The 56,239-nt window shown below is 42.9% G+C and overlaps 1 protein-coding gene across 2 annotated transcripts; it reads right to left on the bottom strand.

Moving 5' to 3' along the window:
* Positions 1-15,488: 15,488 nt before the first annotated feature.
* SH3GLB1 (SH3 domain containing GRB2 like, endophilin B1) lies at positions 15,489-55,970 on the bottom strand. 2 transcript variants are annotated; one of them, XM_075002301.1, is made up of 10 exons: positions 55,782-55,970; positions 46,521-46,662; positions 37,884-38,012; positions 34,922-35,055; positions 34,216-34,308; positions 29,434-29,457; positions 24,361-24,450; positions 23,775-23,875; positions 19,888-20,119; positions 15,489-15,957 (listed from the first exon to the last, which is right to left on the bottom strand). In XM_075002301.1, the coding sequence occupies exons 1-10, from the start codon at positions 55,851-55,853 to the stop codon at positions 15,850-15,852; spliced, it is 1,125 nt and encodes a 374-aa protein (XP_074858402.1). In that variant the 5' UTR covers positions 55,854-55,970; the 3' UTR covers positions 15,489-15,849. The 2 variants fall into 2 exon arrangements, with proteins under 2 accessions (XP_074858402.1, XP_074858403.1); XM_075002302.1 differs by lacking the exon at positions 29,434-29,457 and having other exon boundaries at positions 55,782-55,969.
* Positions 55,971-56,239: the final 269 nt, after the last annotated feature.

The raw sequence follows: 56,239 nt of genomic DNA, 5'->3' as shown, positions 1-56,239 counted from the left end.
ACCCTGATAAAGTCCACAGCTTCACAGCCTCCTCTGGCAAGGAGTTCCACAGGTTGGCTGTTCACTGTGTGAAGAAAATCTTCCTTTTGTCTGATTTAAACCTGTTGCCTATAAGTTTCATTTGGTGACAATTAGTTCTTATGTTATGGGAACAACACAAAAAACTTTTCCTTATTCACTTTCTCCATACCACTCATGATTTTCTTGACCTCTATCCTATCCTCCTTTAGCCTCCTCTTTTCTAAATTGAAAAGTCCCAGTCTTTTAATCTCTCTTCAAACAGCACCCATTCCAAAACCCTAATCATTTTGTTCTCCTTTTCTGAACTATGTCCAGTGCCAATACATCTTTTTTCAGATGAGGTGATCACATCTGTCTACAGTGTTCAAGATGTGGGTATACCATGGATTTATATAGAGGCAATAAGATATGACTTATTCTCTATCCTTTTTTTTCCAATGACTCCTAACATTCTCTTTGCTTTTTTGACTGCTACAGGATATGGAGTGGATATTTTTCTGACAACATCTACAATGACTCCAAGATCTCTCTTGAGTGGTTATGGCTACATTTGTCCCCTAGTGTGCATTATTTTGCATCATTTTCCCCAATGTGCATTATTTTTCCTTTATAAAAATTAAAATTCATTTGCCTTTTTTTGCCCAGTTACTTAGTTTTGTGAGATCCTTTTGAAGCACTTCACAGTCTGCTTTGTTCTTAACTAGCTTGAGCAGATGTGTATTATCAGCAAATGTTCCCACCTCACTGCAGCAGACTCTTTGCAGTCTGTTTATACCAGATATATTTGCTTCTGCTCTTTCACTCAGGGGAAAGAGAGGCTCTCAGCTTCTTAAATTACACTTGCTTTAAATAAAATCTATTCCATGCCTACTGAGTACTGGCACTAGTACAAGCCAGGTAAGAGTATCTGAACTCAGAAAACCTGCTCCTCTCAGAGCTTCCATTTGTCATTCTTGCAACAAATATCACAAAGCCATCTCCCCCTGGTGATTAAGGCTATGGATTCTGAGTGGAGGGGGAGGTGTCTGAACCCCAGCTGAACAGCTGTCTGTCACTGTTATTTTGGGAGCCATTGATTGTCCATCTGTAAGACATCAGGATAATACCTCATCTTTTTTACACAAAGATGGACTCAAGAGATGAGCAGATTGATCTGAAGGCAAACAGCTCCACACATTTTACTGAGACCTTCCCTACATCTGTCATCATTAAAGAAAGCCATTATTGGTCAATGTTAGCACAAAGTTTTCTTTAAAGGTACCACAGAAATTTTCCATGTGAAACATAAGGAAAGAGCTGCCTCTCTCCAATGTCATTGCATGGCTCCTCTTGCCAAGCATCGACTTTTTAAATGACAACCACAGCAGCTGCAATGAGCTATGTGGGTGGCTAGTGGAGAAAGCCGGATCCCCTAGACGACCCTGCAGTCATCTGCAAGGTTCTTCTTACTTTCACATCCAAAGGGAGAGAAGAACAGGGAAACGTCTTCCAACTTGGAGAGTCCAGATGGGCCGACAAGCAGAATTCTTTTCAAGCTCTCAAGCAACTGAATAGTCTGGCCCCACTCAAGCCCTTAGTGTTGCCAATATGTGACCACCTTGAAAGGTGGACTCAAACCTAGGACTTCTGGAGCCTCTATAATTTGAACTGCAGGCCAGCTGGCTCTCGGCTAAGGCTGTAGAGGAAATTTAGTGCCTCTCTCTGTAAGTGGTCTGGGTGCCACTCCATGGAATAGTGAACCACATCCAGTAGTTATGTGGGTTACAGACAGTCCCATTGAAAACACACATGCTTAAAGGCTTTTCTGGGTCAGGATAGGGCATACTAACCTTCTCACAGGCAAGGCTGCTGACCTGTGGGAGTGGGGAGTTAAAAGGGGAAGTTGCCATGGGGCCCAGCAGTTTTAAAAAAGCCCAGGGCTCTGGGCCCTTTAAATTGCTGCCAGAGGCCCACACAGCATGGTCTGGGTAGTGCTGGGGTGGGGAGGCGTGACATGGTTCAGGAAGTGCTGAGGGCTGGCTGCTCCTATTCCTTCCCCTCTGCCACCCATGGCCAGGCCTTTTCTGGGGAGAGCAGAGCTAAGCCCCATGCACACATTTCCCAGTCACCAGCTCTGCCTTCAGGGCTATTATATCCACCATTACTTGCTCTAGCATAGAAAAAAATTACATCTGAGCCATCAGAAGTCGCCAGGACTTCAAATACTGCTTTCAACACAGTTCCATACACATACCTTCTTACCCTAACCATCACCTATTCCTAGGCAAGCTGATTAAGAGCAGGCAATAGAAACTTGCTTAACAGACCAAGTCACCCCTTGCAAACTCAAGCTGCCGCTTCTCTGCCTCCTATAAGAGCTGTCTATGCCTCGCTCTAATTTAGGAACAATACCACACTGTCAATGGGGTGAGAGCTAGTCTCTTTGCAATGTCAGCAGAAAGTTGCTTAGACTTCACCTGCTGTATGCTGTGATTATTTCTCAGACGACTGTAGCCAGGCTTTGCAACAGTATCAGAGCTCGCCTAGTTGACCTGCTCTGACAGAACATGCTGCAGATATTTTAGTGTGATGTTTATGAAAAGACCCAAAAAGTGTTTGACTGCAATTGAGCTGAACAATCTCAGAACAACACGTTTCTCCTTCTGAAGAAAGGCATCTCCTTCCCAGAAAGATTAATCTGCTGAATGCCTTTGTGAACTTCACTGGTTGTTTCATGTTTTCCCACAAGGCTCTTCCCTTTTCAGAGTCTCTTCTACCTTGTTTATCAAGATGTTCTCTCTGTTGGCCCAAAGTTATCCAGATTTTAAGAGCAGGAGCCTTTTTTGGTGCACAGATGTATAAAAAAAAAGGAATACAAACATTGTGGCTTCACAGTGTGACCATATGACATTAGTGAATTCTGATATGACTGTACAAAACATTGTTGCAACCACTGGTACACGTTTGCACCAAATCTAGTACAAAGTGGGCAAAGTGAGGTGTCCGTTGAAAGCTGATGATTCACTGATTCCGTTTATGCTGCTCATAGGCATATATCATGTTTGTAGTTGAAGTTGAGTAGTGTCTATGTACGTCTATTTCAAATATTTGTTTCTGAGAGATCTCGAGAGCAGGCTGAGCTAACACGGTGTAAAAGCATTGCTAGTCTAGTGAATGGGAATACATGACTGAGAATGACCCTTAAGTGGTGTCAGTCCACACCTGAGCACTTTGCTGTGAACATTCAGACCAGCCTGGCTGCGGCTGGACTAAGTCACGCATGGACACGTGATTTGCTCCTGTGACAAACTCCATCTTGGGCACATATTCGAAGAAGGAGAATTCCCCCCACATGCACTTAGTAACTGTTTTGGTGCCTTATCGGAAAACCTCCAGTCTTGGGCTGCAAGTATCCCTGTCTTACAGCAATTTGCCCTGATTGGACCCTCTCAGGGGTGCCCCAGAAATCCATTATATTATGCAATGTAGCAACAGGATGTCCATAGTAGTGCTGAAGACACTAGATTAGAGACCACCAGTATGAAACAAAAGCACAGAACATTTCGTTTTACCTTTTTAAGATGCGAGGCTTGTTGCTACTTTTAAAATGTCCTCAAGAGACTCTTTGCCTGCCCTGAGTGTGTCAAGATCAGTAAGAACCTGTTCTGACCAAAACCTTGAAGCCATTACAGTCCCATTGTGACCATCTTCCCAATGCTAAAAGTCTAAGGAAAAATAAAGATGGTACAGTATAGATCAGCCAGGGGGCAATCAAGACTAACGAGTGGGCTGCATGAGTGACCTATATGTATTCAATGGGCCACATCACCAGTGGTGGGCAGCCCATGGGCCACTGGTGTTCCATCTGCAGCCTCTCTCCCCCAGGCACTTCTCACACACTGGGGCACTGCAGTCCCATACTTCCTATTTTTGATCCTCCCTCCCAGCACTTTCCAAGTAGCATCAATTCACTGATTTGCCGTCCATTCCCACTCTTGCCCCTATCTCCCAGAGCTCGAGCAACCAACTGCAGACAGTTGATTTGCAGTGTTCAGGCTCTGGGCAGGAGGGGGAGGAGCGGGGATGGAGCATGAATCAGGATTTGTGGAGCTCTGAAAGTGCTAAGAGGGAGGGGAAGACTTAGGAAGTGTGGGGCCGCCTGTGGCCCAGTGCACAAGAGGAGGGAGCAGACAGGAGGTCCATGGGTTGCAGGTTGCCCACCAGGAGTACAGAGCCATTTGATAGATTCTTTAAACACCTGCTGTTTCTGGTGAAAAACCCCTTATCCTAGCCAGGGTGCAATACCACACCTGACCGTGAGTGGCAGCTGTGCACTCCCAGGGTGTTTCAGTTCCGCCAGCTGCTCTGCTCCAGGATCTAACTACCACCCGCAAGTCCGAGTGGGGCTGCTGTTATGCCTCAAACTTTCAGTGGGTCTGAAACAACACCAGGGTTTGTCATCAAACAGGTACAGCAAATATTAACTCTCATGCACAAAATTACCTCACTTGGGTGAAGCTGATATGTCTTAAAACTAGGGAACGCGCATATTCAGAGGCAAAACCTCTTCTGTACTTGTTTTCTGACCACACATCACTGTAACAAGGCACCTTCCAATAATGCATTCCATGACGTGACTGTGCCTCTGTCACGTCTTGTTTGTTCACCCATCCGTGGCTTTGCTCACTGGCTGTGAGTGTCGTAAGGACGATTGTTCCACTCCATTGAGCTAATCTTGCACTCATCACTAGAGTCAACCAACCACTCTAGGAAAAGCTATCATCCCCTCACGGCCTAAATGTAAAGATGGCACTAAACAATCTCCAGCCTCTCTATGAGACCCAGACAGTTATGATTAGTGTCTGTTCAGCCTGTTTTAGTCCAGAGTGCCACCGTCTCCAGGGACCATCATGCTGCACTGGAAAGCTTAAATACTTCCCATCCAATGAGAATGACAGAACTCTGCACCTAGAAATACAACAATTAACTGTAGAGAGCTAAGACGGAAGAGAGAAGTCGGACCAAATTCTCTTGGTGAAAGTGATAGGACAACCTTGTCTTAATTATGGAAAATAGGTTAGCTCCCCTTGCCTTTTTCTAGGCTACAGAACAACCAGTGAATGGTGGAGCTGCATTCAGCTTGCCAAGATACAACCCCATACAACTGCCCCAAGCATTAGCAACCCTGTAACCAGCAGCTGAATAGGCATTAGACCCTGAGGGAGGCTGGTAATTGCTAAACACAACAAGGTATATTGCTACAGTTCTTTCTTACCATCTCCCTGCTTTGAACATTTCTACTTGCTCCCCCTCACACATTTTTCAGGGCTTCCCTCCTCTAAACTCTTACCTTGTCTTCAGGCTGATGTCTGGGCATAAAAAAAGAGGGCAGAAAGTGGAAAAGAACAAAACCTTCTCTGGAACACTTTACCACTATGCTGCAGCAAAACTGGAGACAAAGAAAACCATTGTAGCAAAGGGCAGACTAGGAAAGCAACATCTCTAGAGGGGTTGAAATCTCCCATTGGTTTCCTGTCTCATAATAGCCAATTCAAGTGAGATCAGCTGCATAAACTGAGCCACATACCTTTGGGAATGGCCCCTAGCCAGTCACAGGAGCCCTGTGATCTTGATCTGATCTGCTGGAGTCATTATCTATAAGACCTCAGAAGGAACCAAGGACAAGGAGACCTTATTGACACTACCTCTGTTATAGAAAAGAATTTGGGTGGTTCCATCAACACCTGTGTTAAAAGGTGCAGCTGTAAAGGACCATAGGCAATAGGTGGCATTTATTACAGCAATGGGACATGCCAATCAGGTAATATTCCTGTGTCACCACCTCCCCACAGCCTCAGCCAATGAAGGGTCAGTCAGCTTAAACACAGCTGAGATCGGGTTGGGACAAAACAAGGGTTTGTTCAAAAGCTGTTTTCTAGCCTAGCTAGAATAGGGCTCATCTTAAACAGTTTGGGTTTTGTGTATCTAGCATCATCTCATCTGCACTTTGGACTGGCCATGTTAGAGCATTACTGGAACACAACCAAGTTTAAACCAGGCTGGAGTGCATTTAAAACCCACATTTGGTTAGCCAGTGCAGGCTAGGTTCTACTGAGCTCTCTAACTAGCAGAGAAAGCAAGGAGAATGTGGGAGAGGAGTAAAGAACAGGAAGTAACCTTCCTATCCTGGGAGTTTCTGTACTTAGGTCATTGAAAAAGTGATGCTTATCTCAGGCCCACTTTCCCTCTGAGATCCAGACAAAAGGTCTCCAGCGGTTTCCTCTCTCACTCCCATTTCCCAAACTGCACTTTTTAGGCAAGTGTAACAGGCAGGTCTGCAGACACCAGCTGGAAGGGTGAAAGGCAGCCCCGGGCCAGGGAAAGAAGAGATAGAACCAGTTGGGCTCCCAGGTGGCAGCAATAGGGAATGGCAGCTGCTAATCAGAGTTGGCCAACTGATCCCACTGCAGGGGTGCTGGGAGGGCTTAAAAAGCTGTCCCTGGCACTGGAGGGGGGGAGGGAGTAGGTGGAGATAAGAAGACAGAAAACATAAGGAGAACAAGCAACATTTATGAGAGATGGCAGCAGGGAGAGGGAGTACCTCGGTGGGGGAGTGCAGGGGCTCCCATCCCCCAGTGAGTGGAAGCTCAGAGCAGCCCGCCAGAGATGTGTGCACCCTACCCCTTCTGGTCAAAGGGAGAGAGGTGGGGTTCAGGCCAGACTTGGGGATACTTTGCTCCAGGAGGTAATGAGGTCTAGTGGCTAAAGCACTCCCTAGGGGACAGGAGGCTGAGCTGTTTTCCCATCTAATGCCAGTTCACTGTGCTGCCTGGACAAGTCACCTCCTCTCTCTATGGCTATGTCTAGATTACAAGGACTTGGTGACAGAAATTTTTGTTGGAAAATGTGGGTATAAAACCCTCCAGTCTACCAATGGAGAAAATGAGACATAGATTAGGTGTAAACAGGGGTAACAATACTTACACACCTTTATAAAGAGTAACAGAGAGGGAGCTGTGCTAGTCCATATACTATCAAAACAAAAAAGCAGTCAAGTAGCACTTTAAAGACTAACAAAATAGTTGATTAGATGATGAGCTTTTGTGGGATAGACCCACTTCTTCAGACCACAGCCAGACCAGAACAGACTCAATATTTAAGACACAGAGAACCAAAAACAGTAAGCAAGGAGGACAAATCAGAAAAATATTATCAAGGTGAGCAAATCAGAGAGTAGAGGGGCAGTGGAGTGGGGGAGTCAAGAATTAGATAAAGCAAAGTATGCAAAAGAGCCCCTATAATGAGCTAGAAAATTCCCTAGTACCTAGTAGGCAGTACCCACAGGCCCTGGTTCAAACCACTGCAACGCATTATTAAAGACCTACAACCTATCCTTAATCAGGATGCCACACTCCAGAAGGCCCTAGGTGACAGGCCTGTTCTCTTCTACAGACAATTTCCCAACCTCATGAGGATTCTCACCAACAACCACAGTCTATACCACAGGAACACCAACCCTGGAACTTTTCCTTGCAACAAGGCCCATTGCCAACTTTGTTCACATATCTATTCTGGAGATACCATCACTGGACCTAACCAGGTTATTTACAGAATCACAGGCACATTCTCATATTCCTCAGCTAACATCATATATGCCATCATGTGCTAACAATGCCCAGATGCTTTGTATATTGGACAGACTTCAAACTCTTAGACAAAGAATTAGTGGGCATAAAACAGACATAAAAACACTTCTGATTCACAAACCTGTCAGCCACCACTTTAATGGTGTGGGCCATTCCGTTAATGACCTGAAAGTCTATGTTTTACTGAAGAGGAATTTTCACAGCAGTTTGGAAAAAGGCTGCTGAGCTCTCTTTCATATTCAAATTTGACACAGTAACATGTGGTTTGAACCAGGATGGGAATTTTCTATCTCATTACAGGGGCTCTTTTGCATACTTAGGTTTATCTAATTCTTGACTCCCCTCCCCTTCTGCCCCTCTACTCTCTGATTTGCTCACCTTGATAATATTTTTCTGATTTGTCAACCTTGATTACTATTTTTGGGTCTCTGTGCCTTAAATATTGAGTCTGTTCTGGTATGGCTATGGTCTGAAGAAGTGGGTCTGTCCCACAAAAGTTCATCATCTAATAAACCATTTTGTTAGTCTTTAAAGTGCTACTGGACTGCTTTTTTGTTTTGACTTTATAAAGAGCTTGGAGATTTCTAACAGTGCTCTATAGCTATTAGTAATTTAACTCGGTGTAGTTCACCCCCTGAAGAGTACCTACAGTATCTTTGTAGGAAACACAGGAGCGAAGCAGGTGCTTGTACCCACTAGATGAAATTCCCAGTACATTTTCCTCTGCAGCTGATTCCTCTCCTACCTTATTTGGTGTGCTGATCCTGTGCACTTTAGCATCCAAACTACCAGAAACCATTCAGATGGCTTTCTAGTCCCTTCGCAACAGCTGACCTGTCATAAAGCGGCCTCACCAGGGACTGGAATCAGGACCATTGTGGCCAGTAAAAGATTTATGGTGTCTATCTAGTAATTTCCTCATTTTTAAAAATTCTTTTGTTTTATAAATGAGGTGCCAGCAAGGCCAATACAGTCACCTAGCAACTTTAACTGGCTTTTAAAATGAAGTTCTACATTATCGGCACATTCAGGGGAGGGATAAGGTGGGTCCTATTGGTTCTAGTTTTATAAATATTTACTTTTTTCTTTTGCGTAAATACAAGATAATAAATTTGGGAATGGATTGGACATCAGATTATAAATTAAGGCAGTAAATGGCAAGGGTAGAGCTGACGACAGCTCTTACGTACCCCAGCCTCAGTGTGTTCCGGACAAGCTACACTAATTCTCACTACACAGCCAAGTTACACATACATGTATATTGTACCCAGCCTGTTTTCACTGCAAAAGCAAATTTTCACATTGCTTTGGTCCATGGTCAAAAACCACACCACTAGGCCATCCTGCCTTCGAGTACAGCATGCACTGAATAAGGCTGAACTGTCACAGCAAGAGCTTTGCTGAATAGGGATAGACTTGGGCACATGTTTAAATGATTAGCTGACCTGGGGACCAACTGGAAGAATTTTTTTCATCTTAGTTATACCATATGAAAAATGGGCTTAGCAACAATGCTTTGTGATCATATATGTAGCTCTAGTAATATATGCCAAAGGTAAAGATTATTTGCCTTATTTTATAATACAGTAGGGTCTCAACATTCACGAACTTAACGATTGTGAATTGAATTATTTGTGAGTAGCTGAGAACAGCCACTTTCCCAGGGTCCCAGGCAGGGACCACCAGCAACCACCATTTTCCCGAGGCCCCAGGCAGGATGTGCTGACAGCCACCACCTTGCTGGAGCTCTGGACAGGAGCCCCGACAGCCAGGCTCCAGGAGAATCAGCTGCCATATTCGCAAAATTCAACATTCATGAGGGTTAACACAGAACCCTTGTGAATGTTAGACTCCACTGTATCATGAAAACAGATTTGAAAAATACATGTTGTAGTGACCCGTGTCTAATGGATAAGATATGAACTTGCCACTGATTGTGTACGCAGTCTTTGAGTTCCTACGGCTCTCTTCCTTAATTATCCACTACAGAACATGGCCTAGGTCTTGGCAATCAGTAACGAGGACGACATCTTCATGTCACCCTCCTATTTTGAGCCCATTGACGGCTGAGCAGCCTGATTCTGGTGCCGCAGATCTTCTCACAGAAGGGGCAGGAGTTGGTAGCTGTTGCCCTCAGCTGATCACCGCCATGAAGGACCCCGCTATTTCGAAGTAGCAGGATGCGGATCATTTACACACTCCCTACTTCAACGTTGAACATCCAAGTAGGATGCTATTCCCATCTTCGGCTAGGAATAGCGATTTCAACGTCTCGCTGCCTAACGTTGATTTCAATGCTGAAATAGCGCACCATGTGTGTACACGCGACGCGTGCTATTTGGACGTTGTGCCGGCTACTTTGAAGTAGCTGGCTGATGTAGACACTAAAAGCTGATGATGGCAAGACAAGCTGTGAGCCAAAAGAGCTTCTTCATTGAAATGCTCAGGTCACAAATGAACTGCTTTCTGTTCAATATTTAATACTGGTTTAGTTGCCTGGGAAATGGAGGTGTTGTACACAGACTGAAATGTGGATTTAAATGTCATCTGATTGCATTGCACAATTTCAAATTTTCTACTGCTATTCTACTTTGAACCCCCTTTCAGCAAAGCACTTAAGCATAGACAAAGTTACATGCATGCTTAAGTCTTGTACCTTGAACAGGGATGGGAATATTGCACACTTAAAGTTCAGTATATTTAATACTTGGCTGTGCTGGGGACCTAGTAGTTTCTTTGAGCATCACTCCCAGGTGAAGGTAATACAGATTGGCCTTCCCTTGTCCAGAACTCTCAGCACCAGACCTGACCTGTCCCAAGCAAGGGGATTTACTACACCAGGGGAGGTCCCTGGCCACTGGCTATCCCAACTCACTGCTGCCTGAATTTTGGCCCTGGCTGGCCCCGTTGTCCTGGTTGCCACAGGCTGCAGACTCCTACTGGCAGCCCTGGCCCTGCTGCCATAGGATGCAACCCTGTTGCCACTGGCACCAGCTGTAAGCTCCAGCCCCAGGTGTAGCTCTGGCCCAGCTGCCCTGGGCTATAGCCCTGGCCCTGCAGCCAAATGCTGACCCTGCCCAGGCTGCTGGGTGCCAGCCCCACTACCCCCCCATCTCCAGCCCAGGGCATTCTAGTCCAGCAACATCAATGGCTCTACTGGACCACAGGGATGTTGCTGGACCACAGAATCATGGCTTTTAGAGGTACAACCTGTACAATTCCTCATTGTTAATCAGAAATTGGACACTAAGGAGCACAATTCTGAAGGCCACCTTCACATTTGGGACCCTCCCAGGGATGCAGGATTGCATAACAGCCATGAACATCACACTCCAAATGCTTTATTGGTCTAGATACTAGTGCTTTCATCGACAAGCCCGCATCTCCTAAAAAAGGGAGGGTTGGGGCCTGATGTCCTAAAGGAACATTCTGGAAATATTCAGTTGTCCTTCAGACTGACTCATGATTAGGCACTATGTTTATGTAACACTGGCTTTTGGACACAGGTCTACGCACACTTATGCCAAAACTCCTCTACCATCTGCCCCTAAGCCCCAGAAATGTCTTCATAGGTGTGTTGGGCAGGGGCGGGGTGCCTCTCCAAATCACGCTTGCAGTCCCAGAGAACTAGGAAGTACATCCAGAAGAGCCAGGTTTTAAACTTACCAGTGTTGGGTTCTGGATCCTACTAAATCAAAGGGTCCTCCCTGACTCCTCAGGAGGGACATGCTGAACTGGCTCCTCCAGACAGAGGTGCAGAACAACATGTTCTTGACTTTCTCCATGGGCATGCCATGTATCCAACACACTAGTCACATGTGGCGAGTTTGCTGGATGAGTGTAGGTAGTTGGCTTGAACAATAAATGTCTTGTCAGAATACTGTAGCTAGTTTGCTATAGCAGTAGCCATTATAATGAACTGGTTGGACACTGCAGCAGATGAAAAAGCTAGTAGAGTTGAGGAAAGGGTCACAAGTCACCTCAGGCTCAATATTTGGAGCTTTAGAGAGTACTTGGTTCAGCTCTTTGAATGGGTATGTTGCAGGACCCTTCCCAGAGGAACCACCCAAGTCTTTCGACCTCTCTTACTGGAACCTTAAGTGCTCCATCTATTCCATCTCTGGGCCACAGTGCCGTTAATTAGCACCTGTGCCAGACCCTCTCCAGATCTTTCTTGTGCAGCTGTGACTTTCCAGTGTTGATAGAGAAGTCATGGAGGAAAGCAAACTCCAATCACACATTTAACAGGACCTGAACATGCTTAGCTGACCAAGCAGCTGCTCATTCAGCATGTTCTACACCTGTGTGCAGCAATGGAAAGAGCAATGGTGGAAAAAACTGTCCTGCAATGGTCCGTGGAGCTTGCTATTACAGGCAAGTATGTTGGGGTCGGGGGACAGAGTAAAAAGCATTGTAGATTTGGTTGAAGAGTCAGGCAGGAAAGTTCAATGCATTGTGGGTGTAGTAAGATGAAGGCCTAAAACATAAGCCTGTGCAGCCCAGACCTTGTCTAAAGACCGAGCCTAGCTAACAATAGACAAAACATGGCTAACACGAAGCAAAGCAAAGCTAAGCTGTGAGCAAGAGACAGGCCCCTGATAACAGGGATTGGCGCAGACAGGGCTAGGAATCCAAAACACTAAATTGGTAATCATCCCAGGTGCAGAATAATGGGTACTGTCAAAAGGTGAAATCACGTTACCACCTGCTCATTCAAGAAGAGCTTGGTACCAACTCTTCACAGACACAGACCCAGGTTCAGAAAAGGTTCTAAAATGACAGCATGATGAAGATGATCTTATCAAATCAAGAGGTACAGGATGATGGGAGGTAACTGAACAAACTCAGAGGGTGGCAACCTGATACATCAGCAGTGAGGTCTGATTTGCTTGTACCAGTACATAAAGTGGTGTTTTTGTCGGGGGGACAGTCTTTGTATGACCTGGGGGCAGTGAAATTTCCCACTGAGTTAGGTACATATGCACATTGGTTCAGTAGAGTCTGACAAACCTTATTACACCTTGCTTTACAATAAACCTGGCCTGGCACCCTCCATCCTTATCTGGTCTGTGGGGGAAACTCTTGGGGTCTGCTGTGGTCACTGGGCCCCCATCACTGAACACACGTGCAGGCAGCCTGCTTACCTTTGATGAAGCCAGAGAGAGGCCTGAGGACACCACGGCAGTAATCTTCCTAACCACAGTGGGAAAGGGGACAGAAGACTAATTAGCTCAGTATATGCACCTTCACACCACAAAGTGGCAGGGGTAGGCAGCCATGTCACACCATACCCAAAGGTGTGATCATATCCACAGCCCTCAAGAGAGCTGGAGTCCTTGCCCTGTACATGCCCTGAGTGCTGTTTCTGGGCTTTTGACATAGGTGATGGTGGTTGAGTTCTGGCATATACAGAAATAGATCTGTGTCAAGAAGCCATTATGTTCAAGAATCATATTCGGAACCATAGTATTTTATTCAAAAGGAAGATCTAAATGGTTCCAAACTAACATTGAGAGTAGCTGTTCACTGTGCCTCTGGCAGAGTAACATCACTCTAGGAATGCTGAATAGTAAGAGAGGGAGCTATGCTATGTACTATCAAAACAAAAAAGCAGTCAAGTAGCACTTTAAAGACTAACAAAATAAATTAGATGAGCTTTTGAGGGACAGACCCACTTCTTCAGACCATAGCCATACCAGAACAGACTCAATATTTAAAAGGCACAGAGAACCAAAAACAGTAATCAAGGAGGACAAATCAGAAAAAAATGATCAAGGTGAGCAACATCAGAGTAGAGGGGTGGGGGGGAAGGTCAAGAGTTAGATTAAGCCAAATATGCAAACAAGCGCCATAGTGACTCAGAAAATTCCCATCCCAGTTCAAACCATGTGTTAATGTGCTGAATTTGAATATAAAAAGACAGCTCAGCTGCCTCCCTTTCAATAGTGGTGCAAAAGTTTTTCTTCAGTAACACGCAAACTCAAGTCATTAACAGAATGGCCCACTGCATTAAAATTCATTTTGGTTCTGTGCCTTAAATAGAGTCTGTTCTGGTATGGCTATAGTCTGAAGAAGTGGGTCTGTCTCATGAAAGATCACCTAATAAATTATTTTGTTAGTCTATAAAGTGTTACTTCACTGCTTTTTTGTTTTGATCACTCTAGGACATGTGGCCAGGAGCAGAGAAAGATGACACCAGAAAGTATATGTAAGACAGGGGAGATTGCAAGATGCAAGAAAGTTGAATCCTTCAACATGACTGCAGTATTTTTCACCTTTGCTGGATCAACTGTCATTCAGAAATCCAGTCCAAAGGAGATGAGCATCAAGACTCTACACAGAAAGGAAATCACTGCTGAGGAAAATAAAGAGGGCGGTGGGGGCGCGCGCAGGGAAGGAGATCAGACCGTGTCAGTAAATGACTTCTTAGTTTAATTGCAGTGAAGTTGTATTCAGATTCTGAAGAAGTCCTTATGTCTGGGTATTCTTCCCAACCTCACATTCTGTTCCGAATGCACCAAGTCATCCCTAGTGATACACTGAATCACGACAATATTAACCATTTGATAAAGTAGTAAGGAAGAGTTTTACCTAGAAGACAACAGATGCACCTCTCCACTTACCTTTATTTTTTAAAAAGGAATTCAAATCTTTGGCTAACTATGCTACATTTCTGCTGTTCTGTTTTATTTATTCTAGCTCATTGTAATCATTAGGCACTCAAAAAAAGTCTCTTCCATGTTCTGACATAAGTTTCCGTGACACACATTAAAGCTACATCTACAGTGCCCTTCCCTTTCAGAAGGGACATGTAAATACAGCAGATCAAAAATGCTAATGAGGCACTGATATGAAAATTCAGCACCTCATTTGCATAACAGCAGTCCCTTGCCACATTGGAAGTGCTGCTTTCAAAATGCAAGACAGCTGTGTAGATGGGGTTCTTCCTTATGAGTATGGTTTCAATGCAGAGTGGCTGCTGTTATGCAGATGAGGTGCTGAATATTCATATCAGCACGTTATTTTTGATCTACTGTATTTACATGCCTCTTCCAAAAGGGAGGGTCAGTGTAGACATAGCCTAAGAGTTAGTTTTTATCTCCAAATATTTATTAAAGTAGATAAAATTTTGTTTTAGATTTCCATTTATCCTTTTCAAGATCCATGGTGCTAAATGGCAACAATAGGTTGGTGCATCTCAGTAATATGCAACTGGCACAAGTTACTGAAAATTCAGCTAAGCCCTTTGATAATTCTGATGCCAGCTTTAATAAATATTAAATGTAAGTTACTAAAGTGTCCACCTTTGCCCACAAGTGATCTTAAACTTAAAAGCACATCTGATCCAAAATACATGTTATACCGAAGAGAAAATAAAAATAGATAGCAGAAATTGACAGACTTGTCACCTGGAAGTCATCATTTTCTGCTCCCAAGACTAAACATACTATTCTTTCTTACAAGAAGTGGACACAAATGAATGCAAGTCAAATTGGAAATATTTATGATTTTTCCTGTGACATTTGTACTCAATGGAACAATTACCTAGATTTTTTTTCCTAGTGCTTAGCTGTTTCCTTGTGTAGACAGCAGTAAACCCACTGGAAATTTTGGGTTGGTTCATGTATTTGTTTTGTTACGAGGGAAAATAATGAAACCTTGGGTTTTCACTATGAACTCTCACGTTAGTTAAAAAGGGATTAAAATGCATCTATCATTGAACTGTTAACCACAAATAAGCCAACAGCTTCATACTCACTATACCATGTAGGACAAAGGACAAACAGTTTCAAGTGTTTCTGGCTATTCATTGTGCTGAAAAAATAACTAGTCAGACTGATATCAATTCACAATAAATTTATTTTATGTGAGCAAAGGAGCTTGCCATTAATGAAAACTTCAGTAGAAAACAGTGCCTCCTGCTTTCGATCAAGATTACTCAAAAGTAGAAGCTTGGTATTAGTCAAAACATCAGTAGAAACAGTTCTGTAGGAAACATTCTTGGCACATGAAATGAAAGCTTTAAAACAAATTACATCTGAACAGAGTATTTACCATGCAACAATACTGGCAGAACAGCCGGTTTCTGATGACTGGTATCCCTTAAGACAATAACATGGAAGACACTTAAACCTGTTTATATAAAGTTAATTGTATATAAATATGGTGTCACTAACTGGCAGTGTTTATTCAGGCCAGCCATTTAGTTTAGCAACTCTAAGTAAGTAATAGGCACTTTGCCCTTCTGATTTCCCCTTTCACCCATCAGCCAGTCTGAATCCATGCCAGGGATACTGTACACTGTTATTACCTAAAAAAGAAAAATTACACAATTAACAATTTGGCCTAGGATATTAATGACAAACAACCTACTTGCAAGATATTTCCAAGGGCTCAGAATTCTGATATTCGTGACATATTTTTAAAGGGCATATTTTTCCTGTAATTGGCAGTCTAAGTACAGCAGATCCTTGACAACTTAAGAGTTGCTACAAATCATTGAAACATAGGATTGAAAGGGTCCAGTCCCATGCAATGAGGTAGGACTAAGTATCATCTAGACCAGTGGTTCTCAAACCTTCTGGCCTACAGCCCTCTACGCTCAGCACAAAGCTTTATACGGACCAGCAGCCAACCACCCATGACAAAATGCATTTGCTCATCTGTAAATACCTAACACACTGAATTATTCATATAAAAAAGTCTACTGGAGCATATAAATGTAAATATACAGCTATAACAAAGGGCGTAAGAAAGTGAGAAGGAAAAAAGCCATCACCAATGTGGCCTCTCACTGAGACACCTAACAGGCCAACTTAAACTCAGAGGTCTTGGGACTAGGCTCTGGAGTAGTCAATAAATCAGTGTGCAGGAGGGAGCGGCCATGGAGCAGGATGGTGGTGTGGGCTCTGGGCAGGAGGCAGGGTGCAGAAATGGGCTGGGGGGGGGGGGCGGGGCCTGACCCTGGAAGTAGAGTTTGGCTGGGCGAGGGGGGGGGGGGAGGGGCACACTAGGCATAACTGCCCTTTGCTGCTCCCATTGGTTGCAGTTCCAGCCAATGGAGCAGGCGGCAAAGCTTCCTGCGCTGCCATTCCCCCAGGTCGGAGGAGCGGGAAGAAACAGTGCATGGAGCTGCCACTTCTCCCATGAGACACATGGCCCATATGGCTCAGGGTTCGCCTCTGCTGGCAGCAGGAAAGCCAGTGCTGGTGCTCCAAGCTTGTAGGGGCGCCATGGGGCTGAAGCACTAGCATAAGCTCCCCACTTTGGAGGGGTGGAGTAGGGGAGTAGCAAGTCCTGCAGGACAATCAGACAGTATGCTTTAAGAACCATTGATCTAGACCAGTTTTTCTTAAACTTTGAGACCATGGAAAGCCAAATAATATTTATTATGTGGAACACCTATGCAAATTTTCTTCAAAAAATTATGACCCCCCCCCCCCCCCGACACCTCCCCTCACCTCCCAAAAAAAATCCGACAAATAGAAGAAAGAAAATGAGTAATTTAATCATTCATCATCGCAATGAAGTAGTAACACTGTATCTGCTTTTAATCACCTAAAATACAAACCAGTGTATGAGATCAAAAAATTGTCAAGATGCTCACGGCACACCTGCCAGGGTTTCCTGGCACCGGTGTTCCGCAGAATGGGGTTGAAGAACCACTGATCTAGACCATCTCTGATAGGTGTTCTTAAAAACCTCTTAAGAGATGCCCCAACCTCTCTATTAATTTGTTCCAGTGTTACATTCCCTTTTCATTTGGGAAGTTTCTCTCAAAATGTCTAACCTAAATCTTCCGTACTTTCAGAAGGCAATTTCAGCCTTCTTGTCCCACCCACAAAAACAAGAACAATTCAGCCTCCTTCTCTTTATAGCAAATATTTTATGTAGTTAAGACTTATGTCCCCCTTCCATCATCCCTTCTACCGACTACACAAACCCAACATTTACTAATCTTCCCTCATAGGTCATGTTTTTTAATCATTTGTTTCTATTCTCTGAACTTGCTCCAATTTGTCCATATCTATCCTGCAATGCAGCACCCAGAACTGGACACAATACTCTAGATGAGGCCTTATCAGTGCTAGATAGACTTGTTTACCCATGTATTTTTTTACAAACACTTCTCCCAAGACATTCCAGAAAGATTTGTTTTTTGGCCACTCTGTTACATTGTGGACTTATTCAGTTTATGACCCATGAAAACCCCAGATCCTTTTCTGCATTCCTTCTTTCTAGGCAGTTATTTCCCATTTTGGATTTGTGCAGCTGCTTATTCCTTCTTAAAAGTGGTACTTAAGATTGCTCCTTATTGAATTTCATTATATTGAATTCAAACCATTTCTCCAGATTTGTCCTAATCATTTCAAAAGCATTTTGGACACTTAAGCTCTCCCACTTCCCTTCCCCAAGAAGGGAGACACTCCTGTCAACATGGGGCTCAGAGTCGTGTTACATCAGCATAACTACATTACTGAGGGGGTTTCCACACAAGAGTGATGTTGTTATACTGGCATAGGTCCACACTACAGACCAGTCTTAAGTTACTCTTAATTTGTTCAGTTCCTATTAAAATCACATCTCCTATCCCATTTACTTTTGTCCAATGACTGCTTTTTGATTAAAAAGGCATTTCTGTGTTTTCTGTTATCTTTCCCTTCTCACTGAGTAATGGGCCTACTTTGTCCCTGATCTCCCTCCTGTTTTGCATGTGTTGTAAAATGCTTTCTTGTTATCCTGTATATGCCTAGCTAGTATAATCTGATTGCATGTCTTTGCCTTCCTAGTTTTATCCCTAAATGCTTGTGGGTTTTTATGTATTTTCCCTTCTTTTTAATTTGACCCGATTTCCATTACTTATAAGATACTCTGAGTTCCAGATCCCTGAAGATCAAATGGTTAAGCCAGGATAGTCTATTACCATTTTACCTAGGCATAAAAGCAAATACTAGCAATGCAATTAATACCTTTTTGTTTTAAAAAGTCTCAAATTCTCCTCAACTCCCCCACTGTATAAATTTGCTTCCCTTTGGATTTTATCTACCATACTCAGAATAAATTTGGCAAACTTTGCTTTCTTGGAATACCTTATCTCTTTTCTGCTATTTTTTCCTCCTACAACTTCTTAGAATCACGAACTATCATTTCATGATCATGTTCACTCAAACTCTTGTCCACCTTCAGATTCTCAATTAAGCACTCAGTTTTTCAGAATCAAATCCAGACTACCCTCTCCCTTTGTTCTATTCTCTACCTTCTACAAGACGCTTATCCAACAATTTCTTGAAATGCACTTGAGACGTCTATGCCTTACTGTATTATTTTCCCAGGCTATAATACTAATTAGCACTTAAAGAACTTGTGAATAGATCTGAGTGTTAAATAAAAGTTCAGTTGTGCAACTTGATTTCAACAGACAACTTGAAAGGAAGTTTTCTATGCTCTCATCTCAGAGTGTAAGCTAAGCGATATTTAATGATTCAGCCATTACAATGGTAACATTAATGGGCACTAATGGAGGGAGATACTAAGTAACATGAAAAGGGATGACAGAATGGAACCCCAATAGTTCAACTCAAAACATCTGTGAGGCAGGCACAGCAAGCGTTATCCTGATTTTATGATATTAGCATATGGAATACAGGGCACTTCAGTGACTTGCAGAAGGTATCAGTGAAATTTTGATAAATTAGGTCAGTGGTTCTCAAAACAGAGATACAGAAACCCCAGGGGTTCATCAACTCATTTAGCTGTTTGCCTAGTTTTACAACCAGCTACATAAAAACCCCTAGCAAAGAGTCAGTATCACTGAAATTTCACATACACACAGACTTGTTTATACCATTCTATGCTATACACTGAAAATGAAGTACAATTTATAGTCAAATGGATTATACAGTAAAAATGAGAAAGTCAGTAATTTTTTCCAGAAGTAGTGTGCATCACTTCTGCTTTTTTTAAGTCTGATTTTTGTAAGCAAGTAGTTTAAGTGAGGTGAAGCCTGGGAAACAAAACCAAATCAGACTCCGGAAAGGGGTCCTGTAGTCTGGAAACGTTGAGAGCTACTGCAGTAGGTTACACACAGGTTTCTAGCCTCCAATCCACAATATTGGAATGACTATTTGTATGCTGAATATGTAAGTTTCCTAAAATAGTACTGGAGACACAAACTTCTTACCTTGGAGTTCAATGGTTTTAAATTACTATGCTGTTTAAAAAAAATGAAATTAAAACTTACCTCATCTGCAAGAAGTGACAGCTCACTGCTGTTTGCAGCATCATAGTCATAGAGAACTCTGGCTTTCCTGCTGCCACTTGATGACTTCAGCTCACTGAAGCCTGAAGTAACCACAGAATTGCTTACTGAAGGTAAGGAAGCAGAGGCAGAAGCCAAGACTGAGGAAGCAGAAGCACTTGGCACAGGGGTCGAGGAAGACTGATTATTGTTGGAGAGGAAGGTGGATGGAAAGCTGTGGAAAAACAACATGACCACTGACAGAATTATTTCAAAACATACGGAAGTAAGCTTTCATCACAGAAAAAAGAGCTTCAATTATGACCCCCAGTGACCCTTCCTACCAACTGTGTAACAGGCACTACACATTGTGACAGCAAAGTTTATTAAGTCTTTGAAGTCTGAAGTGTAGTTCTCTTCATGCCAGTTGCTTCTGTCAACACAAATGAGAATCACCTTGATTCACGGATTTCACAAGCAGAACCATTACAGCTGATGCAGCTAGTTACTGAGCATTATCTATGACTGATGGGTTTTATCAGTTTCATAAATAGAACACCCAGCTATCTGACAGAAACAGGAAAACAGTACAATACTCAAGCAATTCCGCTGACAACACAATATACTATCCATTAAAAACACCTCCTCCACACATGCATATCAAGCCAGAAGTCATTTTTGTGCAACCTCCACTTTCAACCTGCCCCACACCTTCACATACCCCCCAATCCACCATCCCACACAGTCAATATTCAAAGTAATGCAGCCATTCTAGCTCAGAAATCACCACCTTGCTGCATATCCTGTTTTGCCCATCAGTCCTACCCAGGCTGGTGCTACCCTTTCACACTCCTGAGGTGGGGGAAGAGACTACACCTTTACCACAGAACTGCATTCATGGGATTTTAAATAAAATTAATATCGGGGGGGGGGGGGGGGGGGGATCTTACCATGTGGATCTCACATTGCATGCTGAAACTTGCATACACTAGCTGCCAATCCCAGAGTAACTGTGTACTTGAGCAAGAACATAAATTTTTTAAGCCAAGGTGTCGGCCCTCCTTGCTTGGCACACTGCTTCTGGCTTTTGCATGTATCCGACAGCACTTCTGTGATCAGTCAGCTAGTATTTCCTGTTCATCTACCTACGCAGAGCAAGCCATATCTATGCACAGTCTATTTACAAATCTAGAGCCCTAGCCAGTGGAACTCAAGAAACTGTCCTCGCTCTCCATGACTAGCACAGTGGAGACCTTGTCTAAAAAAAAACACACGACATGAAGGACAGGAATTGGTGGGACTGCTATTATAGGTTTAAGCTTGTTTAGTCCTGAGGGAATTTGGGGACAAAAATATAAAGCAATATTTTAAAATTTTACAAATTGTATTTGTTAATAAATAAATGTGGCCCTAGCATGGCAGTGAGGAGCACAGACCCCTGGCTACATTGAGGTGGGAGAGCCCCTTAAGTCTACACTTCCCCAGAGCAGGGACTTGGCAGTGAGGCCACACCTGAGCCTGGTACAATCAAGGGCTGGGCCTGCCCCTGAAACACACCTGGGCCCTTCTCTGCACCAGGTGTGGGCGCATGCATGCACAGGCTCAGCCCAGCAGGGTCCAAGTGTGGATGGACTCAGTGTCAGGGGATCCAGGTGTGGGGTGAGAGGTTTCTATGTGGAGCAATCTGGGAGCACACAGCTGAGTAGGACACAGGACTGCAGAGAGGTTCATTGGGAGTTCTGGATGCAACAGCAATGGATTCTGCACAGTATCAAGGTGGAGGTGGTTGGGGTTTACCAAGAGGGAGTCAGAGTGAGAAGATACAGCTTGGCAGGGTAGATTTCAGGTGCTGGCGAGAGGGGCTGGGAATTGGGGCAGTGGGGCTTGATAGATGAGTCCAGCTGCAGCTAGTTGGGGCTTAGTAGTGTGGAGATGTAGGTGGGGTGGGCAGGGGAGATCTGGTTTCTATAAGCAGTCTGCAAAAAACCCACAGACACTCCAGCTGCTGCTGAGGAGTGCCACCTACTGGGCTCCCTCTGTGGAGGGCCACCTGCTGCTGTTACAGTGCCTGCTGTGCAGTGCTGCCCAGGCTGCTTGTTGGACCAAGGGGCCAAAAGCAAAACAGACCCAGCCAAGACTGCAGTTAAGGGACTCCAGGCAGGTTGTGGCACGGCCAGAAGTCCCCTGGCAAGGTACATACCAGCCCCTCCTGTGGCCCAGTCGCTGCCCAACCCATCAGGAGAGCGCCAGGCTGCACAGCAGGCAGGAACCTGGCACTGTGCAAGGGGGAGGTAGAGCCTGGAGCAGACAGGAGGACCCAGGAGCAGAGTTTCCCTGGATGGGGTCTGCACAGCCAGGGATGTGGACTCCTTCCAAGGCAGGTGACAGGAAGGAAAGGGCAGATGATCTCCCCCCCATTGGCTCGGACACAACAGCCAAAAGCAGGGGAGGGAAGGGGGAGGGTAGCACCGATGCCCCCACCTGAACACCAGGGGAGAGATTAGAGACATCTCTACTGCCCCTGGCAATGCCTCCGCCTACCCCTTTAAAGCAAGCAGGTGACACATGCAAGAGACATCACAAATCTTGAAAGAGCACAGGAAGGTCTCTTTTGCCTCCATGGACTGGTTAAAGCTGATCACGCTGTGCCCCCTTACAAAATGTCATGCCCCTGCACTTTGTGCACGCCTGGACTAGCACACAGTTTCAGAAAAAAAATTTAATTGGGACAAGAGGTTTGAATTAGGTTCTATACATTTCCAACAGATCCCTATCGGTATAGAATTATTCAAAGCATTTTAGTAAGCAAAAATATTCAGAGCACACATTCTAGAATCTTTTAGGCAATAGATGGTTTCTTTCATTTGCTTTTTATTAAAAGTGTAAACTATCCAGGCAAGATCTGATGAAGTGGGTCTGTCCCACAAAAGCTCATCACCAAATAAATCATTTTCTTAGTCTGTAAAGTGCTACATTTCTGCTGCTCTGCTTTATCCAGCCATAAAGCAAGTAGTTTACCTGCTCAGTTGCTACCATTAAATTTCCCCAAGCGCCTCATATTATGAAACCTATTTCTTTCCATAGTAGTTTGCTTTGCTGGTAACTTGCTCAAACTTTGGAGAACACACCTTTGTTCTCCAATCAGGTTAAGGTCTTGCATGTCAACACTTAACTTGTTAACGGATACGCAAACAATACAAAGGTCTCCACTGCATATGACAGTGGTTTACTAGCATGAAACATGAGCAACACAACAGATTAATCACAAGTATACTGCTTGATATCCTCTATCTCTGTACTGGAAGTGTACATCCTGTCCTTCTTTGTACACTTTGCAGTCTTCCTCTCACTTTATGCTTCATGGCATTGGTTTTACCTACAATTTGGTATTTTTATTCTGCTGATGCAACTCCATATTGAACCTCTCATCTAGCATCCTTGAGACCTGATCAGTGCTAAATGAGAGAATTTGCTGAACTACAGGAGGTCAATATTGTCTAATACATTATCGCTCTTGCTGCTTACTGGGCTCTCAGAAGACATTTAAAGGTAAATCACAGCTAAATAACAGCACAGAACACAGAACCAGGACTGGTGGCTGTATGGGATCATGACCATAATAAGCAGTCATCCAGCTAACTAAACTCATGCCAGGTTATGGATGTTACTGAATGAGAGAGTTCTGGATTAGAGAGGTTCAACTTGTAAAATAATGTAGTCACACTTCATAAAAACCCTTTTTTGCCCCAGTGAAGCACATCTGCATTAAAAAGTTTACAGCATTGTAAATGCATTAGTGTAGCAGCAACAGTACAAGAGTTCCAACCTCTAAGGAAGTCCTTACATAAAGCTGTAACTATTTAAAAAAACACCTTCTGCAGTTGTATTACCTTCCAAGTTGTTTCTGGAGATGCAGCATATATTGATAACATTGTGCATAATAGGTCATCTGAGCTTCAACAAAATCATTCAGACAGCGAAGATGATGTGCCTATAATATAGCGAAGAGTTTATGTTTTTAGTGTATATGAAGTATACCGTCATTGAAAAGGCTAGCTAAGTAGCTTAGCAAAAATCCTGAAACAAGTTCGGGCTCAGACTCATAAGGTAATGGGATGATAGCGCTACAGAGAACATTTTCCAGGATGTTCACATGATGCTCACAATTCTTAATTCAAAATACTAAAAAAAAAAACCCTGTATATTACAGTAATCTGTAGTCTCACGGAGCAAGTCTGGTGGCAATAGTGAGGGTCTTAAAGCTTAAAGGAAAGTAAGACCACCTCTTGGGCACCTACAGCCCAGGGGAAACCAGAGTTAAGTTAGCTGAACAGTAATCGCTTAAAAGGTGAAATTCATATGGCTGTGGATCGGGTAGCACATTTTAAGATGTTAAGGAAAAGCACCATTCCCAACAACTTCCTGCTATTTCAGAGCATCTCAGTTGTATTCGTTTTCTTCAATTTAGATACTTACATGTGTACTGCTGATACCTTCTAGCAGCAGTCTGGTAATCTCGGCTTGGCGGTCAAATTCACTTTGAGTTATTCGAACTTCCTGTTCAGACTGGAGAGTGTAGAATATGTAAGAAGTTTGTACAACAGTTTAAACACTACTTGCTACATCTACAACAAGAAGTCCTGTTGCACTTTACAGACTAACAGATATTTTGGAGCATAAGCTTTTGTGGGCAAAGACCTGCTTCATCAGATGAAGCGGGTCTTAGCTTATGGTGCAAAATATCTTTTAGTCCATAAGGTACCACAGGACTTCTTGTTTTCTCAAAGATACAGACTAACATGGCTACCTCTGATATACCTACAACAGTTTCTATATGAAGACCCTGATCCTACAGGCAAGTGTTTTAACTTGATGCACCGATGAGGCTATACGGATTGGAACAGGACCATTCATGGGCATTCAGTAAAGCACATGTTAAGGTGTTTTCAGGATTCAACCCTGATTTTGCTTTTATGCTCTACAGTTATTAGTCACCATGCTTTATGTTCAAATTTTTCTGCCTACACAGATCAATGGGTACCTCAAAATTAAGAGCTCCAAGGAGAAAACGAAATTTAGATTTAGTAACACTTGCATTTTAACTTATTTGCTATATGAGAAAGTCAATTAGGCCACCACCAACAGAATTTAAGACTATGTACAACATTTGTAAAACTAAATTACTTTTTTTCAAATTCATGGTTTACAGTAATACTGACAGTTAGCCTACAGCTATTAGCAGCTTTAGAACAAGCCTAAGAGCAATCTAGTAACATTGGAGGGCACCATTTAGTACAAATCAAGTCATTGTGAATTCCACAGGGTTGAGCAACTGATACCACCCAAATCACATGATTGTATCAGAGTTGCACTGTCTCTTACAGTAAGTACATAGTTCTGTGATCTAGATTACTGTATCTCAGTGCTTTTACATTTCAAATCTAATCATTCACGTTTTGCTTCTCAATAACTCAGCAAGCAGAAGGCCGTCTTTAGCCTGAGGTGCAATACAGGAAATGGGGCAACAAATTGCACAACTTTTTTCTCGCATCTCATTTTACATGAGACTATATTCCTACTTATTCTCCTATGAATAGTTCCCTGGGAACACACAAGTGACTTTAAGGAATCTGCACAGAAGAATTATGGAACTGAAGTATTTCTAGGTTAATTTTTTACAGCCATTTTTGAAATTGCTTAAAATAAGACAGTAAAGCAGCCATGGAGAACCAAGTATACAGTGGCTCTTTAGCAGCAAGATGACCTGTTGCTTGGCACACAAGCTAATTCACGTTAGCTTCTGTAACTCTGTGGAGGGTGTCCCAAATGGACAGCCTGGGGCCATTAGAATTTGACTACCAGAAGCCTTTCTGGACAAGCTAGTGCACAGGTGCACACACACCAGTTTTACTTTCAGAGCAAATAGAGACCTTTACTACAAATTTTTACACTTGAAGCGTTGACACATTACTGCAGAAGTTAGGACTTCACCAACACCATGAACTCACACCTTGCCATTTTGAGAGCATTGTGTACCAACAGGAAGGGAAATATGAGGGGGGGTTGTGTGCTTTTTTTGGCACAGTTTGGGTTTTTTGTTTTGGGGGAAAGAGAAGGCCAAAAGCCAAAAAAGGAAGGGTACCATTTCCTGCTTTTGCATACCCAGTGGATGGGAAAGCTAGTTAACAGTCTTGAGTTTTAAGTAAATCTTTTTGTGTGCTTCAAATTACAGTAGATATTGGGATTTTTTTTTTTTTTTTTTTTAAGACATATGCTGATATGAAGTTACAAAGTTAATACTTTGAAGTTGGTAATTTGTCCTCTGCTCTGTTTCATTAATGACAGGTAAGTACATTCTTTCCCTTCCCAAGGTTGTAAAGACAAAACACCACCAGAAACACAAAATAAGTTATCCAATGTGTGTTTAAACAGGTGCACATTGGACTAGTTCACCGAACCAAAATGTCTTTGGGAGTGTCACTGCTTTTTAAAGTCAAGCTTGCTTGCTATTTATCAGGGGTGGGCAATAATTTTTGGTGGGGGAGTCATTCCAATCTTCCAGGATATTAATGGATGAGGTGTAGGTCTGGGATGGAGGTTGGGTGCATAAGGGAACTAAGGATAAGGCACTAGGCTATGGGGAAGGGGTCTAGAAAGTGATATGGGTGCAGGAGGTGGGGTTTGGCTAATAGGGTGGCACAGCAGAAGATTGGGAAGTGGAAGGGGTTGGGGTCCTGGAGACAGGACTTTGGCTGGAAGACTTACCTGGCCCAGCCCTGGCAGGGGCCATGTGCTCTGAACAGCCGTGAACCTGAGGGGAAGGGAAAGGATGCTCTGCACACTCCCTGTGCTTCAAAAAACAGGAAGTTTCTACTGGCCAGGAAAAAAAAAAGTCAATGGGATTGTGCTGGGAGAGGGGACAGCACATTAATGTCTCCCTCAACCCCTTGGGCTTCCAGCTACTGCAAGACAAACAGGGCCCCACAGACACTTGTCTGACAAGCATGCAAGAGCGCGGCAGATGGGGAGCGCATCCATGGGACGGATATGGTGGCTTACCAGCCTGCAGACTGTATTTTACCTGGCCCTGTGCTTTTTGCAGAGCATTACTTGAAGTGGAGGTTGCAATGGCATGCTCCAAACCTCTAGTTTACCCATCTTCCCACACATTGCCTCATCCTCTTTTTCTCACTGCTGCTGAGTCAAGTATAGCATTAGGACATGCCTATTTATATCCCTGTGGTTAAAACTGGTGTACAAGTATAGCTGATGTTCTGAGTCCATACAATCCGTAACGCTTTCCACCTCAGCCTGAGGCAGGTTAAGGAAAAAGCCTTGAAATGTAAATCTAGGCTATTACATCCCCCATGTAGAACTGCAACCACAATCAGTGAAACCTCCCATTTGAATAGGAAGTGGCAGATTGTCTTGTCATGAAGGGCCCCGACATAACTGCTCACCACCTCAGTTCAAACTGCGGATTTGTAAGCTGTCTGGGCCAAAAAGCTTATCAATAAACAGGAGTAGAGTATATCCCATGCAGGCCACACTTAAAGTTAACTGGAAAGGTGCATAAGATCTACAAGAATAATTCAAGGTCTTGAAATCATGCTTTTCAGTAAGAAACTTGTCTATTTAAGTTCACTCAAGAGAAAGTTAAGGAGTGACCTTATCACCACCTACCCATGCCTATCTATATGGGAAAGGTTTGATAGACTAAGCTAGGAGCAGCAGGCATAACTAGATTCAACAGCTAGAAATTAAAGCTAGACAAATTCAAAACAAAAAAGCCTTTCAACTGAAGGCAACTAATCCTATAGATGTAAACAATGTACCATCACTTAGAGTTTTAAAGCAACAATGGAGATCTGTCTAGAGATAAGCGGTGTCCAAGAGATGTTTTGGTTTGATTCAGAGATTAGTTTATGAATCCAAGAAGCCCGTCCCTCTCCCAGCTTTCAATAAAGGGGAAGAATGAACAGCCTAAAAGCATTTATTAGCTATAGCTTGGAGGATTTGACTGTGTGTCTGCTTTTGTTACCTTTGCATTTATTTCAACTCTATGGTACTTACAAGAATAGAAAAGTAGTTTATAAAAAAAAAAACAGAGTTTCTAGTCTTTTTGTTAAGATCTGAAAACAAAATAAGCCAATAACTACATTGAAAAGTTGCCACTGATTTTTTTCCCTATGCAGTAAACTCTTTCATATCTGGCAGTCCTGGGACCACGAAATTGCTAAGCATTCAAGTATTCTGGATAATAGAGATATACACCTAGCAATGCATAACACTAAAGAAAAACAAGATTTAGATATTAAGATTAGATATTAACAAAAACAAAAAGGTATGCATTATACTTTATTTACCAACAGTAGTACTGGACACTAAACTTATACTATATTTATATGTACTTTTTCACTATACTTTATGGAAAAGTAACTAAAATTAGTTATGGTTAAAATGCCAGTTGAGAGGTCCGGATGATAGAAAGCCGACACAGGAAAGAGTTTACTGCATATGCAACTCTGTCCTCCAGAACTGGCTTCAGGGATGCAAACACAGCTCTCTAGACCTCTTTCCTGCTAGTGGGGTGGTGGAATGCCACTCGGGCTGCTGCCAACTGCACTTCAGCTTGTCTCCTGCTTCCCCAAGAGCTTCTTGAAGCAACCAGTATAGCCTCCTGCCACAACATGGTAGCTCAATAGTAAGAAACAGGAGCTCATTGCTGAATGTTATATTCTGCTCCCAGCTCTCAGATGCCTTAAAACTTTTCTTCTTGCTTTCTGTATGGCAAAACTAAGAGGAACTAGTTTGATAGTGTTGATGAAAGCACAATGTGTGCGCTAAAATCTGACAGCAGGTACACAGACACCTCCAGGAAGTCAAGTGAAGTCTCCAGGTATCAGCTTGCCAACCTATGGTTTTGTCTCGCATTCATCATAGTGACTCCACTACACAGACAGACAGACAGACAGACTAGTTGTTTTGCGGTCCCACCCAAGATTGCTATGGCTAGCACAGCTTCTCCTCTCCCCCCCCGGCCCCATCCTTCAGAAGAGCTTGCTACTTCCATGGCATCAGTTCCCCCTTTGAATACAAGTGAATCTGACAGTTGAACATCGGTCTCTTAATAGCCAGTTTAGAGCACTACCCCACCATCCTTCAGAAAATAAAAAAAAAAAAATATCCAGTGAAGTTTATTGCTGGGATCTTTTTGTAATAAGACACCAACTTTTGTCAGAGACATCTTACTGTCTTGTTACTTGCAGGCTTACTGTTTTTTCCAGATTGTATCTTGTCACAAGACAGTCACATGATGGCAGTTGTTACTCAAAGAGGAAGTGTTCGAATTCCAAATTTATTCCTGAACACTACCCTGATGAAAAACCTCACTTCACTGATGGTATCTGAAATGCTCGGTAAGGTGCTAAATAGGTTATGCAATACAGCAAAATGATTTCCAGAAATGTATTTACATGGAAAATCCTTTATTACACGGTACAAGTGAGCAAACATTTCACAGTGCTGCTGTCTCAGAACTCTACTTACTTTTGTCACTTCCTCTGCCCAAATCTTGTCCGCATTAAGAGTGAAGACAAACATTTAGAACATCAGAGTGGTTTTAACACAAAGCCATATGTATATGCTCTAATAATTCCCCCCCCCCCCCCCCCCCAACCCTTTAGAAACATAAAAGTTTCTCAGGAGTGGATGACTCACTGCACCCATATGAAGGGGCCTTTGCTATGAACTATAGTCCATTAAGAAAACGTAATTCATTCTTTAAACACACAAAAGAATTCCAATATCAACTGCATACCTACAGTACTATATTACCTACATGAAGTATGTAAGGTTAGAGAGCTATTATTCACTAAGAGGATACTCTGCAGACCAAAACTGATTATTCAAAAATCTGTAAAATGCGACATTGTCCATAAAACACAAATCTCACAATGTAAAGTATGTGACTACTTGGAAAATGGATACAAATCAAACAGCCTAAAATTACTTACAATAACTTATAAAAGAAAACCAACTTTTAACTGTTAATATGTTAAGGTAGAAATGTTTCTCAGATGAAAGGTATGGTCACCTTTCACGAAAGCTGACTAGACAAGCTATGTTATACACAAAAACTGAAATTGAGGTAAGCGATTTCTCTTGCCATCTGAATTCTGTTATTTATTACTGCCTCATGAACTTGCAATGAATTGGATAATTTTAGTAAATGCTATTGTGGACATCAACAAAAAAAAATTAATAACTGTATTACAACTACAACCAGAGGTCTTCCTCAAACACAGCCTTCCTTTAATTTTTGATGTTTAAATTAGAAGTTTTTTGGAAAGCTATGCCGACACTGTTAAAAATTGTGGTTAAGAGACACATGCTTATGACCCAAGACTTCAGTAGTTTTATAAGTAGAGATAAAGTTCTTTGGTATAATGATTCACTATCTGTCTACCAGTCATGGACATCAAACACTGAAGAAACGATTATTTGTATTACAGGCCACAATGAAAATTAATTCCCTATTGTCGCAGGTTCTGTATAGGCAGAGGACAATACCAAAATGAGGAATAAAAACATCGTGCATGTTCTATAGGAGTACTTTTGACTAGTATGACAACATTCTGGTCTCAACACGATAAGTATTTTCAAGGCTGAGAAACAATCAGCAAGTCTTTGGAACAAGTAGCTTCCAATTATCTCAAAATCAGCTCATTAATAATAGTGCAGCATTCCTATAGCTTCAATTGTTTGCACAGTTAGTTTGATAGCAAAGACAAGAAATGGTTCCTAAAAATATTTAGATTAATAGTTTATTCCAATTGTGAAAGATGTAAGATTTCTTGCAGTAAGGAATGACCACAACTGAATTGTAATAAGAACCTCAACATCAAAAATCCAGGAGTCTACTCAGATGCTGTTGGCACTCAGGTTGGACTACTTTTGAAATAATTTCCCCAGGATCCCATCTGGATGGGCAATCTCTGGTAAATTGAATGTGTGCGCACAGTATTATGACATTTCCCTCATTCTTTGGTTTGAGGTGCCTTCAAAGACACACAGAACAACCAGAGAGCAATTACCCAGGAACTGTTCTTTACAGAATACTATGGGGAAAGTCAAACAACGTGTTCCCACAGTTGCACTTAATTTTTCAGTTCTTAAAAAAGAATTCAAATTGGTACAGTTAGCTTTGACTTCAGTAATGTTGTGGAAAGAAGCCTATGTTACACACTTTAGTTCACTGAACACCAGGACAATTTAACAATACAGAGCTACAAGCTATTTGTCAGTATTTCTCTTGTTTTAAAAAACATAAGGCCTCTAAGAAATTGGAATATTTATCAGTCCTCCATTCTAAATGTTTGGTATGACAATTAAGGTCACTAGACCTGGATAGCAAGAGGAAACACTTGGTAAAGAATGTATGAACACAGGAGGCCAACAAACCTTTAGCCATTTTACATGCAGCAAGTTGAGCATGTAAGAGACATTTACCATAATGTTATTTTCTTCAGGCTGTGACGTGTTTAGTTGCTTTAGTGCATAGACAGAGACAAAAGCCAGGTTACACTGTTAATATTCTAGACAAACAGTTATAGAAGACAGAATAGTTAAACACTGCAAGATTAAACTAAGCCAAGTGGTGATGCATACCTACAAATCCAAATAGTCACTGATTTAATCAAGTAGCTTTATTCAGCAATTTTAAAAACTGTTCTGGACCATTTTATTTAGATATTAAAACGTAACAGTAAGTGACAGAGATTGAAGTTACATGTTACTCCATCTGCATTCATTTCATTTTCTTTTATAAAGCAGAGAAAACATTTGAAACAAGATTTGAAGCTGTAACAGATGAACATTAAAATCCTCAATGAATGTGTCCCCTAATGATTCTGATGTTCACTATCGAAGACGTGGTGAACTCACAACCTCAATTTGGCCCTGCTGCTTCATTTCATCCAGCCCACATCAAGTCTCTGCACTATGGACCAGAAGCCCTGAGCCTTGGCAGTACTTCACATGGCTGGAACTATGAGCACTGGCCCATCCTTGTAGCCCTTGGGCAGAGGGTCAATCAGGGAAGCTCTGTTTGCTGCTCTCACCCCCATTGCCAGGTCCTATTACTTGGGAACCAAGGACAATGGGAGCTGCAGGGGTGATACCTGTATGAGTGGGAAGTGTACACTGCACCAGACTGGGTCTGCCACACAGGGGTCAGATATGGCAGCCACTTGTGGGAGGTGCACAGGCATCAGGGAGCTTGCCTTAGACAGGCTGCACCACTGACGGGAGCCATTAGATGTAAGCACAGCCTGGCTGAAGCACACTCCCCAAACCCCACTGCACACAACCCCTTGCCCCAGCTGGGAACCCCCTCCTGGAATCCTCTCCTGCACTTCAACTCCCTCCCAGAGCCTTCATCCCAAACCTCATTCACACCCAAACCTCCTGTCCTATCTATGGCCTCGCCCCAGAGCCTGTACCTCCAGCTCAATGCCAAACCCTCTCCCACACAGCAACTCCCTGCCACAGCCCACATTACCCTCCCACACTCCAAAACCCTCATTTCTGGGCCCACCTCAGAGCCCAGGGAAGCCCCAGGCCTCCATGCTACTCTGCAGGGATTCATGTGACTCCCTGATTTTTTTTATCCATGCATCAGTGAGCCCCAATAGGAAAAAAGATTGCCCACCTTGCACTACAGCTGTCAAACCAGGCAAACCTCCTTTAGAAATAAATGAATGAGCCATGATAACCTGAACTAATCACTCCACACTTCTTCACTCCCCCCAATCCCAGCCTTGACTTTCTGAACATCTACTCTGAATAGTCATCAACTGAGAAGTAAGGCATTAGAGGCCTCTTGTATATACCATCTGGAAGCGTGAAACCCAGAATTTAATAGGCAAGACAGCATTAAAATGTTAGTTTAAGGTGGTATTAGAATTGAAGTATAGGCAAAAAAAGAGGGTAATGCAATTAGTGATACAGCTACATCACAAACTCAAAGATATAGGTAGGCCTACCTGTGCTAGTTTTAACAGTTCTGACATGAACTTCAATGGAGGCTAGCTACCCTGATCAAGCACACCTACTGAGGGAGTGGGCATGTGTACGGGTTGCTAGTCCACAATGGGGTTTGTGCACATCTTCACTTCTGTTACCCATGCTAACTAGACTGAATACAGGTCTTACACCTTAATTTGTAAAATGGATACACACCGTAAGAGGCACAAAGTCTCATGATCCAACAATGAAACCCTGGTAAGTATTTTTTCCCCATTATTAGCCCTGTAGTAATGCTCAACCAGTAACTTGTTCCCTGGAATGAAGTCAGTAAATTAATTCCCTCCCCATAACAAAATATCTAATTATGCATGTAGGCGAGTAACAACATAGCTTGAGATAAAATTAAGGTTAAAGGCCATTTAAATGTCTGGAAAATGGTCATTCTTGGGACTTCCACATTTTACCCTACAGGAGTCTGCAATACGGACCCTAGAAGCTAATACCTAGGGTAACAGATTTGGGAGTTCCAAATTATGGAAGATGTGTGACAAGTCATTCCAAAGGACAACACATGATTATTGAAGCAAAATATTATCGCAGGGCAAGGTTAAGCCTTCAGAAGACCAATGTTCCTCTAATTTTCCATTTATGTGTGGAATAAATTTTATCTGTGCACCAAGAGCAGTGTGTGAGCGCAACAGTGTGAATGTGCACCAGTGAACACCACTTGCAGCCAGCTGTGGGCCCTCTGCTAACCAGCTAGGTGGCATCAGAATCTCTCCTGTGGTGTAGGGGAGGCGCTCAAGTATTGAGCTTACAGGGAACACTGCAGAAGACTCCCAAGTACCCCAAACTGTTTTACTTATGCTCCCACATTTATAATTTAAAAGATACCTTAATGCTTAGCACACCCCACCTTAGAAATTACTTGTGAAAATTCTTCCACATTTTGAATTTTTAATAAAAAACATGTAGCTTATTAGCCCCCAAGACTGATCATTATGACAAAGGTTCATTTCACATAGGATGGAAGAGGATCTGCATAAAAATCTTCAATGCCTATATTTTAAAAAGTGAAAAATTTCAAGGAGTCAAGAAACCCAGCCTTAAGTCAGCAATGCGCTATTTTCTCTTAGGTTCTCCCTAGAGGTTTCTTACTGAGTTTGACAAAGAAATGTACACTGAAGTAGTATTAAAATATCTGGCTTTTAGGATAAATTATAGTTTACATAGGACCAAAACTGTTTGAGACCCAAATGTGGAAAGTTATGAAGTTATTCATTAGAAGAATTTTCTACTCACTGCAGCTCTAGCTTCTGCAACTTTTGCCTTCTTCAATCTGGTTTTTGCAGCATCCAAGTCTAGCCTTTTATTTTGCAATAGTTTGCGTTCTTTCTGGAAGTTTAGGAACATCAGTTAGTTTAAAAGGATCATGAAGCAAGCTGTTGGCCTGCTGTACACTACCAGAGGTGGGGAAAGTACCAAAAAAAGTTACTTGAGTAAAAATGCAGCTGCTTTCACTTCTGGATACTCAGGTACAATAAAGATGAGACACATGTGCGCGCACTTTTACTCAAACAGTATTCCAGAGGGACACCGGTGACTTGTACTTATGTACATTCCCCCCCAACACAGCTGTACTTTTACATAAGTAGCTTTTTGGTACCTTTCCCACCTCTGCTCATTACTGTATTGCATACAAGCACCCTTCTAAAGCTGAAACCAAAGGCATAATAACTAGGTACAAAATTACTACATTGTTTTAACTCTTACCCAGGATAGGCCTCGCTTACTAAAAGTAACGAACACAAGAAGGCTTTCTTGAACCAGACTTTTTCCCGGCAGAGTGAAGGGGAGGGGAGAAGAGACATTTACTTAAAACAAAAAATCAAGTCTGAACTGCTTTTTCCTTATAAGTTTTAAGTAAGGGAATAAATAAATCATAGTTTTCTGTAATGTTCATATTCAGAACTACTGTCAAGTATTTAAAGTACCTTTGTCAACTTACAGTAATTGTTTTATAATCTCCTTCTACAAAATTTCTTAGAGGAGTGAGGAAGTTTATTGCAGATGTTTGAATTAATTCTCTATCTGCTGTTCCAATTCGCTTTTGTGTTTCTCCACATTTAATTAGTGCATTTCCTGCAAAAGGAAAAAAAAGAGACAGCTGTTAAACAGTGGTTCCTGTAGGTGGCTATGCAAAGTTCTACAAGAACAAGAATTCAGGCTCATATTTTGACAAATTATCAACTGCTAAACAAATAGCTTTTAAAGGAAAAATTAGAAACAGGGCTGCTTTAAACGACAGACACTGGAACTGGAAGTCTAAAGAAACTAACATTCATTGTTCGATAATCTATTAATATGGTTACACCCAATGTTTCAGTGGTACTACCTATGACAATTCCATTTCTCGTTTGCGAATTTAAGTTCTAATTGTTAGTATTAAGTAAGGAAAAAAAAAGTTTCCCACTCTTGATAATTTGATTCATTCATCTGAGGTTTTTGCTAAATAGAAAAATGTCAACTGTCAGATGCCAGCTATTTGCATTTAAATGTAAAGTCTCCAAGTTTCCTTGTGAAGATCAGGGAAGGATTTTTCAGTGCCAGTGCTGATCAATACAGCTACGTCTACACTAGTCAAAAACTTCAAAATTGTTATGCAAACGGCCATTTCGAAGTTTACTAATGAAGCGCTGAAATACATATTCGGTGCCTCATTAGCATGCGGGTGGCCGCAGCACTTCGAACTTGATGCGGTTCGCCTCCATGCAGCTCCTTTTCGAAAGGACCCCACCTACTTCGAAGTCCCCTTATTCCCATCTGTTCATAGGAATAAGGGGACTTCAAAGTAGGCGGGGTCCTTTCGAAAAGGAGCCCCGTCTGGACGAGCCACATCAATTTTGAAGTGCTGCAGCCGCCCGCATGCTAATGAGGCGCTGAATATGTATTTCAACGCTTCATTAGTAAACTTCGAAATGGCCATTTGCATAGCAATTTCAAAGTTTTTGGCTAGTGTAGACACGGTCCCTGTTTCCCACCCAAAGAAAAAAAATCACCCTTGCTCAATCTATTAAGCATTATGCAATGGCACCATTTCAAAACTAATTGTGTAACTTATTTTTGCATCGTAGAATTGATTGAGAGCATTATAGCAAGTTGCGATGGCTGCATACTTATAAGAAGTTAGACACACTGGTCTGAATAAGCTGAGCATCATTTAGTTTGCTTTAAGTAAAGTCTAGTAAGCTTCAGGCCTGGTTAATTCTTGACAGCAGCTGTGACTGGCTATTCAAGTGTCTTCTCACTTATATCCTTAATAACCTTTATCATAGAACAGTGAAACTTCCTGCAAAAACCTACACTTGGATGCTTTCAACAAAAAGGGTATGTTATCTTCTACTCTAGCAGAAAATTCTATTACTTTCAGATGCAAAGATCTTTGATCCAGTTCCTTGTGGAAAATCACTTTGCACAAGTTGACTTATTCAGCTGCCTTTGTTCTAAATTAAAATTAGGCTTTGTAGTCTGTATATTTTGGTAGTAATACACCCATGTATCAATACTTGGTTAATTTTAATTGTCACCCATAAGTTTAATATAGTAGGTTTAAGAGAGCGCACTGGACTTGATATTAACCAAAGCTGTGAGAGCTTGCAAGTGCTTTGGAGGAGAATCACAAATCAAAGATTTGGGCTAACTGGAGAAATGGTCTAAAGTAAATATGATGTTTAACAAGGACAAAACACAGAGTACTCCACTTAAGAAAGATCAGTTTCACATGTAGAAAAACAGCAAGTGACTTTCTAGGAAGGAGCACTGAAAAAAGGATATAGGAGTCCCAGTGGACCACAGGCTAAATAGGAGTCGACCAAGTGATACTGTTGCAAAAAAGCAAACGTGGACTGCATTAACTGGAGTGTTGTGAGCACAATACAATAAGAAACTCTGCTCTACTCTGCGCTGATTAGGTCTCAACTGGAGTATCGTGCTCGGTTCTGGGCATCACATTTCAGGAAAGATGTGGAAAAACTGAAGACAGTGCAGAGAAGAGCAACAAAAGCAATCACAGAGCTAGAAAACATGACCTGTGAGGGAAGACTGAAAGAAATTGGTTTGTTTAGTTTGGGAAAAAGAGAAGACAGAGGACATTACAGTTTTCCAGTACCTAAAAGGGTGTTACAAGGAGGAGGGGAAAAAATTGTTCTCCTTGACCTCTGAGGATAAGACAATCAGCAAATGGGCTTAAATTGCAGCAAGGGAGGTTTACATTAGACATGAGGAAAAAGCTTCCTGCCAGGTGGTTAACCACTGGAATAAATTGCCTAGGGAGGTTGCGGAATCTCCATCATTGGAGATACTTACGAGCAGGTTAGATAGATAGCCCCGATAGACGTTTATCTAAAAAGTGCCAGGTCCTGGCACTAGGGCAAGGGACTGGACTTGATACTTATCAAGGTCCCCTCAGTTCTTGTATTCTATTCTATAGCTGAGACCCAGTCTCTAAAATTTTCCAGAGATAACATTATGAACTAGGTGGTCCTGGGGGAAGAGAGTGACAGAAAGGTAACTGAACAAGTCTACTGTTTAACAATTCCTTTTAGAAAGTACTTACATATCAGGACAAACTACTGAGATTTTAAAACTAGAATTTAGTGGTATCCTTCAGCAATTTCTATTCTTCACATAGTACACACCTTTTCAAATAAGACACCAAACTTCACAGAAAGGAGCTGCACTTTTCCCTTCTAACTTGGGGTTCATAGCTCATATTTTGTTTACCTTCTCAGGTAGCAAAGTTATGCAGCCACTGGGGAAGAGTTATGGTTCCAACAGCAACTATAACTGATGCTACCCTCTTCATTTTGGATTAAGGCTCCAGAACTTTAATAAGCTCAAAGATGTACACAATACACAAATCTGAGCAGCTGGGTCAAACTTCATAAACTGTCTCCTTGGCTTAAACTTACCATATGCTGTTCCTGGGCCAAACTCATTCCCTGCATCAATCATATACTGGCCTAGTAGTTCTGGGTTATTCATACGACTTGGTGCTTTGCGGTCCAACTTCTCATAAACAAATTCTTCTATTCTAGCATCTAAAAAGAAAGTTATCTGCTAATTTGAAGTGCAATACTGTAAATCAAAGCAGTATTTACAAAACGTTCTGAGATAGAAAAGCAATTTACTGATTCATTCACAAAGTAATTGAGTAATTAGTAACTGACTAAACTGAATAAAGTGATTGTCACCAAGAGCAGGCTGTTTGTCTAAATCTCCACAAGCTCTGTTTACGAGTATTTCTAGTATCAACCACAAAAATTCAACACAGAATTGTAATCGAGCTAATATATATCTTCTTACATAACACCAAGATTAGAGGCTGTGCAGCCCACATTATCCTTCGGTAACACTTAAGGCAAACCCATTTTCATTAAATGCAATTGCAGTTTTGACAGATTTCATCTGTAAGTTTGGCTATGTTTACCCAACAGCATTTTCATCAGTACAACTTACCTTGCTCAGCCCTGAGTGACTCAAGTTATACCTACAGAAACACACATGGCCACCATTATGGGGGTGGGAGATGGTCTCCTACAGATACAGCTCTCACGATCATCATTCATTGGGGGTGGTTTAATGGATGTTAAAGGAAGAACTCTCTCTAGTCACCTCAGAGCAGCTACTTGGGAGACCTTGCACACACTATAACGTAGACATGGCCTTGACAACCAGTTCTGAGTTCACCAGGACCAGCATACAGCCCTTCTTCACTATAACCACACTGATGTGTTTCCATGAGTACATAGTAAAAGCCATGCTACTAAAATAAGCAGTAGGTTTGGCTACATCTTTCTAAGGAATAATGCTGTTAAGTATGAAAGATGTTTAAGACAGTCTAGACCGTGGTCTCCCAAACTGAGGGGTATGCCCCTCTGGGGGAGCATCAAGAAATTCCAGGACAGGGGGGTGTGAGGCAACCCAGCCCCCTCCATCCCATTTCATTCCCCCCTAGTCCAAGAGATGGCCTTTGCTTCCAGCTCTCAGCCCCTGCTATTTTACATGGGCAAGCCAGTGCGGCTGCTATAAAAAGCAGGCTGCCAGCAAAGACCCACATGAAGCTAGCTGCCTTCTGCAAAGGAGTGTGGGTTTGTGGGGAGACAGAAGGAGGAGGAGGAGGATGGGGGACTGAGGGAGCCTGGTTCACGGAAGGGGAGGGAGAGGGGGTGAGAGCAGGGGGCTGGTGGTGCGTGGCTCTGGGGGAGAGGAGGGACTCGAGTGGCTAGCCCCAGCTTGAGCTGGCAGGTCGGCAGCTAGCCCTGGCAGCATGGGACACAGGCTGCTGACCTGATGTTCAGGTGGGCAGCTGGCCCCGGCAACTGTTGGGCAGGTGGGCGGCTCTGGCAGCACAGTGATCAGGTGAGTGGATGGCTAGTGTGTGCAGCTCTGGTGGCTGGCACAGGGCTCAGGCAGGTGGCCAGCGGGGGCTACACAAGGCATCTGCAAGGTGGTGGCTGTGCCGTTAGCTTGGCCTGTCCACAGTCTGCCTCCGGGATGGGATGGGGCCAGCACAGCGTTCATCACCCCAGCCATGGCTGCAGCTTGTCTCTGCAGGGCCAGGGCTGTGCACGCAATGACGGGGCCATGCCAGCAGCCCATTCGGGGCAAAGCTGGTGCCCATGGGGCCCAGGCCATGTCCAACACGGGGCTGAAACCAGCCCTCTCAGCCTGCCTTTGGTATGGTGTCAGCCCAGGGTCAAGGTCCAGCAGGAAGTAAGCCCCCCCCCCCACCCCCAAAGCTTTGGCGGTTGGCATGTGGCTCAGAGCAGGGCAGCTTAGCTCCATTGAGTCTGCTGTCTTATTTTCCAGACAACTTTTGTGCCAACCCCATTCACAAATTAGTATGCAATCCATTCAGTGTTGATGTCGATACATTGCCCAAATATTGCAATAGCAAGCACTCGAAATAATGATTCAAGTGCAAAAGAGTTTCAAAAATAAGCTTGGAAGAACTTTCAATATATTTCCCAATGTACTTGAAAGTTGGGGAAGAGGTGTAATGTATCATTCTTCCATTTTTGTAATTATACCCCTGTGGAAAAAAGCTTTTCAAGCTTACTCACATTAAAAATGAAACAAAAAAAAAATCGACTGGATGTCAAAAGCCATTTGCATTGTGCACTTTCATCTGTCAAACCTATGATTTCCCTGCTTGTGAAGGATGCTGCTGAATTTTTTTCCACATTAAATTCACTTTGTTTCTGATGTTAAATTACATTTTTGGGCTCAGAAAAACTATTTGTGCTTAATTTTAAATAGCATTTTTATATCAAGTTTGTGTTTATTTCAAATGATTAATTGAATTTTTGATGGGTGGGTTGGATGAGGGTAAAGAAGAGATAGGGGCATGAAGGTCTCAAATCAAAAAAAGGGGGTGTGAAGCTCAAAAGTTTGGGAACCCATTGGTCTAGATGCCACACAAGCTGGTCACTTAAGTTTGCATTTCATATTTCAATCTTTGATCTCTATCACATTAGACTGACACTCAGAATTGAACGTCAGTTAACCTGGCTAGAGTAAGGATCTGAGTTTCATAACTTTGGCCTATCTCTCGTTTCATAAAAATGCACTTAGGATTACCACTGAAATAGTCATGCACTTGTCATACATATCTGCCACAAATTTCTCAGGAGCTAAATCAGCTTTTGCTGGGATTAGCTTTTGTACAGAATCAGGTAGATTTTCCCCTATGTTTGTGATTGCTTGCACCCACTGAACTGTAACAAACAGATCTGTTCACCCTATCTTTATAGCCGTGAATACTGGATTTCAAGTAGTATTAATTTATAGCACAGCTTTCGTTCCTTTACTGAAAGGGAAATATGGCTGTGTTTGGATTGTGAACAGCAGACAGACAATGTGTTAAGGCGCCAAAAAAGCATTTACACAGAAAGTATTAAAGGTGCCTCATCCACTGTTTTACAGAAAACCAGATTAAGGCGTGACACGCAAAATTTAGTAGGGACAGTTGATTTGAACTGAGTACTTTCTGAAAAGAAGGTTTAGCCAGCATAACTGAAATATTGCTATACATCATTATTTACATTCCTGGTACCCAGCTGATGGTTAATAACTCTGGTTTCTCTTTAAAATGTTTAGTGATTTTGTAGACCATTTATTTTACTTTCACTTTTAAAACCAGAAACACAAAGTGTCTAAGATTACATCTACACTACAACGATGTGTTGACAGATGTTGCTGTCAGAAGATATCAACTGACAATAATGTCTGTCGGAGGACATCCACACACAAAAGAGGATTGAAAAAGCAATCTACTCTTTTGACAGAGCTTGGACAGACTGCCTGACCCTCTCTCAACAGAATGGCTGACTGAAAGCACAGCAGACAGGGCTGCCCAGTGATCTGGAAGCCCTGTCTGACCGAGGGCTCCCCTGGAAGATCTATATGGCTTTTTTGTCATCAGAAACTGTCAACCAAGGCATTATTCCTTGTTGTGGAGAGGCAGAATGCTGTCAGCAAAACTGCCGAGTTTTGTCAACAGAACTCACTGTGTGTGTAGACACTCCATGAGTTTTGTTGATAAAATACTGGTTTTGATGACGAAACTCTGTAGTGTAGACATAGCCTAAGTGTTTAGCTTACTTCCCTAGCCTAAAAAAAGCTAAAATTAATTTGATGGGTCAAACTAGAACATTTTCTTGTTCACAGTTACTGGTTTGTCAACACAGATCTCAAAAAGTTAAGCATATTACTAAATCATCTATACTGCTATTTCACTGTTTTTGAGCCATTAAAAATACTTCCAGAATGCAAGATCTTCTATAAAATAACATTTCAAAGTTCGCTGCTATTAGGACTAGCTTATTTGAGTAACTGCCACAGGCATTATGGTCAGAATATATTTACTTCTCTCTATAGATATTAGTGAAACCCTAAATCTGTATGATTTTACAAATGAGAATTTATTTCAGGACAGAGGCCCAAAACCTATGAATGAGCTTATCAGTTATAGTTTGAGTGAGCCAGAGAGTTTAGATTTTAAGTGGTTAAATTAAGCACATGTGCCATGCCCTTAAATTTGCTGATGAACAGAGACCAGATAGTGCACTAGAACCTAGATTTTGAATCCTTGACTTGACCACTTTGCCATCCCTAGTTCTCCAGCCAAGCAGATGACCCAACAGAGCTCAGAAGGGGAACCTGAAGCTGTTGCCTCTGGTATTACTACTTATCTGCTTTTAACAGTACCTCCTTAAAAAGGACAGGGAAAACAGACCAGCCTGTGGAGTAAGGGCCCCACTTTTTGTCCATCAGCATTAGCGTGAAGTTAAGAACCGGTGAAGGTGTTTTGCGAGACCTGTCATTTCCCATGATTGTAAATGCTCAGCTCCTCCAGCAGATCAATGGAAGGGCAAATAAGGAAGCGATGCTTATTTTTTAGAGTAGGGGAATATTAGTTCCAACTACAAACTGTTAGTAAGCATGACCTGTTGCCAGATGCACTCAAACCCTCCTCTACGTGTCTGAATTCCCACCATTTCAAAAGGTGTGCTTCTGGGAGGAAGGTGGGTGAATGGGAAGGGAAAGTTACTCAGCTTGGGCATTCATATTTTCAAGTCCTACTGCTCACCAGCCACTCAGCCTACAGAAGTCAAACTCCCTGAAGCCATCCTATGGCTGCAGCAGGCATGGCATTAACATTTTTAGCATAAGCCTTTTTATTTGTACAATAGGCACTACAGTCCATAGATGCTGAATTTCAATTCTATGAAACCTCTCTTTATTAAAGGCTTATGTATTCAACAGCTGCAGAATTTACTCTGGAACAACAAGAGAGCTCCATGATTTCAGCACCATTCACCTAAGAGAAGTGTTTCTATTATTCCGGATGTCAGGAAAAACTTTAAAGATTTGCGGCAAGTGTAAGTTGAAAGTCTAAAAACATACAAAGTTCCCAAAACGATAACTGAGGAATGGACTGCTTAACTCACTTCAACAGGTGAAAAATGAAAACTGAAGAAGACAGCTTGCATCAATATTGTCAACTATTTCACTCTGATCATTTTAGCAGATGGCGGCTGCTAATGTGCTTGTTCCACAAACAAAGTGCCTCTGGATACCATCAGCCACACTCATGTCTTATATGCAGCTGCCAAAATGATCAGCTTTACCTCTCAGGTTCTAGAAAGTCACTGTGTCTAAAAATGGAATCCACTGCAGGCAGATGATGATTGTGTACTCAACCAACTAGGGTATGCTAAAGGGACTGGTTCTCCTAACTTCAGCCTATTTTCTCTAACTCCTCAACAGGGAGGAAGCTGGGGCTTGGAACACCTGAACAGAAGTCAAGGTGATTATAACCACCTTTGAAACTTCCAAGGTTGGGAGGGCTGGGGAACACACAGTCACATGAAAAGATCTGGGCAAGGGATGGGACAAGTATGCTTTTGTAGCAGGGGCCTCTAATATAGCTACAGAGCCAAAGTCAAAGTGTTCTGTGGGCAGGAAGACAAGCCACGCACAGCAGGAAGAAGAACATGGAAATGTGCACAGAACTCTGACCATGGCCCAAAAAAATGCTCTGGAGTAGTGAAGGGAAATGCAAGCAGGCCACATTTCTGTACAAGTGCAAGTATTCCTCATGCAATTAAAAAGTAAAGTCTGCATTATTCATCTCACACTGAAGAGTTCAAGTATATCAAGCACCTTTCAAATGGAGAGACTTTGATATAGCTATTCTATTACTTGAAGATGAACAACTGCAGACAGACAAAGTTCAAGGGTTCTTGCCTTAACAGTACATGCACTGTGCATTCAGATGAAACCCTAAGCAGAGTGGATAAAAATAATTTTAAATATAAACGTTTGGTTATTTAAATGTACTTTTTCAAAATCAGTCTAGGTTGCCATAAATTTCTAATATATTAAGGCCTAAACTCAGCATAATTACTTAAATTAAATAAAAAAATTGAATCCATATAGCACTTTTGCTGTGAAACTTTTAGAGTGTCACTGAAGTGGAAGAAGTCACTGGCTGAGCATGTGCACCAGAGTATGTAAAATGGTTAAGACAGCTTTAGATGGCACTAGCCATTTTTGCATGTGAAGAATGTTTTCTTTTCAATTTATTCAAATAGTTCAGTTCACTAGCTAATTCAGAGTTGAGAAGCCAACTGAAAGTTTAAAATGTGGCATGCATAAATAAGATCTAGTACTTCTGAAATTTTGCAGCACAGCAATGATATGCAAACAGTCTAATTCACTAACTACAGATAACAGGTTAAATCTTTCTAGTCTGGCATCCTCAGGACATGACCAGTGCTGAATGAAAGAATCTGTCAGACCACAGGAGGTTAATATTGTCTGGCATACTGGTTCCCAAGCTGTGGTCCTCAGACTCCTAGGGGGTCTTTAAGGGTGTTGCGGGGGTCCATAAAATAAAAATGATCTATTTTTATATTAAGTACCTTCTAATGTTAACTGCTGTCTGAAAAAAAATCTACATTGTGGTTTCCTTTTTCATTTAACGAAGTGTACCTAGCAGCTAGAATTAGCTTTGATGGGTGTCAGAGTGGTTTGGGGCAGGGGGGAAATAGGGGGATGATTGTGGATCCACACTAGTGAAAAGGTTGCAACCAGTAGTCTAGCACATTATCAACACTTCCACTGCTTACTGGGCTCTTAGAAGACATGTAGGGGCATGCCAGGAGTAAGTAAGAATTAAATAACAGCACAGAACACAGAGCCAGGACTGGTGGCTATAAACAAACTTTATGGGACCACAGGCCACCTCTATGATGAGCGGTCATCCTGCTAACCAAAATCATGCCATGTTACAGATGTTGCTGGATGAGAGAGTTTCAACATGTACCTGCTTTGTTAGGCCAGCATCAAATAAAAATAAATATGCTCGACAAAGTTTAGCAAACATAAGAGTTGTGTGAGATAAAAATGCACAAATATTAAAAGTACTTTAGTTGAATTGAAATGTAGCTCAATACAAATCAGCAAAAATGAATACTAAATTAAGGCATTAATTGCCATTTTAGCTTAAAATGGCAAAGTTAAAATTATGAACAACTATATAATTGCTTAGCTGTCTACAGACAATATTTCCTCTGGATAGGAAAAAGCACCAAATTTTAAAAAAAAAAAAAAAAAAAAAAAAGCTATATTTAACTGAAAAGCAACATGTTTTAATAGTTACCAGTGAGAATCAATCTTTCTTTAGGAAAACACCTAAAGAGTACAAATATAAAGTAAGATCAAGATTAAGTATTTAAATCTAAATTTAAATGTGATTTAAATCTTGATTTAATTTAATCTGATTTTAATTCATTGTAATTTACATCACCCCACTCTACCCCAAATGACATTAAAACAGTTTATACTTTTTACATGTTAATGAGAATCATATGACCCACTAATAATAAAAACAATCTACAATAGGATATGAAAAGTATAACCAATTGAAACTGTGGGGAACTGAGACACAGAGCAAGAAAATCATTCAAGCTAGAAATTGGTCAGGATATTAAATTTACAATTTGGAGTTAAGCCAACATCTTGCAATGAGTAGCTGATGAATGTCGCCTTATTCCAGGATATTATTTGAATATATTCACTTTAAGGATTTACTTCTAATATATGAAGTTTGAGCTCTGTTACTTGTGTGCCCTTATTTATGGGTGACTTGTTTGTTTTCCCAGCTGAAACACAAGCACTTTTAGTTTTAGTTTCCACATACACACATGAAAACTTGATTCTCTGAACATTTCGCCATACGTCACCTCTCAAATATTTGTGAAAAGCAAACCAGAAGGACAACTAACATGTCCAGAACAGATGCGCTGCAAAACTTAGAAATCTGCTGGCCTTATTCAACAAGATCTAATCAAAATATTTTAGTAAAGTGTTCCTAAAAATAATAAGTGCTCAGAACTCCAATTCCTATTGTCAAAAAAAAAAAAAAAATATCAAAACAGAATTATGCCTCTAACACAATGCCAAAGAACTGATGCAATACAGACTGAAGGAAGAGTGAAATCTATTTAATTATCAACATATCTTCCCCAGCATTTTGTTTTCCTTTGGGCTAGAGGGAATTCGCTCAACTTAGTAATGAAAAGACAGACCATGCACAGTTTAGATGAGATCTGACAAGATCAAAGCCTAACATGTTTTGAGACAATCCTCACAATCATTGTTCTCCTATAGATTTCAGAAGCTGTTCTCTGTAGACAAGTTTTTTCATTGGAATTAAGAGTTAATTTGTTGCATTATTTCAAAAGTATCAGAAAGGATGCCATGTTAGTGTATCTGTGAAAACAAGAAGTCCTGTGGCACCTTATAGACTAATAGATATTTAAAACATTAGCTTTCATAAGCAAAGACCCACTTTGTCAGATGCAACAATTATAATTAGATGCAATTATATCAAAAACCACTGTACATCCTGTCAGTTTAAGAAATGTTTTAAATAGGAACAATGAATTCTGGTGTGAGCAAACACACAGCAGTGACTGAAAGAAGTACACAAGCATATTAACAGTGAAGTATCAATTAAAACCCAACACGTTTCTTACTTGGGTTTGGCTGCAATAAAACCTCTGTCTGTTTCATTATTTTTTCTGTCCACAGCTTAGTACATTCTGCTTTGCTGAGGAGATTCTCCAAGTGAGCATCGAGTTCAGTCTTCTCTGCTTGACCAAGTTTTTCTTCCGTAAACTATTGGTTAAAAAGAACTAGATAAGCAACAGTCTTGTCAGCACAAAATGGCTTTTTGTAATGTTAGCCTTTTATCCAATTATCTTATTTCATGTAGAAAGTTTGAAGACTAACAGTTTAATCTTCGCCAATTAAAACCCCTACTAAGATCACTGAAAAAGTTTTAAATGAAATGAAGATACCTTTGAAAGCTAGCAAATGTGCATTTGATCTTGCAAGTTCATAACATAAGATTTCAAATTCTCACCGAAATAAATTAAAACCTATTATTCACCTTGTTTAAGTCACCACCATATTTTAGTTTTAACATGGGGAAATGTCATGCTTATGAAAGTGCACATAGCATTTTTACCAGAATCCAGAGATAAGCAAGAATTCCAAAAGGGGTCTACTATTACACCTCAGCCCTCACTTGCAAACCTGGTCCTCATCACAAGACTAAACCTCAGCACTGGTCTAAGCAATAACCGTGCAATTTATGCTGAGTTTTAGTCTTCCAATCACAAAAAACTAAACATGTGAGAGTCTGGGTCTTGTTCTAACACCTGAACTATTTTAGTGGTTTTCATCTGTTTGTCTCCAATCTTAGACTATACACTCATCTGCCATTTGTAGTAAAGTCAATATTCTCTACAGCAAGTTGCATATAAGAACCAAAAGCAGACCTGGCTGGAAAAGGAATCAGATTAGACAATCTCATTCCTCTTTCCACTATGCAGATTGGAAAGTTAATTTAGTAGTACCACCTTCTAAACACACTGGACACATTTCAATAAATTAATCATTTTTGATACAACAGCCTCTAAGTCACCTGTCTAACAAATAAAGAGACCTCTGTTGTCCTGTTGACATGAGTCTTCCAAGTAACAAATGAGCTGACTGGACAATTTTACCATTCACCCTGTATATACATAAGGTGACATCAAGCACAGATTCAACAGAGAAAAAAAAAAAGTACATAAATTTTGAATGGGTTTATTACATGGTAAATATATTTTTAGACAAATAGAATTCTCATACTATGTTCTCTCAAATCAATGCCATACTCCTGCCACTCTAATGTTCCCCAAAGTGGTGAAAGCTACCTTACACTCTAAATTGGAATAGGCTTCGTTTCATGTCCTCTCCATGACTTTTGGATTTAATATTCAAAAGTGAAAAAGGTAAAGGAGACAATGTTCTACACGCTAAAAGTCTGCCTTAGCTTTTAAAGGCAGAGACTCTTATCTACTATATAAGTTAGAGTGCCTCTATCCTTGCTCCTTTTGCTTAAGAACTCCTCTTAAACAATAAGAATTAAGACTACAAAATCTGGCATGCAGCTTCCTCTTGCCCCAACTTAAACCAAGGTCAGGGTTTGGTTGTGCCTTGAAAGCGGGAAATCCTGCAATTTCAGGCACTTCCCAGAACACAGAAGGGATGGGAGCTGGCAAGAGAAACAACATACTTCAGACTCACCACTGGAGGGGCTGAGGTCTCAGGAAACAGCAACAGAATACAAGACCTGGAAGGGATCTTGAGAGGTCATCAAATCAAGTCCCCTCAGGACCAAGCACCACCTATATCATCTCTGTTAGATATTCAGACAGCCTGATCAACAACAGCGATTCTACAACTACCATAGGCAATTTATTTCAGTGTTTAACCCCTCAACAGTTAGGAAATTTGCCTAATGTCCAACCTAATCCTCCCTTGCTACAATTTAAGTCCATTGTTTCTTGGCCTATCATCAGAGGTCAAGCCCAAGGAGAATAATTTTTCTCCTACCATAACACCCTTTTAGGTCCTTGAAAGCTGTTATATCCCCTCTCAGCTCTCTCTTTTCCAAACTAAACAAACAGTTCTTTCAATCTTCCCTCATAAGTCATATTTTCTAGACCACATCAGAGGGGTAGCCTTGTTAGTCTGTATCTGCAAAAACAAAAAGTCATCCTGTGGCACCTTACGGACTAAGATTTTTTGAAGCATAAGCTTTTGTGGGCAGAGACCCACTTCGTCGGATGCATTGGAATCAAAGTGGGTCTTCACCCACGAAAGTTTATGCTCCAAAAATTCTGTTAGTCTATGACGTCCCCCAGGGCTTCTCATTGGTTTTCTAGAACATCATTTTATTTGCTCTTCTCTGGACCCTCTCCAATTTCTCCAAATCTTTCCTAAAATGCGGTCCCCAGAACTGGCCACAATACTCCAACTCAGGCCTAATCAGGGCAGAGTAGAACGGAAAAATTACTTCTCTCATCTTGCTCACACCACTCTTCTTAATGCATCCCAAAATGTAGTTTGCTTCCCCCACCCCCCCCAATACCTTCACATGGTTAACTCAGCTTGTGATCCGTTATGACCCCAAGATCCCTTTCTGCAGCACTGCATGCTAGGGCTTCACTTCCCATTTTGTATGTGTGAAGCTAACTGTTTCTTCCTAACTGGAGTATTTTGCATTTGCCCTTATTCAACCTCATCCTACTTGTCTCAGAGCATTTCTCAAGTTTGCCCAGATGATTTTGAATTCTGACCCCATCCCTCAAAGCACTTGTAATCCCTCCCAATTTATCATCTGTAAACTTGATAATCATACTGTATCATCATCTAAACCACTGATAAACAGAACAGACCCCTTTATAACTCCATTTGTTATTCCCCCCCAGCCTGTGAACAATTAATAACTATTCTTTGAATGGTTATCCAACTAATAACACACCCACCTGATAGTAGCCCTATCTAGGTTGCATTTCCTTAGTTCACTGATAAAGCATCCATGTGATACAGTAAACCCTCAAGTTATGCGGGAGTTGCCTTCTGCAACCCATGCAAAACTCAAATTTTCATGCAAGCCAAGGGGGAAATAGGAACTGGGCTGCAGCCTGATTCCTGGCTTCTCTGGGCTTGCAGGAGCTGGGAACCTGACCCACCCACCAGGGCAGGTCAGCCTGATTCCTGTCTCCCTGACACTTGCAGGACTTGGGAAACTGACCAGATCCCACAAGCACCAAGGAGATGGGAACCAAACAGCAGCCTGGCTCCCAGCTCCCTCCCCTTTCAGGGACAGGAAACTGACCAGGGCAGGCAGGGGAAAGCAGGGAGAAGAGACTTTTAGCTTGCCTAGCTGCGGGCAGCTAGGCAGGCTGACAGCCTCAGAGCAGCTTCAAGTTGTGCTTGAGATAAGCAAAACTTGAAGTTACAGATTGAGAGAGTTTAATGTACTGCATCAAATGCCTTACTAAAGCCCAGGTACACCACGTACAGCACTTCCCCTTCTTCCACAAAGCTTGTTATCCTATCAAAGAAAGCTGTCAGGTTGGTTTGATATATTTTATTCTTGGCAAATATGAGGATAGTTACCTATCACCTTATCATCTCCCAGGGGCTTGCAAATTGACATCAATTATTTGCTCCATCATCTTTTGTGGCACTGAAGTTAAACTGACTGGTCTAGTTTCTTGGATTGTCCTTATTGCCATTTTTAAAATAGATGGGCACTATATTTGCCCTTTTCCTGTCTTCTAGAATCTTTCATGACTTTTCAATGATAGCTAGTGGCTATCAGCTCTATCAACTCACTGAGTATTCTGGGATCCAATCCATCAGGCCCTGGTGACTTGAAGACATCTAACTTTCCTAAGTAATTTTTAACCTTTTCTTTCCCTATATTAACTTCTTGACCCACCTTGTTTCCACTAGCATTCACCGTGTTAGTCATCCATTCTCCATCAACCTTTTTAGTGAAGACTGAAAGAAAGCATTAAATGCCTCTGCCATTTCCATGTTTTCTGTTATTGCTTCTACCTCTTCAGTGAGGAACAGTCCTATCCTATCCTTGCTCCTCCTCTTGATTTTAATCTAATTGTAGAATGTTTTCTTGTTTCCTTCATAACTCAAGGAACACTGAGCTCATTTTGTGCTTTTGCCTTTCTACTTTTGCCCCTACAATCCTGCGTTATTTGTTTACATATTTCCTTTGTACTTTGACCTAGTTTCCACTTTTTATACAATTCCCATTTGATTTTTTTGGGTCATTTAAGATCTCCTGGTTAAACCAAGCTGGTCTCTTGCTACACTTCCTATCTGTCCTACATAGAGGAATGGCTTGCTCTTGCCCCCTTAGTAAAGTCCCTTTGAAAAAATTACCAACCACCTTCACCTGTTTTTCCTCCTAGTCTTGCTTCTCATGGAATATTACCCATAATGCAGAGAGTGACCACTGGTGGCAACAGTGACCACATGGAGACAGAGCTCTCCACCCTGCTCTCAACCCCTCTCCCTGGCACTTGGCCACAGTGACACACAGAGGGAGACCCACTCGCATCTCCCTCACCCACAAAGACCCTGCAATAAGCTGTAACTATGAACCTCAGCCCTGCTCCCCTCCCAAGCTCATGTGACGGCCAGGAACCGCCCCCCCACCCCCCCCTTCCAAGGCCATGGAATACAGCCCCAAGCCTCTGCCGCCCCACACTCCTGCTAGGTTGGAGAAAAAAGGACCATTCCTGGCCTAGCCCTCCCCTATGCACCCAGTATCACTTGGCCAGGGAGAAAAGCTGCTGTCCCACCTCCAGTGGTCCTCACTGCTCCTGTGCTAGGGCTGGAGAAGAGTCCTGGCCCTGCTCCTGTGGGGTTCAACACTGAGGTGGGGAAAGTGCCCCCCCCCCAGCAAGAAGCCCACCCCAGGTCTCCCCCAGAGGGTGGAAAGCCACATCCCTGCTGAGGAGCTACAGAAGCCAGCCCAGACTAGCTCAACCCCACCCCAGAGACAGGAACCAGGACCTGGACACCCTGCAAGGAGATGCCATGGCCGGATAGCGTAGCCCTGTCCCCCGCCTCCCAAAGACCAGCTCTACATTCACTGCCCCCCTAAGCCCCAAAGCCAGCCAACCCCCTGCCATAAGCCCCTTACTCTGATTCCCCACCACACCCTGCCCTGACCACCCCTTCCATTGACCCCTTCTGCCCTCAGCCCTCCACTCACTGCCCTGAACCCTCCCAATAAACCCCTGCTTTGACATTTGCACCCCCCCACCCTCTCACACACTCCAAAGCCTCTGCCCTCCTCCCCAACCTTTCCATTAAGTCCCAACACCCTCCCAGCACTCCTTCACCCCCACCCCTGGCCACAGCCCTCCCCCAAACCACTTTTAAGCCTCTCCCCACAGTTCCCTAGCCCCTGCCCTCACTCTACCACATTTCCCATGCCTTAAATCACCCCCATACCCTACCTAATCACCCCACCATGTAACACTGTGGTCTGAGTCCCCTCACTCCAGCACATCCCACTCCCCGTCCTGAGCCCCTGAAGCCCAAACCCCTGCTCACACTTCTCCACTCTCACCACCTACCCTCAAACCCACCACACAAGCCTTATTCCCTTGCCCTCACTGCAGCATCCTCCATACCTGCCCTGAACCCACCCTCAGCTCTCCCAACCCCCTGCTCTCACTCCTACACCATCCACCCCTTACTGTCAGTCCTTCTCCACCCCAATGCTTGCCTACCCCCCACTTATTCTAGCAAAGAGACTGCAAATGTCTACTAACAAGCTCCATGTAGTCTTTGAATCACTCAGACTTTTAACATAAGCTTCCTTTTTCTCGTCATCTTCCAAAAACACAATCATCTGCATAAACCACAAACAGTTCCATTTTACTGTCTAAACAGAAAATACCACCAAAACCTTCCTTCACTTAAACATTTGAGCAATGCCAGGACAATCTGATATTATTGTTATTATTAAAGCACTAATAAAAAAAGCTAACGTTTTTGTAGAGCTCTATTCAGAGTAGAAAGTTCAGCTGCTGTCTAGGACACAGTAAGGCTGCGTCTAGACTAGCCCCCAACTTTAAAGGGGGCATGGTATTTAGGATGTTGGGAGATTACTAATGAAGTGCTGTGGTGCATATGCCGCACTTCATTAGGCTAAATCTCACCCCGCAGCTACTTCAAAGCACAAAACTTCGATCTGTGGGTACTTCGAAGTACCCACTTTCCTTCCCAGTCCCTTTATTCCTCATGATCTTACCAGTGCAGTATTCTAGCATTAAACCCAATAATAAAAGCAGCTTGTGCCTAATACGGGTAATTTATCTAGGAGGAAAATTGAATTGTTTTTCCCATGGGGGGTGGGGGGAGCCCTTCTTCAGACCTGGATGTTACTAAGCTGCTCAGGGCAAAATGTCATCTTAGGGTGGCCCTGAAATACAGCCGCTTCTGCCCCTGCCTCAACTCCAGAGACCACGCCATAAGATGTGAAGATTCTGCTGTATGACACTGACCCATTCTTGCTTAGTGTTTGCTGGAGAGAGCTGGGTAGGAGAAAGGTCTCCGAAATCTTTCCACCTTTGCTGTTTAGGTTAATGGCGAGATTCCATTTTTCCCTAAAATCAAGGACTACTGGACACAAATGACAATTAAGATGAGGATGGGGAAGGACTCTCCTACCTTACAAACACAAAACCTTCCTTTTATTCCCACAAAGCATAGACAGTTGTTATCCTTGTAAAAAGAGGTATGAGACCTCACTTGTATGGGGTTCTCCCCATCCAGAAAGAAGGAAGCTCCTCCTAAGCATCTATGGAAGCAACAGACTCCCTGTAAGTCATTCCACAGAATACCAGCTAGGAGTGGAGTGGATAGCGACAGGGAAGATGAGCTTTGTGCAGCCATATTTGCTGCAGATGGAACAGCCTCTACTGATTGTTAATACCAGGTAAAAATTTTAAACAGCACATAACTGAAGAGAGCTTGAATGCTCTTGAACGTTAGGCACCCCAGCTCCAACAATCTTCTCAATAACACTAATTTAGAGCAAGCACAAGTTATTTTCCTACAACCGCATTAGACTGCTTCACTTTTTTTGAAAATCTTTTTTGAAATAAAGATGTTTTATGTTTAGAAACAATTTCTACAGGTGCTTATACAATATACTCCCCCAAGCCAACTGAATGTTAGTGCACAAGAAGAGATTTTAAACAAACACAAACCAAAGAGCAGTGACAGTTACTTGCTGCCATACCACCATAGAAGCATAGTATTTACAGTACCTATTTCAATAGCAGCTTTTGTAGAGAGACAAGATGGAGGGAGCAGAAGTGGCATAACATACAAACTGAGCGACACAGGCACCAAGAACTTGCTTTTTTGTATTAAACTTATGGCTTTCTTCCAGCAGGGGTTGATGTAGCAACACACACTTCCACATTTCCTCACTTCTTTTTTTTTTGGTTTAAATTTAACCCCTGATGTAGCTACACCAACGCTGACAAGTGCACTGGTCCTAAACCAGGGGTGGCCAACCAGTTAGAGACTAAAAACCAATATAGCTGTAGATAGAGTGCAAAGAGCCATGTACTATTTCTATTTATCAGTCTGTACAACATGGCTTCTCCCCGGCTTCGAGAAGCCATGCCACAAGCAGCTGTCTGCCCAGCACCACTTCTCCCAGCTGGAGTGAAGCCAGGCAGACAGCCCTGATTCTGCAGCTTGCCCCCAGTTTCCCCCAGCTGGGATGTACTGGTCAGTTTCCTGGTTCTTGCAAGCTGAGGGGAGTCAAGAGCCAGGCTGCTGCCTGGTCGCCAGCTCCCCTCCACTCACAGGAGCCAGGAGACTGACCAGGACTGGTGCCCTCAACAGTTTCCTGGCTCCCCTGCTTTGCACGGCAAGTTTTACTTATGTGGGGGTTGCAAGAACATAACCCCTGCATAAGTCAGGGGCCTACTGTACAAGTGTTTTAATAGCACTGTTTGTTCTCATCACTACAAACTCTCTTTCCCACTGATCCACAAGATTCCTTCTTGAATGTGAAGACTTAAAATACAGCTAGACTTTTTTTCAATCACAAAAGTCTAAGCAACTCCAAAGCCTGAATTTTACTCTCCAAAAAATTGTGATACTCCAAAAAGGAGACGCTACGCTCTTCTTGAGAGTCTGATGCAGCAAATCTTGTCACGTAAGAGGGATTACATAAAAGCAGTATGTCCCCAACATGCGCCTAAAGAACAGGAGCAAATTACAGAATAACCCTAGTACAGTAGTGCCTCAATTTAGGAGGCGGTTATGTCCCCACACACCCTTCATAACTCAAATTTCAGGTCAGTTGGGGGCGGGGAGAGAGAGAGAGGCTTTTTCCTCCAGCACAACACACGTTTTGCAGCCAGGAAAGCAGCAGGAGCATCTAGAGCTCCTTTCAAAAAGTAAGTCCCAGGGTGGAAGAGGCAGCTGGGAAGGGTTAAGCCTACAAGTTGGTTGTGAACATGGGAGGGAGAGAGGAGAAGGCTGAGACTCGTGGTGGGTTATGGCTGGGGAGGTGGGGCAAAGATTGGAGTTGAGTTGGGGCCATGCAGGTAGTTGAGCTGGGGCCTCACCAAGAGAGTTTGAAACAGGGCTGAACCAGAGCTACACCCAGGCACAGGAGAGTTGAACCAGGGTGGGAGGAGGTTGAACTGGGGCACAAGTGGGTGGGGAAGAGCTGGATTTTGAGTTGCACTTAACTCGGGTTAAGGGGAGTTAAACTATACTTGAACTCACACGTTTTGAGAGTTTACTGCATCAAACAAAAAAGTGGCAGAGCAGATAGGAGGCAGAAAACTTACAGAGGGCCCTCTAGACAAGTTCACAGGCCACACCAGCTGCTTTAATTTCAGGGTTCCCCCAGCCCTACTCACCGCTGGGAATCTGTCTTCCCATGTCAGACCCCCAAACGGTCAACGGATCAGGGGTGGCTCCATTACACAACATTGGGTAAGACCCAGCTGCGCTCTCTGGATACACTACTAGGGTACGTGCCGAGCCCCGCTGCGCCCCGTAGACGCACCGGGTAAGAAAAGACGCACCCCTGGGCCGGGCCGGGCCAGCGGGTTTCGAACCAGGCCGTGTCAATAGGTTACAATGAGCCCCGGCTCATTGTCCTGCCGGAGCCACCGCCTCACCCCGCCCCCAGCTCCAGGCGGCCCGGCCTCACCCCGCCCCCGAGGCGCACGGACAGGGCTCCAGCGGGCCAGGCCTGCGCCGTCCGCCACCCCCCTCGCCGCCGCCAACGGCCGCGGGCGGACCAACGCCCCAGCTGCCGGGCCCAGCGCGGCCGCCCAGCACCAGGCCGCAGCCGCCACGGACAGGGCCCGGCCCGCTCGTACCTGCACAGCGCGGCTCAGGAAGGTGCCCGCGTCGGCGGCCAACTTCTTTACATTGAAGTCCATGATGTTCATGCCCGGGGAGCGGGAGCCGCCGCCGGGTCCGGGTCCGCCCGACACCAGCTGCTGCTGCCCTTCCTAGGGGGAGGCGTCGGGCGCTGAGGCCACGGCCCCAGCCCGGCTCCCAGAAACCGGCAGCCGATTGGGCGGAGCGCGTGACGTCAGGGCCAAAGCACCGCCCGAGTGCCCGCCCCCTGCCCTGAGGCGCTGGGGCGGAGCGAGGCCTTAAAGGGACCCGTCCCCGCCCGCCTCGCCTCAGGCACCCGCGCTCTAGGGGACGGGCGGGGTGGGGGTGTCCTGCCCGGCCTGGGAGAGCGGGGACCGGAGGGGAAGCCACTCAGCACCGCCGGGGCGAGCACGGAGACTAGGGACTCGGAACAATCCTGAGCGGGGGGGTCTCG

The sequence above is a fragment of the Carettochelys insculpta genome, chromosome 9 (assembly GCF_033958435.1).
Source record: "Carettochelys insculpta isolate YL-2023 chromosome 9, ASM3395843v1, whole genome shotgun sequence".
NCBI lineage: Eukaryota > Metazoa > Chordata > Testudines > Carettochelyidae > Carettochelys > Carettochelys insculpta.
The sequence above is the reverse complement of the archived record's forward strand: the minus strand, read 5'-3'. Positions and strand labels throughout refer to the sequence as shown.

What these genes read in the sequence shown, in the direction of transcription:
- SH3GLB1 (XM_075002301.1), bottom strand. Translation starts at nt 55,853, where the DNA reads ATGAACATCATGGACTTCAATGTAAAGAAGTTGGCCGCCGACGCGGGC. An exon ending in TCCTGAGCCGCGCTGTGCAG is followed by an intron (nt 46,663 to 55,781) that starts GTACGAGCGGGC and finishes TTTAACCAATAG; the next exon opens with TTTACGGAAGAAAAACTTGG. An exon ending in TTTATTGCAGCCAAACCCAA is followed by an intron (nt 38,013 to 46,520) that starts GTAAGAAACGTG and finishes CTTTCTTTTTAG; the next exon opens with ATGCTAGAATAGAAGAATTT.